Here is a 72,089-nt window from a genome sequence, read left to right as displayed (position 1 = left end):
TCAGAGACCCAGAGGAAAGAGATATTCTGAGTGAGATCTCCTCTTGATCTCAGGTTCTTCTCCTGGACACAGTTCAGTCCAGTTTAAATCAGAGTGAGACTGAAGCCGTTTTCTCCTGATTCTGAGATTCAGCTCCAGAGAAATAAAACTCTGATTTTCTCACTTCGATCAAAATGTGGTCCCACATGTGGATTAACTCTTTAGTGTCTGACTCGTCTCAGCCCTGCCTCAGCTGAGTGAAATCTCCATGAGAAAAGTGAGATCTCACCGTTTTCTTATTCAGCTCTGTTCTAGATCACAGAACCCTCTCAGCAGTCCGTTAGTGCAGAAGGAGAACTCACGCTTTTCTCCTTCATCACCAGAACGTCTCTCAGTGAGACGCTGATGTTGATCTCCTCTTTTCTCCTGAGGAGGTTCAACTCAGAAATCAGTGATTCATTATGGTCAGCAGTTACATTCTCAGTTGCAGCTATTATTGAGGGGTCCAAGCACTTAAGTCGGATCACCGTTACACATAGATAGGCAGATAGGTTTACATTCTAAATGTGTAAAATGTGGACCAGATTGGCCATTAGGGGGCGTACAAATGAATTTAAAAAGCATTAAAACCTAATTTGCCATTATCTTCTTTTATCTTGTGAATAAGTAGTGGATGTCATGTGATTCACCGGGGCAAAAGGTCAATTTGTACAAAACTTAACATCTTAGAAGGTTCCTGGACAACAGACATGTTTTTAGAACTCCTTTCATTTATCTTCTGTCTGTAAAAACATCAGATACTGGTGCATAAGACTTCAGTGTGCTGAACAGTACTTGGACCCCTGCAAATTGCCGCTTGTGCCTGTTTTATTTTTATTATTCCTTTTATGTTTTTGTTATTGTGTATGCTTTTCATGGTTAAAAGACCTTTTAAATGGTTCTATATTGCACCAAAAAGGGCTCCACTAATGTTACAAGTCATAGAACCTTTTGGAATTATACAGAACTTGTTTTGCTGAGTGGACATGGATATTATGTATTACTGCATTACATTGATATCAGCTGATATTGTCCATTTTGATGAGTGTCCGTTAACTCTGCAGCTCGGTTACTCAGATTTTGGAGAAACTTTGTTGCGCTAAGCTCATTTAGCTAAAGGCTAAAAGGTCAAAAAAAAACCAAAAAAAAATTAACTTTCTAGTAGCAGTAACACTACTAAAGTACTTTACTACCAAAGTTTCTAAATGCACTAAAGGAAGTTTAAGTTTTGTTTGGTCATTTATTTTTAAATTTTGTGTTTCTTACTTTTTTTTTTTTTAAATATTGTTATTGAGTGGACACAAGCTTATCTTTGAGTGGTTTGGTATGGAATGACTTCTGCCAGTAGATTTTACATAATGGTACACATGTTCAACACAGTTTGTGAAGAAAACATCCGTTATTTATTAAAATGTTATTTAATTGTATAAATTGAATCCCTTTGAAGGTGAACAAAACTGGACCACAGTCTGTGCTTAGAAACATACCTGTTTCTTTATGTAAAGTCTTTTAATTGTAATATATTTTGTCTTTAAATATAACTTGACAATTTTTTTTCCATTATTAGTTTCTTTGGTTTTCTAACAAACAATGATTTATGTTCTTGTTGAAATCTATAGTTGTAATGTTTTAATGGAGCTCTCTGATTGGCTATAATGTTTTTAAGTGAGCTCTCTGATTGGCTATAATGTTTTTAAGTGAGCTCTCTGATTGGCTATAATGTTTTACGGTGAGCTCTCTGATTGGTTGTAATGTTTTAGTGGATCTCCTGAACTGGACTGTAGTCAAGTTTCAGTTGCACTTCTTCCTGGTCAGCAGTTTAATTGTTTACGGACCAATTTTAAGATGACTTCATAACCTCTTATTGCAGTTTTTCCCTCTGAGATTCTGGCTGGTGTACAGACAGAGTTCATCAGTATTAACTCTAATAAACCCTGCTGGACTGTTACAGTTCACGGAGGGGAAGTGAGTGGGGATTAAAACGTGGGGCAGTTCTTTCTTGGTTTACATTCTTTGTCTGAGTCTTCCTGTATAGAAGCTTTTGTACAAACTATGAACACCTCTGTAAATATATGCAATCGTCTGTAAATGTTGAGTGCTGGCTGTACTGTTTCACGTGGATACAAGCGGAACATTTCTAGTGCTTTAACACAGTTTTTAATTTAAAATGATAAATAAAGAATGTCTGTTCTGACTGAAAATGGGTCCTCTATTTATACTTTCACCACCACCACCACCACCACCACCCACCACCACAAAACCTGTCCAAACACGAAAACATCAGTAGTGCAAATGTGAGAAGTGTTTCCTTTCTTACTTCTATTATATTCAAGTTTACATTTACATTTACAGCATTTAGCAGATGCTCTTATCCAGAGCAACTTACAAAAAGAGTTCACATTAAAGAATGTATATAAACATGCACATTTAGTCCAAAACAGATTTAGTGCAGAAGGGTAGAGGTATGTGCAGGTAAGCAAAGGATAAAAGTAAAAGAAAATATATAGTATATAATATATACATACAAAATCATCGCTGTCAGGAAAAAAATCTCTAAAACGGTAACTGTACGGGAGAAACAATATATTTAGAATAATTATTTATTCCAAGTAATTTTGGATGTTTTCAGTTGGCCTGTTCGTTGGGAACCTTTCGACACAATATAGTATATAATAAAGTTCAACTGTTTCAAATTATGTCAAAAAAATTGAAAGCTGACAAAATCAGAGATAATAAGGATTTGTCCCAATAGTGACTATATACCCTGCTAGCAAAAGCACCATAACCAGCATATGTTGTGTTTTGATGCTGGTGGTGACCAGTTAAACCAAAACCAGACCAGCTTAGAACAACATAATATACATGCTGGTCTGTCCTGTTTTTTCAGCAGGGTGCATATGTGACATATTAAATTTGCATTAATAATTCTCTTTAATATTTCAGCTTGCATTGGAATTTGCTGTAGAGTGACGTTTATTTCATTCTGATTTAGAGAATAGTAAACTAGTTAACTGACTAAAATATAGAACTGGCAGCTCTGGAACAAACTGCCAACAACTAGCCAACTACAGCAGCGCTGCTTATTCACAGATATAAAGCACGGCCAGCTACAGGTCAGCTAAAGACTCCAGGCTACCAAACAGAAGTGAGGCTGCAAATTGAATTGTTGCATTCAGGATTTGGTCTCGTCTCAAACTGTTCCCTCTTAACGGTGTAGCTGAATGATAACGTGAGCGAACAGCTTAACTACAAGAAGTTATCAGGATAGCAAACTGGGTACTCAGAACGGTTCTTAAGGGTTCTTTAATAAAGGCAATGTTTCTATATAGAACCATATCATGCTTAAGTGGTTCTCTGCATGGTCTAATGGTTCTTCAGATTGATGGAGAATGTGTTGTATAGGTTAGAAAGAGCATCAACGTTCCGCTACTGTTACAAGCTTTTTGGTGCTGTGAAGAACCATCTACACCATATTCTAAATCAATCTGAAGAACGATTTCATTATGCAAAGAACCATTTAATCATGCAAATGATCTTGTTCAGGACTCCCGGTTCTAAACAGAATCACTGTCTTTACTAAAGAATCTTTTTTTTTTACTAAAGAGTCTTTTTAAGCTTGTAGGCGTAACAGTGAAGATGATTAATAGTAATTAAAAGTAATTATAACTGCCTAAGGCAGTCACTCATGTCAGCGGTTCTCGAACCACTCATCAACGTTCCACGTTTTTGTGCTACTCTAGTTTCTAGAACGCTGGAACAAAAGCCATTACAATCACTGAGTAACTGCTTCAGGAGTGATGGGACCCCGGTAGATCAAAAACATGGACCACCTGTCATAAAAACACAATACAGCAACTATAAATACAATAAATAGCTGAATATTTTATATTCAATGTCATCATATAACGTCGCTGCACCCTTTAGTGGAAGACTGGAATAAAGCTAAGTTCATCCTCCTGGTAGATGGCCTGGTGCTGGTCTACGCTGGATATAATTGGCACTGTGCGATCATGCGTGATGGTCTGGGGACTCGGTTGCCGTGGCTGCGTGCTCCTCCCTGGAAAGAAGGGAGCTGCAAACACAGAGAGAGAGAAAGAGAGAGAGAGAGAGAACACCTGAAGAAAGGCCAGAGAGAAACACCTGAGCTACAGGTACAGCTTTATTCCTTCAGCTTCACCCACAAACACTCAGTTATCTCACTTATCAGCTTTAGTTCAGCAGGTGATTCACACAGAGCAGGACTCAGCCTTAAAACAGAACATTTAGCTCAGGAAATACGCTTTACTCACTAGTGAGATCCAGGATTTACTATAGTGTGATTTACAGTGAGATCCAGGATTTACTATAGTGTGATTTACAGTGAGATACAGGATTTACTATAGTGTGATTTACAGTGAGATACAGGATTTACTATAGTGTGATTTACAGTGAGATCCAGGATATACTATAGTGTGATTTACAGTGAGATACAGGATTTACTATAGTGTGATTTACAGTGAGATACAGGATATACTATAGTGTGATTTACAGTGAGATACAGGATATACTATAGTGTGAATTACAGTGAGATACAGGATATAACAATATGTGCATTATGATTTACAGTGTGATATACAGTATATTACAGTATGATATGTATTATAGACTACAGTATGATTTACATTACATAACTGAATTACAGTATGATATGCATTATATACTGCAGTGACGGTACAATAAACAGCATTATATACTACCGTTTGATACCAAGTATATTACAGTATGATATACAGTATGATACGCATTATATACTACAGTATGATTTACATTACATAACTATGAATTACAGTATGATTTACATTACATAACTGAATTATGGAATGATATGCATTATATGCCAAAGTATGATTTACAGTATATAACAGCATCATTTACAATATGATATGCATTATATATACTACAGTATGATTTACAGTATATAACAGTGACTTACAGTATAATACACATTATATATTACAGTATGACTGACAGTATACAATTATAAATTACAGAATGATATGCATTATACACCAAAGTATGATTCACAGTATATAACAGTATTATTTATAGTATGATACACATTATATACTACAGTATGATTTACAGTATATAACAGTATAATTTACATTATGATATGCATTATAAACTACAGTATGATTCACAGTATATAACTGTATTACAGCATGGTATACATTACATACCACAGTATGATATAAAGTATCTAACAGTATGATTTACAGTACGCTATACATTATATCACAGTATGATATACTACAGTATATAACAGTAAGAGTTACAGTATGACATGCATTATTTTCTACAATGTGATTTAGAGTATATAATCGTATCATTTACAATGCAATATACATCTGTATAACAGTGATACATATAGCATATATTAGAGTATGATCCAGTATATTTTACAGTATTGCAGTATTTTACAGTTTACAGTATATAATATATTACAGTTGCAGTATGCTGTAGTAAGACAGATGTTACAGTATGATAGATCACGTGCCTTTTAGAGTGATGAGGACCGTTTAATGTAAAACGCTGCAGTGTGGTGTGGGTGATACAGTGAGTGCAGTGTGGTGCAGTAACAGAGTGAGGGTGCAGTGAAGGGGTGTGTGAGGTTTAGGGTTAAAGTGCAGGGACTCTGCTGTGGGTAATGAGGGCCCTCGCTGTAGAGGATGCTGTGTTTAACTGTTATACGTCTGCTTCATGTGTTAGACTGAGAGACTGTAGTCCTTCTGCTAATGGACAGTTTGTGTTAGTCATCCTCCAGTCCTTCATCAGTGACAGGTTTCTGACCTCAGAGCCGCTTTTATCTGGACATTTCTGAGTGGTGGTCCACTCTCAACATCACTGTGTCTCGTACACTTATACCAGCAATACACACTACCATGTCAGTGTCACTGCTGGCTGAGAGTGAACCATCACCCACATAAGATCAGAGTGTTTCTAATAAAGTGGCCAGTGAGTAAAAGCACATGGTAAGTGTTTCTAATAAAGTGGCCAGTTAGTGGAAGTACAAGGTAGGTGTCTCTAATAAAGTGGCCAGTTAATGGAAGCACAAGGTAGGTGTTTCTAATAAAGCGGCCAGTTAGTGGAATCACAAGGCAGATGTTTCTAATAAAGTGGCCAGTTAGTTGCAGCACATGGTAGGTGTTTCTAATAAAGTGGCCAGTTAGTTGAAGCACATGGTAGGTGTTTCTAATAAAGTGGCCAGTGAGTGGAAGCCTAAGGTAGGCATTTCTAATAAAGTGGCCAGTTAGTGGAAGTAGAACAGGGTTTTCTGAAAGAAACTGGTTGTACAGTATATTGTAAATTAGTCTGAAGGCCACTAGAGGGCAGCAGGTATATATGCTTCTGTAATCTCTATAACAGTGTGACCCACAGGGGATCTGTACATGCGTTGGTTTTGACTCTGGGGCAGCTAAATTCAGCTCTCGGGCTGAAGCTGTTCTGTGAGTCACAGCCGACGCGTTAATAAATTTTCCATAATGAAACCTTTAATGGCTTAAAGTGATAGTTCTGGTGGTTCTCTAATAAATCACATTTACCCAGTGTACCTCCAAATGTAGTCAATCAGCCAAGACATGTTTGGTGTCTGAAGATTGTTTCTTTTATTCTAAACTGGTGCTATAAAGCTAATGTAGCTAACAAGTAATAGAAGCGTATACCCCACCAATTAGCATGGTGCTAACTGCATGTCTATATCATCACACACTCGCCTCACACCATGTGGAGGTGTTCAGTATCTCTAACAGACTTGATGATGTGGTTTCTGACACTGAATGACTCACTGTTACCTATAAACATGGACTAAAGAACATCAGCACGAAGCTAAAAACAGCAGCAGTCTGAATGTTGTCCATGTCTATTTGACTGTGTTTCTAATGGAGTATTATTGCCTCCCTCTCAGGAATGTTTGTGCGGACTCTTCTCGGGGTGTGTGTGTGTGTAGTGGTGAGTGTGTGTCAGCATGCAGACTCCACTGGTGAAGCTGTGCTGAATCCAGACCAGCAGGACCACATCACCCTCAAACAGACCTGTGAGCGTCAAACTCGTTCTCTAACACTGTTAGGTGTTCAGTAGACTCCAGTAACAGTGTAATAAAATGTCTTTGCTCTTTTCATATTTCAAAAAATAGCAAAAAAGCACTTTTTCAATATACATATACAACCCCATTTCCAAAAAAGTTGGGACGCTGTCCAGCATGTAAATAAAAATAGAATGCAATGATATGCAAACCATGTAAACCATATTTTTAAAGGAAAATACTACAAAGACAACATATCAAATGTTGAAACAGAGACATTTTTATTGTTGTTTCAAAATATATTTCCATTTTGAATTGATGCCAACAAACCGTTCCAAAAAAGTTGGGACGGGGGCCTGTTTACCACTGTGTTTCATCACCTCTTCTTTAACAACACTCTGTAAGTGTTTGTGAACTGAGGAGACGCTGCTGTAGTTCTGAAAGTGAAATGTTTTCCTGTTCTTGTTTGATACAGGATTTCAGCTGATCATCAGTTCAGGGTCTCATTTGTCGTATTTTTCATTTCATAATGTGGCAAATGTTCTCAGTGGTGACAGGTCTGGACTGCAGGCAGGTCAGTTTAGCACCCAGACTCTTTTAATATGGAGCAATGCAGCTGTAATACATGCAGAATGTGGTTTCACATTGTCCTGCTGAAATAATCAAGGCCTTCCCTGAAAAAGACGTCGTCTGGATGGCAGCATATGTTGCCAAAACATGTATATATAGTTCAGCATTAATGGTGCCTTCACAGATGTGCACATCACCCATGCCATGTACACTAATGCCCCCTATACCATCATAAATACTGACTTTTGAGCCGTGCACTGATAACAAGCTGACTGGTCTTTAGCCTGGAGGACACAGTGTCCATGATTTCCAAAAAGAGTGTTGGTTCGTCGGACCACAGGACACTTTTTCACTTCCCCTCAGTCCATTTTAAATGAGCTCAGGCCCAGAGAAGGTGGCAGCATTTCTGGATCCTGTTTATATTTGGTTTCTTCTTTGTGTTTTAGAGTTTTAACTCTCATTTGTGGATGCAGTGATGAACTGTTTTCACAGACAGTGGTTTTCAGAAGTGTTTCTGAGCCCATGCAGTGATTTCCACTACAGAATTGTGTCTGTTTTTAATGCAGTGCTGTCTGATGGCCCAAAGATCACGGCCAGCAAATACTGGTTTTTGGCCTTGTCCCTTACATACAGAGATTTCTCCAGATTCTCTGAATCTTTTAATGATATTCTGTACCGTAGATGATGAAAAGCAGAAGTTCTTTGCTATTTTATGTTGAGAAACGTTATTCTTGAATTGTTGCACTATTTAATCATGCAGTCTTTCACAGAGTGGTGAACCCCTCCTCATCTTTACTTCTGAGATGCTCATTTTATTCCCAGTCATGTTACTAAACTGTTGTCAATCAACCACCAGGTGTTTTTTAAGTGTTACACAACTTTACCAGCCATTCGTTGCCCCCGTCCCAACTTTTTCGGAACGTGTTGTTGGCAACAAATTCAAATGGGCAAATATTTTTCAAATAACAAAAAACTCTCTGCTTCAACTTTTTGCACTGTAATCTGTACATAATTCGACTGGCCGAATCGTACGATTACGCAGACGTTAACGTCTGCACTAATGCGACAGGCACCACACTTCCCAACAATAACTACACGCCGTTTGGCTAAATGATATATAGACTAGCATTAGTCTAGCAAAATGGGTTCAACTTCCTAAATGCAGCCCCAACATGACTGAAAACGCATTGCCTTTCAAGAGGAGCTTATCTTCTTTCTCCTTGTAATTTGGCCACGTGTGACAGATGCTCACATCAATAAGGACACTAACAAGCTGGGCGTGTTCATCGCAGCTTCTGCAGGAACCATGACGCTGATGGGTGTGATCTACTGCATCTACAACCAGTTCTACAGTAAACACCCCTACGCTCACACACAACTGCATGACACAGGTAAACACACACAAACAAGCACCATCATTCATAAACACCTACAAACTAACTGGCTGATTTACTGAAAACGCCTACTGTCTACATCCACTCACTGGACGCTTTATTAGAAATCAGGTTTGGGCACAATTGTGTAAGATTACAGTTGGGCTAAGAATTTTGTGGGGCTACAGTCATGGGTGAGCAACCACATCCAACACTGGAGTGGGTAATAGGGAGAGCTGGGAGATGTCCTGGTGTCCTGGTAGCGTTTTTGGCTAGTTACTGTGTGTTAATGCACAAACAGCAATAGAATCCTCAGCCAAACTAAATGTTACTAAGTGTATAATTACTGTAATCTAGCAGTCAAACCAGCGGCCCCACCTAAACTGGTTCAGTCTCGATTTGCTGATTTTCTGGGTCTGAGTGGATGGAGATCAGATGAAGCCGAAGTTCTTATTCTTATTCCCCGTTCCACCTTAAATGATGTAGAAATTACATGCAGATGCTTGGCACTAGTGTCTAACTGTGACACTATTTAAGGGGGAACAGAAACTCGAATAAAATGACTTTGTTTGTGATTCTGATGACACGCAAAATCCACATGGAGGGCTGGAAGTGAAAGCGGATGAGAGGAAGGCGAGCCCATACTGCACTAAATTAGACTATATAACAAGAAAAAGGTATAAACAGAAAATCACAGCCTAAGTTGGATGTGATCCTTCTGTTATGAAGAGGAACAATGTTTCAGCTGAACTGAGAGACTCTCCTGCTATCGAGGCAGCAGATATGAGCAGCTACCTCGTCCTCCAGACGTCCTTCTGCTCAAGAACACTAAAGAAAGCACACCAAAGTGTGGAGGCACAACTTTAGGCTGATGCCGGCTTCCTATTTCAATTTTTTCCATTATAGTTTAAATAAAGCAGTAGTTATTATTATAACACCTGATGCCAGACTGTCACTGCTGCACCATTTAAAGTGGAAGAGGAAGATTCAAACATGAAGCTGCCTGGCAGGGTGAGTTATTTACGTTCATCTGTCTTCTGTGTAGCTGTTTACCCTGTTTCAGTGTTAGTGGAGCTGCTTGTAGTCGCACAATCAGAGATGAACTGTGCAGAATACACACTCCGCTCCTCCCGACCACAGACGAAGGTTCACAAGCAATTTTTACCTGCATTTTTCAGCTATTTCTTGCATTTTTCTCCCTTATGAACAACAACTTTTGGTTCCTTGATAAAAACTCCTTGTGGCTTCTGTTAGACTGATTTGAGCAACCATAAATTACGCAAACCGCAGACATTTAGAGAGTTGTAACAGCTTCCTGTGTAGAAATCACTTCCTGTACTCCATCTGCAATTCACACCACAACAACACAGCGACGTGGCGTCATATGCAGACTCTTCAGTCCCTTCAGATGGTGTGAATCTTACACAACAAGCAGTTCTCTACAGCATTCACTACTTCCTTTTTGCAATTTTCGTATGTGAATCATAAAAAGAGCAAAACCAGTTTGCACCAAGAACACAAGAACGAAAAAGCTACGTAAGCAGGATGAGGATCTGAGCACCGGGCAGTGAGAAATGGTGACAGGACCTTCATTTATTTAGCTGGCATTGTTTCACAGTCATGATCAGGTCACATTTGAGACAAAATAAGCATTCGCCAGTGTCACGCGTCCCTCCGGCTCTAATGCTTCTATGAACGCCATATCCCAGAATCCTCTGGAAGATCACATGCCTGCTGACCCTCCACAGCACTCCAATCAGCGTTCTCACCCACCCGAATGCTAATCTAGTCCACCAGTTCTTGTTGTCACATGACTAGATGTAGTCGGTATAAAGCCCAGGCTTTTAGACTAGTCTGCTTGTGAGGTGTTGCTTCTTCTTGTGAGAACTTTGCGATATTCTGACCTGCTTTTGGATTTTCTGACTTTGTCTTTTTGTCTTTGCCCTTTTGGATTTGGTTTCCTGGACCGTCGCCTGTTCACCGATATTGAGTTTTGCCAAACCCCTCAACAATAAAGCCTCATTTTTCATTTTTAATGCGACCATGTGGCTCATTTGGCTTCATTACAGCCAGTTTTCATTTGACTACTGCCTACCTTGGTTGTCTCAGTGTTGCATAAACAAGAAATAAGAGGTGAGAGCAAGAAATTAAGCAGATCAAAATCCGCAGATTTCAGGAAAGGTTATTTTGGACGAAGGCAATAGCAGCTCTGACTGCATTTTAGGTGAAAGAGTAAACGGTAAATGTGCTTTAACAGTAGTTACCTCCCTCTCTCTCTTTTTTCTGTACTTATTTGTCTCTCTCTTTTTCTCAGATGTGTCTCTGGATATGAGCGGGTCGTCTCCATCTCTTTGTGGTAGCTGTGGACGACTGGACGGATGGACGGAGAGAGGAATGAATTACGGTTCTCTCTCAGACACTCCCTCCATCATCACTCTTCCTCCGTCCCTCTCTCCTCCTCCTCTGGCATCCCCCTTCCCCCCTCCCCGCCCTCCCCGGCCTGTTCCCCTCAGAACCATCTCGGCGCAGGACCTGCAGAGGAGCTTCCTCTGAAACACTCATCTGGACAGGGCACATTATTACACTCTGAGCAGAAAGGATATCTTTTCCTTCCTCTCTGTGATCTGCACCACTTCTCCAGTTGGTCGTCAGTTAGAATGAAATAAAGATAAATGAATAACATTTTCGTGATATAGGCTAACATAATATGCAAATATTAGGCCAAATAACAGATTATTCATAACTGCATTTGTTTAGGAAATGTTTATTTCTTACATGTAGTTAAAGAAAATACAGAATTTTCAGCCAAAATATCATTTTATCTTTGTTGTGAATTAGTATTATTTATCTGCAAGAGCTTAGGTAGCTAGCTAATGTTTAGGCTAGCCAAAGATTAGGCTAATTGCAGACACTTCCACAATGTTATCTTCCTGTAAAACTGTTCATGTAGCTACACTGTAGAAGATGGTTCTTCTTAACCTCAGCTGATTACTGATTGATAATGATAGATGACAGGAGTCTAATGATAAGGATGTTAGCGGTTAGCATGTGTAAGGTCACATTATGAGTAAATAAAATCCTTAGCTAGGCAACAGTTAGCATTAGCTCTAAATTATTCCCCTTAGCTCTGGCTGTGGAATCAGCCTGCATGATTAAACACACACATACTACACAGCTGTGAGTAAAAAGGCAACATAACAGAATCATAGCTGACTGTAGCTGTTACTGATACTAACACATCTGATAATCCATACATGTAATGTAGCTTACAGAGCATGCTGGGATCATAGTTAATGTAGTCATAATATTATGAAAACAGAAACTAATAACATTATTAACTGGTTAACTGCATTTAAAAATAAAGTTTTGACTCTGTATCAGTGATTTTAAAGTGTAAAAGTGATTTTGTTCTTATATTCAGGTACATTGTGTGTGGAAGCTTCACTGACAGACTTAATTCCACTTGGCTTAAGTGATGATTGCACTCATGGTGAAAAAGACAGACCTTTGCTGTAGCCTGATCAGTTTCCATCTCAGAATTAGAATAAGCCATGAAAATAAATGAAAAATAAACAAAAGACCAGATAAAAACGATGAAAGGTGATTTTTATGTAATTCATGAAGAAATAATCATTCTGTGTGCCGACAGATTTCCTGGTTGGTCCACAGGCTTGAAACTTTACCTAATCAGAAGTCAGAATGCTGTCCATGATAAACAGATATACAGTGTACATTTATAAATGATATTTCTATTGATCAGAGTGACTGAAGTGACCATTTATCCGTCTGGAAACAGGAATGTCTGTATGACTGTCTTGCTTCTCCGCAGCGCAAACACTGTATGTATGAAAGGCCATCGTGTTCGAGCTGTAGTGCTCGTGCTACCGTTTCACTTACGCCATGCAGAGGCAGCATGTATGAATCAGGCGTTACAGAGATGGTGGAGCCTTCAGTCCGACAGCCACAGCTGCCAAGCAAAACACCAAAAATAACCGCTCCGTAGTTTAATTACTGCTCTGTGTTTATTGGGAGAAAAATGGCGTTTAGTTTCTCACAGTGAGCCTGATGACCATGCCTGTCGTGTTACTTCAGCAGAGAATAATGTATTTGTGATTAGACTTAGATATTGGATATATGTGGGACTGAGCTGGCGGGAGCGGGAGAAACGATTCAGATTTTCTGCGGGACTGGGTTGAAATCTCGCGGGAGCAGGTGGGAGCGGGACTGAAAGAACAGTCCCACGCAGACCTCTATCTAAAATCTTTCCTGAAGCTTCTGAGGGATCTGACAGCAGTCTGTCTTGAGTCTCAAACCTCCTGCTGAAGTGTATGAGGGATCTGACAGTAGCATCTCTTGAGTCTCAAAGCTCCTCCTGAAGCACCTGAGGGATCTGATAGCAGTCTGTCTTGAGTCTGAAACCGCCTCCTGAAGCGTCTGAGGGATCTGACAGTAGCCTCTCTTGAGTTTTAAAGCTCCTCCTGACGTGTCTGAGGGATCTGACAACAGTCTATCTTGAGTCTCAAACCTCCTCATGTAGGGTCTGAGAGATCTGATAGCAGTCTATCTTGAGTCTCAAAGCTCCTCCTGAAGTGTCTGAGAGATCTGATAACAGTCTATCTTGAGTCTCAAAGCTCCTCCTGAAGTGTCTGAGAGATCTGATAACAGTCTATCTTGAGTCTCAAAGCTCCTCCTGAAGTGTCTGAGAGATCTGACAGCAGTCTGCCTTGGAACTCAAACCTCCTCCTGAAGCATCGGAGCAATCTGACAGCAGTCTATCCTGAGTCTCAAAACTCCTTGTGAAGCGTCTGAGAGATCTGATAGCAGTCAGTTTCAAATGAGTCTCAAATCTTCTCCTGAAGCATCTGAGGGATCTAATAACAGTCTGTCTTGAGTCTCAAACCTCCTCCTGAAGTGTCTGAGGGATCTGATAACAGTCTGTCTTGAGTCTCAAACCTCCTCCTGAAGTGTCTGAGGGATCTGATAACAGTCTCTCTTGAGTCTCAAACCTCTTCGTCAAGCGTCTGAGAGATCTGATAGTAGTCAGTTTCAAATGAGTCTGAAACCTCTTCCTAAAGCATCCGAGGGATCTGATAGCAGTCTGACTTGAGTCTCAAACCTCCTCCTAAAGCGTCTGAGGGATCTGACAGCAGTCTGTCTTGAGTCTCAAACCTCTTCGTCAAGCGTCTGAGGGATCTGATAGCAGTCTGACTTGAGTCTCAAACCTCCTCCTAAAGCGTCTGAGGGATCTGACAGCAGTCTGTCTTGAGTCTCAAACCTCCCCCTGAAGCATCGGAGCAATCTGACAGCAGTCAGTTTGCACTGAGACTCAAATCACCTCCAGAAGCGTCTGAGGGATCTGATAGCAGTCTGTCTTGCATCTCAAACCTCCCCCTGAAGCGTCTGAGAGATCTGATACCAGTCTGCCTTGCGTCTCAAACCTCCTTCTGAAGTGTCTGAGGGATCTGATAGCAGTCTGCTTTGAGTCTCAAACGTCCTCCTGAAGTGTGTGGATGATTGAGTAGCCATCTGATGACTCTCAAATGATTCTCAAACCTCCTCCTGAACCAACATATCTGGACCATTCTACTGAAATATACTGAGGCTCCAGCTCCCCCCACGACCCAGAAGGATAAGTGGCTTATTGTTTTTCAGCTCTGACTCTGAACCAGTTCAGTAGAATGGTCTCTCTGCAGGATCCCACAAGTTAGCTTGGAACAGCTGTCTCTCAACCTGGCACAATCTCACTACTGGAGTTCCCCAGGGGTCAGCTCTGGGTCCACTTCTGTTCTCCTTGTACACTAAATCACTAGGATCAGTGATAAATTCACACTTCTCTTATTACTGCCATGCTGATGAAACCCAGCTGTACTTGTTTCCTCAACAATCCCCAATCTCAAAAATCTCACCACCAGGTGGCAGTGTGTGTGTCTGTGTGAGTGTATGTGTGTGTGAGCACAGGCAAGATCACCTTAAGCTGCTTTCACAGGACCTCCACGTTAACAAAGTCAGAACCACACACACACGCACGCACACACTCACACACACACACACACACACACACACGCACACACGCACACACACACACACACACACGCACACACGCACACACGCACACACACACACACACACACACGCACACACACGCACACACACACACACGCACACACACGCACACGCACGCACGCGCACGCACACGCACACACACACACTCACACACACGCACACACACACACACACACACACACACACACCTGCATATATATATATGAGTGTATGAAACAGAGTATGTGTATGTGAGTGTGCATACAAGAGTGTATATGTACATTAGTATGTGTATATAACAGTGTGTGTATATAAGTGTGTATATAAAAGAGTGTGTTTATGTGTGTGTGTATATGAGTGTTATTCTATTTATGATAGTGTGTATATAATAGTGTGTGTATGAGAGTACACGTTTTGCTATCCTTGTGAGGGCTCCATGTCTTCACAATAATAGAACAACATGACATTTTGCTCAAATGAGGACATTTTGCTGGTCCTCAATTCAGCATGTGTTGTTTTTACCACAAATTATTATTATTATTATTATTATTATTATTATTATTTGCAAAAACTAAAAATTGAGAAAAAGGCAGAAAAAATGCCTTTTGGATACCGAGGTTAGGGTTAGGGTTAAGTGTTGGTGTAGTATTACTCGGCTACTGTCATACAAAAATCAATAGATATCAATGGAAGTGCTCACTAGTAATGTGAGACTAGACGGTGTGTTTGTATGAGTGAGTGTGTGTGTGTGTGTGTGTGTGTGTGTGTGTGTGTGTGTGTGTGTGTGTGTGTGTGTAGGGGATTATCCTGTGAGCGTGTGGGAGAGTGGGCGGAGGTTTAAGTCTTTAGGGCGGGGCTCCGTGTCTCTGTGGGAGTGTGTGCGCCCGGGGCTGCAGCCGTATCCGGGAGCAGAGTCAGGCTGGTGAGCGAGCATCGTCAGGGCTCCAGGCAGAGAGGATGGAGGTGCGGCCGGAGCGCGCGAAGGCAGCGGCGGCTAAAGCGCTCAGAAGATTGCACGGGTAAGACACACTGAGGGCCGAGGGTCCGCACCGCGAGCCCCCAGAGATCAGAACACATGGCGTTATATTCTGGCACCACCCGGGGGGATGTAAGGAGGTAGAGAAAGAGAGGGTGTTTGTGTGTAACTTTGTGAAAGTGTGTGTGAGAGTATGTTAGTCTTGATGAGTATGAGTGTGACTTGTGTGTTAGCGTGTGTGACTATGTACAAGGGTGTAACTGACTGTGTGTGTGTTTTACGGTACAGCTTGACCTTAGCCAGATTAGCTAGAACTCTATTAATAACAGTGTGTGTGTGTGTGTGTGTGTGGGTGTGTGTGTGTGTGTGTGTGTGTGTGTTGTGTCTTGGTATACTTGTGAGAACTACTTGTCTTCACAATCGTAGGACAACAAGACATTTTTGCCCAAGTGAGGACATTTTGCTGGTGTTTGTTTTCACCACAAATTAAAATTTTATTTGGAAAAAAAATAGAAGAGCAACAAAATTGCCTTTTGGATACTGATTTTGAGGTCAGGGTTAGGTTTAGGTTTGGATGCTGAGAATAAGGCTAGGGTTGGGTTTAGGTGTAGTATTACTTTGCTACAGTTCTACAAAAATCAATACAAACTAATGGAAGTCCTCATAAGTAAAGCATGAGAAATGTGTGAGTTATGCACTGTGTGTCGTTACAGTAGGCCTTTCCCTGGTAACGGGTAACTGTGTTAGTGTTGTAACAATCCTTAGTGAAGGTAAAAGCGCATTTACCACCATAAAAAAAACAAAACAAAACAAAAAAACTTCTTTCACTTATTGATTTGTTTCATGCAAATCACAGAAAGACAGCAGTGTACCACACAAAAACATAACTGAACTGTAATCATGCTGAGTCGTTTGATATTACAGATGGGAATCATAATGATATTTTATCATTATCATGATAAATTATGTCAGAATGCACTTTTCTGAGCATTTTGTAGATATCGTCAGTGCTTAACGAACACTGACTAACTACGTTTCATTACAAAGTGACCATAATTAGGCTTTTTAAATGTACTTAGTGCAGTTTAGTGCACTGTAGATTTATTGTTATCATTACTGTTATTACAGTATGTTTAATATGTGGGTGATGCAAATCGTATATCGTGAAAATGTCTTGAAGTATCATGATATAACATTTTTGCTATGTTGCCCACCCCTATGTGACGTCCTACGCTATCCCACATTTCGCGTTCCTAACATAGATGAGAATGTCGTCTGGACGAAAGCACTCTGTGCTGCAGGCAAACATCGCACCTGCATAAAAGCCGCCTGTATGTTACAGTGAACATTTTAGAATGTGCTCAGAATGAAGCGTCAGGTTTGAAAGGGTGAAAAGGCTTTGGAGAAGAAGAATTCACAAACGAACACAAACTCCCAGACCATGAAGTTTGTGTGACATTCGCAATTCCAATCTCTGCTTACTAGATCAGTTAGACGTGTGTGAACAAATTAAAGATGACCATACACTACAACTCGACTTCTACTGGATTGCTTCAACTCACATACCGGCACTGCGCTCCAGAGTATTATTATTTTTTATACAACAGTTAGTTTTGGCCATGCAAGCTGATTGGTTGAGATGCGTTCTAATTGTGCTGTTATTTCGCCATAACATCACAAGTTTTTCACAAACACTGTATCACTCCGCTGAGACGCCATTGCTAAGCAACGACTTTGACAGCTGTAGGAGACATTTGAACATTTTACTTCTTACTTTGCCACAAACAGAAAATGGACACGTTTAAGACCACATTTGACCGACAGCCGATTTGGTCAGACTCTGAAGATGAGACGACACTAAATTCCCAAACTGTCATCACCACTGAGCAGCTTTTCAGTCGGCAGCTGTGACAGAAGAACAGCTAAACAACCTGGAATCAGCCAGAAATGAACCCAACACCATTCGCCAAACGTGTAGTCTGATCTTCAGAGTCTGATCAAATCAGACTGAGCCATAAAACTGCCGCAATATCAAGTTCAGCTCAGTTTCTGCCAGATCAGTATTAATGTTGTTTTGTTCCAGCCAGTCTGTAAAGCATCTTACAGCCCATTTAGTTTGGCGAATGGTGCTGGGTTCATTTCTGGCTGATTCCAGGTTGTTTAGCTGTTCTTCTGTCACAGCTGCCGACTGAAAAGCTGCTCAGTGGTGATGACAGTTTGGGAATTTAGTGTGAGGAGCTGGAGAACGAACTGCCGGCTGTGCAGTGAGTGGGCGGAGCTCGTTACTCTGACGTAGCAACAAGCTGCGCGTTAAGGAACTATAATTTGGTGAAGGAACTGCGAACATTAAAACATATTAAACGCTGCGTTCACGGCCCAGTTTATTAATTTATTACTGTATTTATTTAACTGTTGTATTAAAGCAATAGAACACTCGAGGAGTGTGTTATCGCCAATAACATCACGGCTGTGATGATCTACGGCAACCAAATCACAGCTGTGATGTTATTTCGCGATAACTCACTCCCTCTCGGGTTCTATTGCTTAAATATAAAAAAAACTCCAGCACTTAACTGTCTACTGTGGCTATTTCTACATGATTCCCCCAGTAAACGGACTTTGTTACCAGGGCAGACCTAGTATACAGCAAATGTGAAGTAATGAGTGGCTGAAAATGTTTTCATTTCCGATTCATTGGAGCGTTGAACATTACACTTGTACAAAAAAATTTAAACAAGACTTTGTTGGGTCCTGGTCTAACACACTGGCCACAAGTTAATATGTTATAACAAGTTACCAATACATTACAATATGTTATGCTATTATACAATTTGATACAACACGGTAAATTGTGTTGTTACTTCCCTCATATATACAGTAATGTGCAAATATCTTGGCCACCTGAGAAAATATGTAAAGCTATTTATCTGGGCAATAAGAGTTTATTTATTTAAAAAAAACAATAACAAATAAACAGTCCATTGTGATTGTTCTGTGTGTGAATACGTTGTCTTATACTGCCGCTGATTCCTGTATGTATGTTTATCTGGGTTTAATCTATTGATTATATAATACTATATAATCATTAGAAGTCAGTATACGCAAGTAGACGTGTAAAAAAGTGAGTATACGCGCATAACCGACTGCACTACTGTGACTGAACGAGTGATGTTTACCAATTACTGAAACTCTCAGCAGTGTGAACCATTTCAGAGTTTAAAACCTCAAACCTGAAGAATTGGCTACTGTATGAATGTCCAGCAGGACTTTACACGCTATTCTCTCTCTCGAAGGATTTGAAGTAGCCTCTAACAGTATAAATCCCGTCCTGAAATAGACCGTCCAGCGTACCTTCTGTCAGCCAATGCAAATCTCTCTCCCTCTCTCTCTCTCTCTGTCTCTCTCTCTCTCTCTCCCCTTCTTAAGTGACTCTGACACATTCAGGCGTGGGATTACTGGCCCCTACGTAAGGTGCTGCTGTCTTAAACCGGCATTTCCTTCCGCTCAGCACGTGCAGGACACTTAAATCTCTTGTCCTGTGAGCCGACGGGACGTTCCACTCATTAGCTATGAGGGAGAGAGTGATAACACTGTGTTATTAGTTCTGACTCGCACTAAAAACAGATCTTGTCACTCCTGTCTATGACAGACTTCACTGGTTACTCGATGTGTGGTGTAGAGAGTGTAATATCCTGCTCATCAGTCTTGCCTTCAAACCTAAAGCAAACTGTAGCTATCAGAACCAAGTTAGCTCAGTTTCTAATGTTAGTTATTCTCAGTCTGGGCTGCTGTTTTTTAAGTAACATGTTATTGTTAAGACCATTATTATATTACAAGGCTATTATTATATTGCAATATCACTTACCAGGGTTGTTCGCTAACTTTAAATATTGGAGCTAACTTACCATTTGAGCAACAAAATCAAATTATATATGGCTGCAGCTAACACTAATATTAATACCAGCTAACGTTAGCTAACTTAGTCAGTGTATTTCACTATTAATCTGGTACTTCATGTCTAGAAACCTGAAAGATCACAGGAGCTCATTCAGACAGAATGGATGATGGTAGACATATGGTAATGATGATGGTAATGATGATGGAGATGGTGATGATTAGTGGCAGTGATAGTGGTATTAATGATGGTAATACTAATGGAGATAGTGATGATTATTGGTGTTGATAGTATAAATGATGGTAATAACGATGGGGTGGTGATAATTATTGGTGTTGATAGTAAAAATGATTGTAATATTGATAGAGATGGTGATGATTAGTGGCGGTGATGATGGTATCAATGATGGTAATAATGATGGAGATGGCAGTGATTACTGGTGGTGATGATAGCATTAATGATGGGAATACAGGTGTGGTTATTGCTGGTGATGATGGTATTACTGATGATGATGATAGAGATGGTGATGATTATTGGTGGTGATGATGGCATTACTGATGGTAAGGATGATAGAGATGGTGATGATTATTGGTGGTAATGATGGTATTACTGATAGTAATAATGAGATGGTGATGATTACTGGTGTTGATGATAACTAATGATGGTGATACAGATGTGATTATTGCTATGATGGTATAAATCATGGTAGTAATGATGGAGATGGTGATGATTACTGGTGGTGATGGTGGTATTAATGATGGTAATGATACAGATGTGATGATTATTTGAGGTGATGATGGTGAAGATAGTGATGGTGATAGTATTAATGGTGGTAATAATGATAGAGATGGCGATGATTATTGGTGGTGATGATGGTATTAATGATGGTAATAATGATGGAGATGATGATTATTGGTGGTGATGATGGTATTAATGATGGTGATTATTGGTGGTGATGATGGTATTAATGATGGTGATTATTGGTGGTGATGATGGTATTACTGATGGTAATAATGATGGAGATGGTGATGATTATTGGTGACGGTGGTATTACTGATGGTAATATTGTTGGAGATGGTGATTATTGGTGGTGATAATGGTATTACTGATGGTAATAATGATGGAGATGGTGATTATTGGTGGTGGTGATGGTAATAATGATGTTATTGTTGGAGATGGTGATTATTGGTGGTGATAATGGTGTTTATGATGCTAAGGATATAGATGTGATGATTATTTGTGGTGATGATGGTGATGATAGTGATGGTGATGATGACGGTTTTAATGATGGTAATGATGATGGAGATATGATAATGATTATTGGCTGCAGGGTTTTATTGGGGTAACTTTACAGGAGTTTGTTCAGACAGACTGGATTATGCTCTCTATGCATCATTTACATCTACTTTATTCTTTATCTACTACATAGTTTAGAATTGAAAAAAAAAGTGTTTGCAGCAGTGTTACGAAGAAATAGTGTGGAGTTTTTTCTTTTTGGATTTTTTTTTTTAGCTTGGGAAAGACAAACAATGAAACTGATGATGATGATAATGGTAAAGATAAAGATGGTAATGATGATGTTGATGGTTGTGATGATATTAATGATAACTGATGGTGATAATGGTGGTGAAGATGGTGGTGATGATGATGATGATGATGATTGAGATGGTGAGAGAGATTTTGATAAAGATGATGATAAAGATGTGATGGTGATGTTAATAGTGACTGATGGTGGTAACAATAGTGGTGAAGACAGTGATGATGGTTATGAGGGCACCCTTAAAGTGGTCTGTATGGTCACTTTACACAAAGCAAAGGTCAATCTGATTGATTCAGCCTGATCTCTCTCTCTCTCTGTTTCTCTCTCTCTCACACACACACACACACACACTTATGGATATACACAAGCGTGTGTGTTACATTATAAAGTGTTTTCCATTAGATTATTTATTTATGAAGCTTTTCAACAAGAAACAGAAAGCTTTCAGAAAGATTACACACCACTTTGGCTGTAGCCCCCAAACATGAGCAGAAAAAAGAGGGAACAAGAGAAGAAGGAAAGATGCAGAAGGGAAGAAGAGAGGGTAAAGAATAGAGAAGGGAGGAGAGAAAGAGAGAGGGAGAAAAGATTAAAAAGAGAAAGTGAAAAGATAATGAGAAAGAGGGAAGACAGAGGAGTAAAAGAGGAAAGATGGAGGAAAGAGAGATGGAGGAAAGATAGGTAAGAAAGAAAAGAGAGAGGGAGAAATGGTAAAGAGACAGAAGTAAGAGAGAGATAAAAGATACAGAAAAGAGGAAGAGATAGAGAAGAGACAAAGAGGGAGGGAGTGGGGAAAGAGAAGAGAGAGAGGTCTGGGGTCAGTGGAGGAGAGAGGAGACAAAAATAGACGCAGTTATTAATGATTTATGTTCAGAGGAGCATTAATATTTAATCAATGTCAAAGAACTGAAGCAGCCTGGACTTATAATCATACAGAGAGTCAGAGATACAGTCAGAGGGAGAGAATGTTGACTGTGTTATTACAGTATTTAATTAAGATGGTTGTGGAGTTATAAACATGTTATGAGGGTGATTGTGTGTTGTATTTGTTTGTAGGTTCATTTTCATGCACTTGCACATGGTGTGAGTGAGTGTCACACTGCAGTACTGGTGCACATGGAACATGCCATAAAAAGCAGTGTTTTTGTGAATTATAGTTAAATATTTAGTACTGTATGCTCTTTTCATCCTAAATCTTTTTTTATGAATTTAATTCACATCAGGTCCAGTGCCTCTTTTTAAAATGATATGCATCCACTTGCAGCTTTGCCTCACTGCACTCATGGCACAGTGCATGGATTTCACTGCATCACAGCAAAAACGCTCAGCAGATTTCAACTTTATGCAAATGAGCACATCCGTCACATTGCATTTAGCCAATCAGGCAAGACTACACCAGTCTTCATGATGAATGGCAAACATAACTTCCTAGCCAGGAGCATCAACAGCTCTTATTCTCTCTGCATTACAAAAATATAAAAGGATGAATTTTGGCTGAACTTCATTTGTGTCCAATCCATGCCACATTCACTGGAGCAGCGTGTTTGAGTCATGAGGCTGATGGGGCGGTGGCAGTGGCAGAGGGGTAGGTGGTTGTCCTTGGTGATGCTAGCATTGGAGCAGGTTAAAGAGGTTACAGCAGTTGTTTTCTGATGACGCAGGCTGCTCAGCCGCAGTACGTTTGGGTGTTCCTCTGACTCTGTATGGTCAATAGCTCTTCAGACTCAGCAGGGTCAATGGTCCCTTAGACTCCTATTATAAGCCCATTTCCAAAAAAGTTGGGGCGCTGTGCAAAATGTAAATACAAACAAAATGCAAGAAAGTGCAAATCATTTAAACCCTATATTTAATTGAAAATAATACAAATACAACAAATCAAATGTTGAAAGATTCAAGGTTCTTTATTGTCATTGCACAGGGTACAACGAAATTGAGTAGCAATCCTAACGGTGCATAAACAAACAAACAAACAAAAAAAAAGATTAAACTAGGAATGAAGCAAAATCATAGGCTAATGTAAAATATAAAATCCAAGATATTAAAGTAAAGACTGTATCATTTAAAATGATAAAAAAGTAAAAATAAAAAAAAATAAATCTATAAAATACTTTAAAACGAAATTATAAAAAAGTAAAATAAAAGAGGGTGGATATAAAAGAATATAGCAGCTATGGTGTTGCACATGAGGGTATTGCACATATGCGAATGGTAATAGTACTATTTACAAATAGTGCAGTTTAATAATAAATATAAAGTGCAAAAGAATGTAAACATCATAAAAATGTATAACCATTTTGAATTTGATGCCAGCAACATGTCTCAAAAAAGTTGAGACATGGGACAAAAAAGGCTGGTAAAATTGTGTAATGTTAAAAAAAACACCTGGTAAACATCTCATAATGAGCTAGGTTAACTGGAAACAGGTCAGTAACATGACAGGTGTAAAGAGCATCTCAGAGAGGCGGAGTCTTTCAGAAGTAAAGATGGGGAGGGGTTCACCACTCTGTGAAAGACTGCATGGGCAATTAGTACAATGATAGTTTTCAACATAAGAAATGTGGGGATTTCATCATTTTCAGCACATAATATCATTAAAAAATCGAAGAAAGCAGAGAAATCTGTATGCAAAGGACAACACTAATACTGGCTGGTCATGATCTTCAGGCACTCATTAAAAACAGACACAATTCTGTAGTGTAAATCACTGCATGAGCTCAGAAACACTTCTGAAAACCAGTGTCTGTGAACACAGTTCATCACTGCATCCACAAATGAGAGATAAAACTCTTAAACGCAAAGACAAAACCAAAAATAAACAGGATCCAGAAACGCTGCCGCCTTCTCTGGGCCTGAGCTCATTTAAGATGGACTGAGATGAAGTGGAAAAGTGTCCTGTGGTCTGTTGAATAGAAATTTTTAATTCTTTTTGGAAATCACAAATGCCATGCCCTCTAGGCTAAAGACGAGAGGGACCGTCTGGCTTGTTATCAGCACACAGTTCAAAACCCAGTGTCCATGATGGTATTGGGGGAGGGTGCATTAGTGCACATGGCATGGGTGACATGCACATCTGTGAAGGCTCCTTTAATGCTGAACGATATATACAGATATCAGAGCAGCACATGCTGCCATCCAGACGACGTCTTTTTCAGAGAAGGCCTTGATTATTTCAGTAAAACAATGTTAAACCACATTCTGAACATATTACAGCATCATGGCTCTGTAGTAAAAGAGTCTGGGTGCTAAACTGACCTGTCTGCAGTCCAGACCTGTCACCACTGATAACATTTTGTGCATTATGAAACGATTGATAATAATTTATTTATTCTAATGAAATGATTTTTAGGTTCTTTGTCTAGGCATTTTTAAATGTTTGACAAGGATACTAAAAATTTCATAAAACCTTTTGGTTCTTCATTGCAGTCATGAAACATGCACATTTGTTTAAAAGGTAAACAGTGATGTTTAGTGATAACTTGAATATTTATCTTCTAATTGTTGAGGCTAAATCATCATCAATTATTGTACCCAGAAGCTTATTAATATCATGTTGGTCAAAAGCTATATTATTTCATATTGTGGTTAAATGACCTTAGACTCATTTTGAAATGCTTTTTGGGAAGTTTTTAACCCCTTAAATGGCCAGGACCCACCAGCAGGCCCGAAGTTTTATTACACACCTCTAAAACCTAAGAATAGCTCAGCCTGTTTGCATTGAAAATGTAGTTACTGAATAGTGAGCCTTAGTATGTAAAAAGCCTAAGATGCAAAAGGGCTAAAGCATTTTGGCTGGTTTAGAACATTTTTAAATTGAAACTATACAAGCAATCTTGCGATCCTGAATGTAGTCTCAGACTTTCCAGACCAGAGAGGCATTTGTGAAAGCAAGCTACATATGCATGCTTCAGTGATTTTATTGTTGTGTAATATGAATGCTATTTCTTTCAAATTGAAAATGTGAATTTATGATACTGTATCACCTAATGTGCCTAAATGGCATGGTAGCTGACAGTTATTACCCTCTGATAAGAACATATTCAGCTTGTAATAACATATACAGAGTAACCTGAGGGAAAAGACAAGAAATTTGAATATATGTCAGTATTTGATTTTCACATACACATACCATATAAATAAAACTAAATAAGTAAATATATAAATAAATATAAAAAATATTGATTAAGATTAAAAGGATAAGAAGAGAAGAAATTAAAATAGCGATTAAGACGAGGTGCAGTGCTAAACCAAGGTGAAAAGACACCTTCTTTTAATTATGTTTTTGAAACTATCTTTGTAAAAGACATTAGTGAAAGCAAACCATCACTTCTGTCTCGTCATTTTCACCTTGTTTTTCTGGAGAATAAACACTCCCATGGGTCTTCCACCGTGGACCCAAACCATACGCTACCAAGAGTCAATAAGGATTCTTCTCACTCATGTTTTGTCACTCTCCCTGTGCATCCCTGTCTCAGGATCATAGAGAAGCGTCAGGAGAATGGGGAGACAATCGAGCTGTCAGCAGAGGGACGTCCCGAGCTGGTGGAGGAGAAGGAGCCCCCGGTGGTGGACTGCACCTGTTTTGGTCTGCCTCGCCGCTACATCATCGCCATCCTCTCAGGCTTGGGCTTCTGTATCTCCTTTGGCATCCGCTGCAACCTGGGAGTGGCCGTGGTCAGCATGGTCAACAACCACACCATTTACAGAGGAGGCAAGCCCATCAACGTGGTGAGTGAGGGAGGATCCGTGTATCATGGGATCAACTTGGAATTCAATGGAATCATTTTTCCCCTCTTCGGGCCCTTTCATAGAAACTGTTGTGAGGCTGGACAAACATTACAAAACGCTGGTTAAAATTCCCACCTCAGTAACTCCACTCAGCACGTCAATAACCCAACCCCTCAGCTTTAGTAACCGCACTCCTCCACCTCAGTAACCTCACACACTACTTCAAAAACCCAACCCTCCACCTCAGTAACCTCACACACCACTTCAATAACCCCAACCCTCCACCTCAGTAACCTCACACACTACTTCAATAACCCCAACCCTCCACCTTAGTAACCTCACACACTACTTCCATAACCCCAACCCTCCACCTTAGTAACCTCACACACTACTTCCATAACCCTAATACACCACTTCAGTAACCTCACTCACCACTTCACTAATCACACACCTCCACCTTAGTAACCTCACACACTACTTCAGTAACCCCAACCCTCCACCTCAGTAACCTCACACACTACTTCAATAACCCCAACCCTCCACCTCAGTAACCTCACACACTACTTCAATAACCAAACACCTCCACATCAGTAACCTCACCCACCACTTCAATAACCAAACACCTCCACCTCAGTAACATCACCCACCACTTCAATAACCACACACCTCTACCTCAGTAACATCACCCACCACTTCAATAACCAAACACCTCCACATCAGTAACCTCACTCACCACTTCAGTAACCCCAATCCTCCACCTCAGTAAGCCCACCCACCACTTCAATAACCACACACCTCCACCTCAGTAACATCACCCACCACTATGATAATCCCACCCCTCTACCTCAGTGACCTCACCCACTACTTCAATGGCCTCAACACCTCCAACTCAGTAACCTCACCCACGACTTGAATAACCCCAACCCTCCACCTCAGTAACCACACCCACCAATTTGATATCCCCACCCTCATCCTCAGTAACATTATCCAACTAGTGTAACCAGAGTTCTCCACCTCTGTAACCCCACCCACCAATTCCATGAACCCACTCCTCCACATCAGTAACGCCACCCACCCCTTCAATAACCCCAGCTCTCCACCTTAGTACCCCACCCATCATTTCAATAACCCCATCTCACCACTGTTAACCCCACCCCTCCACCTCAGTAACCCCATCCCACGACTGTAAACCCCACCCCTCCACCTCAGTAACCCCATCCCACGACTGTAAACCCCACCCCTCCACCTCAGTAACCCCATCCCACCACTGTAAACCCTACTCCTCCACCTCAGTAACCCCATCCCACCACTGTTAACCCCACCTCAGTAACCCCATCCCACCACTGTTAACCCCACCTTTCCACCTCATTAACCCCGTCTCACCACTGTTAATCCCTACTCCTGCACCACAGTAACCCCATCCCACCACTGAAAAACCCCACCGCTCCACCTTAGTAACCCCATCCTACCACTGTTAACCCCACCACTCCACCTCAGAAACCTCAAAGTGGTTTGATGTGAAATGGTTTATTGTTGAAAAATTTACAGGCAGATTTGTTTACAGTGGTGGTGAGGGGAACTGAGTGATGGGAGTGGTGGTAAATCTACAATAATTAGTTTTCTTCTGGACAATTTTGCCTAAAAAAACATGAATGTGTCTTAAAAACCTTCTTAAAAGTGCCAGAAAACAAAGTCCCAGACCTCTCTCTCTCTCTCTCTCTCTCTCTCTCTCTCAGAAAGCTCAGTTTCAGTGGGATCCAGAGACAGTAGGAATGATTCATGGATCCTTTTTTTGGGGTTACATCGTTACTCAGATTCCTGGAGGATTCATCTGTCAGAAATTTGCTGCCAACAGGTCAGAACTTGTTTAAAACGCTGTCACTGTTGTGACAAAGCCTTGTATCTCCAAAATTAAACTAACTTTTCACATGAAAAAGAAAAAGCCTTATTAACTTTGAATGGAGGTTAATTGAACAAGATTTTGGTTTCTACTGCTACAATCATCAAGAAATTTAAACTCATTTTAAAGGGCAGCCTGCGTTTTGTTAGTCTTGTGGAACCAGACGCAATCTTGTAACTAGAAAACACATCTGGGGATAACGTTGAAAGTTAAGTGTGAGAGGGAACACTGACTTATTAGGGTGGGAACAAACTGAAAGTGAAATTTCTAAACCAATCCAACGCCTCGTGTAGGCAGAGCTTACAGTAGAGGGTGATGGTGTGCTGGTCAACCTTGCCTGACAGACAACAAGCCTGTGGTTGGCCCGTGGGTATAATTTATCACAGCTAGAAAGAAAACTCTAATTATGCAGGTAAATGTCTGTTGTGTGCAAAGAGAAAATATTATATGTAGTATAATTAAACATGACCTCTTACAAGAAGAATGCACTTTCCATGAACAGAATTCATTTTAGGCTTCGAAATGCTTTAAATATGTACTTTTTTCTTTGATGTTTTTTGACAACATAGTAATCAAGTGCTTTACTTTCAGGAAATGCTATTTTACACCTCAAGCTGTCAAATAGGAGACTATATAAACTGCTTTTCGCTTTTATATATATGTAGGGGCAACAAAAGACTGGTAAAGTTGTGTAAAGCTAAAAAGCCACCTTGTGGAACATCTCACAACTAATTAGGTTAATAGACAACAGGTCAGTAACATGAATGGGTATAAAAAGAGCATCCCAGAGAGGCGGAGTCTTTCAGAAGTAAAGATGAGGAGGAGTTCACCACTCTGTGAAAGACTGCACAGCCAATTAGTACAACAATACAAGAATAATGTTTCTCTACATAAAATAGAAAAACTTGGGGATTTCATCATCTACGGTACACAATACCATTACAAGATTCAGAAAATCCAGAGAAATCTCTGTGCGAGGGACAGGGCCCAACACTTCTGAAAACCACTGTCTGTAAACACAGTTCATCGCTGCATCCACAAATGCAAGTTAAAAGTCTAATCATGCAAAGAAGAATCTACATATAAACAGGATCCAGAAATGCTGCCGCCTTCTCTGGGCCAGAGCTCATTTAAGATGGCCTGAGGCGAAGTGAAAAAGTGTCCTTTCAATTCAGTGATGATATACTCATTTTACATGGACCTCTCTACTTACAGTTCTTCTCATGAAGTTTGACTCAGCTGTTTGTAATTCATTGTGAATGTGTTTGTTTTAGGGTGTTTGGGTTTGCGATCGTTGCTACATCAACGTTGAACATGTTGATCCCAACAGCAGCACGTATTCACTACCTGTGTGTGATTATAGTGAGAGTGCTACAGGGACTGGTGGAGGTAAACACATCTCTCTCTCTCTCTCTCTCCCTCCCTGTGAGCGTACTTGCATCACTGCATGAGTGTAAATATTACTACAACAAAGTTAACTGTATAGTAGTGTATGACTGTAAAGTAGTGTAGCCACATGACTATAAAAAAAAAAAAGTGAAACTGGGGCTCCCGAGTGGCTGCAACCGTCTAAGCGTTGTCCCTCATCAGGAGATCGTGAGTTCGATCCCTGGTGATGCTGCAGCCGTCCGTAGCCGGGAGTCTGAGAGAGCACAATTGGCCTCGCTCTCTCTGGGTGGGTAGGATGGCCCCTCCTTCTCCCCCCATCACTCAGCACGATGCTAGTCGGCGCAGGCGTCTGTTAGCTGACGTAACAGATCTGGTGGTTGGCGCTTTCCTCCGAGCGCGTTCAGCTGTCCAGTGACGTTGCGTGAGCGGCAGCTCGAAAAGAAGCGGTGGCGCTTCACAGGTCTCGGAGGAAGCCTGTGTTAGCCTTCACCCTCCTAGCGTTGATAGCATCGTGTGTGATTGGGGGAGTCCTAACTAGCAGGTGGAATTGGCGAAGACTAAATTGGGGAGAAAATCGTGTAAAAATTGAAAAAAATAGTTTAAAAAAAAAGTGGAACCATATTACTATGAAAGCGCATAACCTTCACCAACATATTGTGTCGTTGGTGAAGTGCGCTGTACGTGAATGCTCTTTTATTGAACCCTTGAAGAACCGTCCTATTTAAGTGTAGAGTAACAGTGTGTAATTGCTTTACTGTAAACAAGTGTAACCATGTGACTATAAAATAGTGTAATAATATGACTTTACTGTTGACCTTGATGGTGACTATAAACAAATACAAACAGATGACTGTAAATATGTGTATATTTTGATGGTAAAAGTTTAATTGTATGTTTGTAAATAAAGGCAAGTTCATTCACTTCGAGTTTAGCTTTGTGACAGTAAAGCTGTTCATGATGTTCAGTTTTCTCTCACCTCTCTCTCTCTCTCTCTCTCTCTCTCTCTCTCTTGCCTTTAAACATTCCCTCTTAAAACACCCACGCTTTTGCAAAAAGAGGAACGTTTAACTCCAAACTAGGTCAAAACTCTGTAGCAATTTTTGTTCAATAAGCCAGGTGCACTAGCACCACATTCAGGCTGTGTTTGATATAACAATGGTGCTCATGGAGTGTGGAGTCAAACACAACACTGTGAACTCTGCAGAGCTGGAGTCAGCAGAGAAAACAGCTAAATTATTGAATAGCCTAGTTATAATAACACATACACTTACGATAACGCTAAATTATCTTCTTTTTGGTTATTAAGCTTAGTTTAATTGAAGGAGTATTATTTCAAGTGCTTAAACAAGATAAGCCCAAAATTCTCACATCCATGACATCACATCCTGTTTGTGTGACTCTTTTAGGGTGTGTCTTACCCAGCATGCCATGGGATCTGGGCCAAATGGGCTCCGCCCCTGGAGAGAAGCCGATTGGCTACAACAGCATTCTGTGGTGAGGTCGTAGTGCTTTCTATCAGGGATTAAGTCAATAGATCAAGTTTGCTGGTTTAGTTTTGGCACTGAAGATATGAGGCTAACGTAGCTAACAAGTAATGGAAGCTAATAACACACCAGTTATCATGGAGCTACCTGCATGGCTAAACCATCACACACTTGCCTCAAATCATGTGGAGCTGTTCAGTAATCCCTAACAGACTTGTGTTGGTGGCACACTTTACGCAGTCCTCTGACAGACTGGAGCTCCGGTGCCTCCTGCAGCCATGATGGGGGCTGGTCGTCATGGGTTTCCCCTGGTGACTGGGATTTGCCTTGTCATGGTCTGACCACGGTGTACCATATCTGACCTTACATCCGGTTGAAGTCTGGCAGTGATGGAGTGTCTGTCGATGGGAGCAGGGAAGAATGGCCTGGGATCTCCTAGTTAGAACCCTGCATGTCAGTGGCATGGGGTATATGGTTGCTAGCAGCTGGGGTTGAGTGGCAACTGCTCTCAGCAGACCCCCATGTTACTGAGCAGCCTTATTTAGGGACAACACTGCTCACCCCAACAGGGGAAGGGCCTGGAACAGGTGGCCTAAAAATTGCCCACTGTACCATCTCCTGGGTAAGCCACCGTGCCTACTGAGACATCCATCCGGCAGTCAAAATCAGAAAATTATCCCTTTTAGTCTGGCAACCTGGAATGTCCTGGATAATTTACATTCCATGAATGTCCTGGATAATGACAGCGTCAGACCTCACCAGGGGACCATGTTGATTGCTGAGGGACTGAGGCTACAACGTGAACATCGCTGCTGTTAGAGAGACAAGCCTCCTGGGTGAAGACTATCTGAAAGAGGTGGGAGGAGGGTACGCCCTCTTCTGGAAGGGCTACCCCCAGACCCCCACCCCCCCCCACCCCGGTAGCCAACATCAGCATGTTGTGGGACTGGCAATCAGACTTGATTGTGTGGTTTCTGACACTACTGTTATCTATAAAATTGCATAAGTGCTTGTTAGCCTCGTAGGTCATAAAATTAAAAAAGCAAACTCTGAACACAAAAGGGACAGACGGTGCAAATTTGATTTTTCACTGAACTATGTTGATAACATCTTGCTGTGTGTTACAGGCTCGTATGCTGGAGCTGTGATTGCCATGCCGTTAGCGGGAGTGTTAGTGCAGTACTCCGGCTGGTCCTCAGTCTTTTACGTATATGGTGAGAAAAACACACAAACTCTCACACATACCAGTCCTCTAGTCCTCATTAATATACATGTAGAGGACAAAATAACAGAAACTCCACATTATAAATTGCTTCAACTTGATTTGTTTATTTATTGGTTTTTACTTGCCAGCTAGGTCTATTTGTCTAAACAGTTCTCAGTGTTTGTAGAATCTATTACTTTCAGAGTTCCTGAAATGGACTACTCTTTGCCTTCACAGTTCATGTCCTTCTGGGTAACAGTGATGTCCTGAACTATGTGATGAGGTATTGGACTATTCTTCATAATGAAGAATAGCTACTTCAGATTTGGTGATTGAAGAAGCTGTGGAAGCAGTTTCATGTTCTTGAAACTACTGTCAAATTTGTTTAGCAGTGTCAATGGTGGCATTCCCATGAAGGAACTACATTTGCACCATAGCCTCAGCTTCCTTGGCCACTGTTTGGCAAGGTAAAGTGTTCATTAAACCATCTACCTTTTTGATGGTTGCCCATGCCAAAGGTTTCTCAGTCATGTTCATCTGTTGGCAGCAGCCTTTGTTCCAACACATCCTTTGACTTTCTCCAAAGATGAACACATTCAGAAAGAAAAAGGGTGAAAGGCCATCATTTAGAGCTCATGGGTTTGTGTCTTCATGCACTGTAAAGTTCTGTGAAGTGTTTCTGCCTATCCCTGTCTGTGAGCTTTGACACTGAGCTTTGGGTTTCTGTTTCCTAATGCAGTTTTCCCATGCTTGACATATGCTGTCATGTGATGTACCTGGATTTTAGAACCTCACTGTTCGGCCTTTTGGGAACTCTGTTAGTTGCTTTGAAACTCCCTTGATTGTTTTTCCACTGGCATGACCTATCACATGATGCTACCCAGCTGGGAGACTGAAGGCTAGCATGTGCTTCCTCCAAGACATATGAAGCTCCAACACATTGCTCAACACGACTGGAGTAGAAACACTAACAGGCACCTGCACTGACTAGTATCGCACTGAGTGATGAGGGGAGTGGTTGGACTCGGAGAGAGAGAGAGTGGACAACGCTTTCTTGGACTCCTGGCCATGGATGGCCATGGCATCACCTGGGATCAATCTTCTGATGATAGGGCCAATGCTTAGATTGTTGTACCACTTAGGATGCCCAACCTTTATTAAAACTAATTCACATGCCAGTGGTGAAAGAAGCTTTTTGAAGCAACTAACCCAGGACTTTCTAAAATGCAGGTGTTTGACAATAAAATAACCTTCAGAACATATCACAGCTTAATCATTTTGTCTCCCTGAATGAGTTCATCCTTCTGGAGTCTAAAGGCATTTTCTTAATTGTTGCACATGTTCTTAAATGTGCCTTTAAAGGCATTTGCATATGACATGATACCCAAGTGTTTTACATCAAAATGTTCAGAACAATCTTAGTTCTCTCTATAAAGAGGCGCTTTTGCACTGTGTGAAGACATAATCTGGCCCTAAAGCTGAACAATTAAGGTCTGGTTTTAGAAATTCTTAATATCTCTTGTGAAAACACAACTTTACTGAAATGGATGAATTATTTTGGTGCTTGAAATGGCTTAAACAAAGTCTTAGGTTGACAAAAGTAATGTATTATGAAGTAATGGATATTTTAATCTCAAGGGATGTCCTGGTTAAATAAAGGTTAAATAAAATAAAAAAGTATGTCAAGCATGTTGGCTCACAAAACATGGAGCCCTGACAAATGAGTAGAAAAAATGTGGCCTGTTGGGTCACCTTTCATCTTTTTCCTGTGTTTGAATATGTTAATGCTTGTAGTAAGTCAAAGGATGGAGCTTGGCGCAAACAGTGTCCCCTCATGATAACGCGTCACAGACACTGCTAAACAATTTAAGAGTGGTTTCGTGCACACCAGGATAATGATGTCTTCCACAGCTTCTCCAATCACCAAATCTGAAGTAGATGATCTCCATTTTGTTCAGGACATGCACTCCTGATTGGTTATGAAGGCAAAGTGTGTTTTTTTCTTTAGATGTTTCTTCTTTTGGTGTTCTTTTAAAGGATAAACTCTTCAAAGACATAAAACAATTCAGAACAGTAGCTCCATGGGTGATTTTGGGATCAACTGGTACACTGTGTGTCTGTGTGTCTGTAGGTAGTTTTGGGATCTGCTGGTATATGTTCTGGATTCTGGTCTCCTATGAGAGTCCAGCTGCTCACCCCACCATCACGCCTGAGGAGAGGAAATACATTGAGGAGGCCATCGGAGAGTCCGCCGGCCTCCTCAACCCACTCACGGTACGCACACATATGTACATATACACACACGCAAACCTCTTCATTCCAAACGTCCACTGTACTGGACATTTTCTCCTGGGTATTCCAGCTCTATAGAAGCAGGTACATCAAAGCGTCTAGGCTTAGGACTGAGTACGCTAAAGGAAATGAATCAATGTTAGGTCCAACAATCCTACACATAGATTGGGTTTAAGATTGAGGTTTGGGTAGGATTAAGGTTTAATTTTGCAGTTATGGAATTAGAATAGAATTAGGGTTAAGGTCTGGGGTTTGGGTTTGAGATTATGGTTTGGGTTTAGGGAATGGGTTGGGTTTGAGATTGAGTTTTGGGCGTTGGGGTTTAGGGTTGAGGTTGAAGTTGTGGTTTGGGGTTGATTTTTGGGCTTAGGGTTATGATTTGGCTTTGAGAGTTGAGCTTAGGGTCACAGTTTAGGTGTGAGGGTTGGATTTAGGGTTATGGTTTGGGGTTGAAGGTTGGGGTTAGGGTTATAGTTTGTAGTTGGGGTTGGGTTTGTAGTTTGAGGTTGGGGGTTGGGTTTGGGGTTGTAGTTCTGGTTTGGGTTTGAGGGTTGGGCTTAGGGTTATGGTTTTGGGTTGACGGTTAGGTTTAGGACTATGGTTTGGGGTTGATGGTTGGGCATATGGTTATGGGTTGGGGTTGATGGTTGAGCTTGGGGTTATCGTTTAGGGTTGAAGGTTGGGTTGGTGGGTTAGATTTAGGTTGTGGTTTAAGGTTAGGGGTTGGGTTTGTAGTTGTAGTTTGAGGTTGGGGTTGGGGTTGGGTTTGTAGTTGTAGTTTGAGGTTGGGGGTTGGGTTTGGGGTTGTAGTTTGAAGTTTGGGGTTGGGTTTGGGGTTGTAGTTTGAGGTTGGGGGTTGGGTTTGTGGTTGTAGTTTGAGGTTGGGGGTTGGGTTTGTAGTTGTAGTTTGAGGTTGGGGTTGGGTTTGGGGTTGTAGTTTGAGGTCGGGGGTTGGGTTTGTGGTTGTAGTTTGAGGTCGGGGGTTGGGTTATTTGCTAGTTGGTTGTCCGGTAGCTGTTGATCAAAATGACCTCAACAGGGCTGCCAGCAACTCTTAAGCTTGACAAATAAGGGTGAGTTTGATGGTGAGGTTTGGGGGAAGGGGTGATGATAGTGTCCTCTCTTGGTTGCATTATGATGATAATGGTGGTGATCATGTTTTTTGTCTGTGTGTAGAAATTTAACACTCCCTGGAGGAAGTTCTTCACCTCCATGCCTGTGTATGCCATCATTGTGGCAAACTTCTGCCGGAGCTGGACCTTCTACCTGCTGCTCATCAGCCAGCCAGCGTACTTTGAGGAAGTGTTCGGCTTTGAGATTAGCAAGGTCACAAAACTTACAAACACTCAGCTTACATAGCTGAGCAAGCTTTGGGGAGATTAACAACATGACAGACATACACATACATGCTGCGTTTATATGCTTTCATGATTATTAAAAAAGCAAATTATCTGTTATTATAACTTCAGAATTAGGAAATGGACCTATCCAAGGAGCATATGAACATAGCAACACTCTCTCTCTGCAGGTGGGTATCCTCTCCGCTCTCCCCCACCTAGTGATGACCATCGTGGTGCCTATTGGAGGTCAGCTGGCTGACTATCTGCGCTCTAACAACATCATGACCACCACCACTGTCCGCAAGCTCATGAACTGTGGTGGTGAGATCTTCTGCATGTAGTGCAGTGTTGCATGTTGGATGTGTGTGTGTATATTTTTTTAGTGCATGCATGTGTTTGCATTTGTGTGTTGTGCATACCTTATGCACAAAAACATGCATTCAAAAGATGCTGAGAACGTAAAGAGAACTTAGAGCATCAATTTCTTTTTAAAGTTGCTTATACTGCTAGTGAGAAGTTGTGGTCTCTGGTTGTGTAGGGTTTGGGCTGGAGGCTACCTTCCTGCTGGTGGTTGGATTTTCTCACACTAAGGGTGTGGCCATCTCTTTCCTCGTATTGGCTGTGGGATTCAGTGGCTTTGCTATCTCAGGTAAGGCCATATTTGTGTGTGTTTAATATTGGCCTGGTATGCTGTGTCCCTGAGGTTGTAGCCAGGCTTCCACGAGATTTGAGGCAGTAGCTGTAGGGATGTGGTGCAGGGATGCTATGGAGAACCAACAGCAAGTAATCAGCCTGTCAACAGATCAGAAAGTCAACCATACAGGGTGAATACAGGAGAATATCAGCCATCGGATCATTGAGGAGCAACAAATAGAGGCAGCAGATGCAAAATAGACAGGAGCTTTTACAGCCTTTAGTGTGAGATGAAGACTCATAATCCATAGTACATAGTTTGTTTAGATATTGTAGGGTCTTTGTCCACTGCAAAACAGACTGATGATTTATTGCTAAGCTGTGCTGGTTAAAGACTAGGTTTGGGGTTGAGATGAGTGTTTAGGGTTGGGATGAGATGCAGAGTGAAGATCTGGGATTGAGAAAAGGGTGTGGGTCATATTTATGAGCTTTTGGAATGAAAACATGAATATAAATCTGTCCACGCTTTTGTGGAAATCGCTGCCTAGTTAAATCCACAGTATTAACGAATATAGATTATGATGCCCCATAAAGTGTCTGAACTTGGACACTGCAGGATTATTGCCTTGCCTTGCCTATGTTCTATAAGGATGTGCTATTCAGATGATCATTATACATTTGGATGATTATACATTTGGATGTCCATTGATGCCCACTGACCTGATTTCGGCTGGCCAGTTACACTACCCTGATGTGAATTTGGATTCCGGCATTACTGCCATCACTGCCTTAGTAGAGTCAGATCCCTACTGGGTCTTGACTCAGTGATCTCAGAAATAAACATCAATTTAAAAGTTGGAGAGTCGCTCCTGAGTGGCGCATCATCAGGAGATCGCGAGCTCGATTCCTGTTGATGCTACAGCCGTCCGTGGGCGGGTGTCCAAGAGAGCACAATTGGCCTCGCTCTCTCTGGGTTGGTAGGATGGCCTCCCTTCTCCACCCAACCTCCAATGCGATGCTAGTCAGCGCAGGCATCTGTTAGCTGACGTAACAGATCTGGTTGGCGGTTGGCGCTTTCCTCCAAGCGCGTTCAGCTGTCCAATGATGTTGCGTGAGTGGCAGCTAGAAAAGATGCGGTTGCTGGCTTCACAGGTGTCGGAGGAAGCCTGTGTTAGCCTTCACCCTCCTAGCGCTGATAGTATCGTCTGATTGGGGGAGTCCTAACTAGCGGGTGGAATTGGCGACGACTAAATTGGGGAGAAAATTGGGAAAAAATAAAAAAAAAGGCTGAAGAGTCACCAGACCTCTTATACAGGCCTTTGGTTAGATAGATGATCTAATTAATTATTAAGCTGCACTGTTTTACCACTAGGGTTGAGGTGAGGGCTGAGGGTCTTACATTGGTCAAAAATGTAGATCTGTAATTTTATAGAATTTGGCCAACCCTGATTGGTCAGGTGTGACTCTAGTCAGGTTTTTGAATGTGCAGGACATCACTGATATAATTTTCATATATGGTATGATTTTGGATGCCTCTGACTTAGATTTGGATGTCTAGTTAAACTCTGTCTGGAGCCTTGCTGTAGACAGCATGCTGAATGCTAGGGCCAGTGCTAAAAGAGTATAAACAGATAGGCAGTCCAGCAAATTTGCATTCATTTTTCAAATATATAAGACCATATAAGGCAAAGAATGTTGAGTGGTTAGGCCTTTAGATGCAAATTTGGTTGCATATGTTATGTGGAATGACATGTGAGAAAAGTCCTAACAACCTGATTTCACCAAAAGTATTTCTGTGATTTTAAATAGTGACATCCAAATATGCAATTCTCAGGCCTTGTAGCGCCCACTCACTAACTACACTCAAAAACGTACCACATCCTATAGCATGAAATCAAATCCAACACTTGTTTGAAGAAACTACAACAAAAGTGTGAGGTAGGAAGATGACTGATGTCACAATAAATCTCTGAATTAGCTGAGTTGATTGATACACACTCCAAAATTTTACAGGTATTAATTAGAAGTTCAAAGGTACAAGATAGGGGAGAGAGCATGAAGGTTGAGGTGAGAGTAGGAGTAAAACTTTCAGGTTAGGATTGAGGAAGGGGTTTTGGATTGGGTGGTTTTGAGGATTTAGGCTTGGAGAAAGAATGAAAGTTAAAGTTTAGTGTCATGTTTGTGGATTTTTGAATCAAAGAAAGAATATAAATCTGGCTGCAGTTTGTGGAACCAGATGCCTAGCTTATTTATATATTTATATATAGAATAATGAAATTTCTAACTATAGCCTAGCTTATTCATATATTTATATATAGAATAATGAAATTTTGAACTGTAGCCTTTTTCGAGCGGGATTTTAATCCAGTACAAATCTACCATGTTTGTAGTGCTTTATAGTCTGCTAAGTTATAATTCTGGAGTGAAATATCTCTATAATTCTCCAAACTTAGAGCTCCTCAGTAATAGCAGTCCTGCTCAAATCAACATCTCAGAAATGTAATAACAGAACCTGCTGATAGAAATGGACGAGGCTGGTTTCCTATTTACTAGCGTCTTGTTTGAATTTTCTCCTTCCACGTTAAATGCATTCACAAAGCATTTTAAAAGCATTTTCTTATGTGCACTAATTTCTTATTCACCAGATTTTTTGTTTGAATTCAATAACTGCTGTATCATTTAAGGTGGAAGGAAAAAAATCAAACAAGAAGCTGACAAATACAAAGCAGACTTCATCTTCATAGAAAACGGGACCTCCCTTTATTTTCTGAAGATGAGGCTATCAGCTAAAATGAACCTTGATTTTGACTCTTAATCCTCAAGTTCATGAAAGAATACTGAAATTCATATTTTTGGTGATGATCAAATTACAAGGAGAAGTAAAATGAAATATCTCGAAAGTTCCTCTTGCAAGGCAGTGCATTTGTTGAGTGACATTTGGTAAATAGAATGAACACACTGTTTGCTGCACAGCTTTTTGTTGTTCATAAGTATGGTGTCTGTCGCATAATGCTGACGTAAACATCCATGTGTTGATGTTTAGATATGGGCATAGGTGCACTCAAAGGCTGGATGGCCACCATACATTGGATACATGGTTTGAGTTTTGGATGATGGTGTTAGTTTGAGTTTTGGATGATAGTGAGAGTTTGAGTTTTGGATGATAGTAATGGTTTGAGTTTTGGATGATAGTGAGAGTTTGAGTTTTGGATGATAGTGAGAGTTTGAGTTTTGGATGATAGTGAGGATTTGAGTTTTGGATGATAGTGAGGATTTGAGTTTTGGATGATAGTGAGGGTTTGAGTTTTGGATGATAGTGAGGGTCTGATTTTTGGATGATAGTGAGGGTTTGAGTTTTGGATGATAGTGAGAGTTTGAGTTTTGGATGATAGTGAGAGTTTGAGTTTTGGATGATAGTAACGGTTTGAGTTTTGGATGATAGTGAGAGTTTGAGTTTTGGATGATAGTGAGGATTTGAGTTTTGGATGATAGTGAGGGTTTGAGTTTTGGATGATAGTGAGAGTTTGAGTTTTGGATGATAGTGAGGGTTTGAGTTTTGGATGATAGTGAGGGTTTGAGTTTTGGATGATAGTGAGGGTCTGATTTTTGGATGATAGTAACGGTTTGAGTTTTGGATGATAGTAATGGTTTGAGTTTTGGATGATAGTGAGGGTTTGAGTTTTGTATGATAGTGAGGATTTGAGTTTTGGATGATAGTGAGAGTTTGAGTTTTGGATGATAGTGAGGGTTTGAGTTTTGGATGATAGTGAGAGTTTGAGTTTTGGATGATAGTGAGGGTTTGAGTTTTGGATGATAGTGAGAGTTTGAGTTTTGGATGATAGTGAGGATTTGAGTTTTGGATGATAGTGAGGGTTTGAGTTTTGGATGATAGTGAGAGTTTGAGTTTTGGATGATAGTGAGGATTTGAGTTTTGGATGATAGTGAGAGTTTGAGTTTTGGATGATAGTGAGAGTTTGAGTTTTGGATGATAGTAACGGTTTGAGTTTTCGATGATAGTGAGGGTTTGAGTTTTGGATGATAGTGAGGGTTTGAGTGTTGGATGATAGTGAGGGTCTGATTTTTGGATGATAGTAACGGTTTGAGTTTTGGATGATAGTAATGGTTTGAGTTTTGGATGATAGTGAGGGTTTGAGTTTTGTATGATCGTGAGGATTTGAGTTTTGGATGATAGTGAGGGTTTGAGTTTTGGATGATAGTGAGAGTTTGAGTTTTGGATGATAGTGAGGATTTGAGTTTTGGATGATAGTGAGAGTTTAAGGTTTGTATGATCGTGAGGATTTGAGTTTTGTATGATAGTGAGAGTTTGAGTTTTGAATGATAGTGAGGGTTTGAGTTTTGGATGATAGTGAGGATTTGAGTTTTGGAAGATAGTAACGATTTGAGTTTTGGATGATAGTGAGGGTTTGAGTTTTGGATGATAGTAACGGTTTGAGTTTTGGATGATAGTGAGGGTTTGAGTTTTGGATGATAGTGAGGATTTGAGTTTTGGATGATAGTGAGGGTCTGATTTTTGGATGATAGTGAGAGTTTGAGTTTTGGATGATAGTAACAGTTTGAGTTTTGGATGATAGTGAGGGTTTGATTTTTGGATGATAGTAACGGTTTGAGTTTTGGATGATAGTGAGGGTTTGAGTTTTGGATGATAGTGAGGGTTTGAGTTTTATATGATAGTGAGGGTCTGATTTTTGGATGATAGTGAGGGTTTGAGTTTTGGATGATAGTGAGGATTTGAGTTTTGGGAGATAGTAACGATTTGAGTTTTGGATAATAGTGAGGGTTTGAGTTTTGGATGATAGTAACGGTTTGAGTTTTGGATGATAGTGAGAGTTTGAGTTTTGGATGATAGTGAGAGTTTGAGTTTTGGATGATAGTGAGAGTTTGAGTTTTGGATGATAGTAACGGTTTGAGTTTTCGATGATAGTGAGGGTTTGAGTTTTGTATGATCGTGAGGGTTTGAGTTTTGGATGATAGTGAGGGTCTGATTTTTGGATGATAGTGAGGGTTTGAGTTTTGGATGATAGTAATGGTTTGAGTTTTGGATGATAGTGACGGTTTGAGTTTTGGATGATAGTGAGGATTTGAGTTTTGGATGATAGTGAGGGTTTGAGTTTTGGATGATAGTGAGAGTTTGAGTTTTGGATGATAGTGAGGATTTGAGTTTTGGATGATAGTGAGAGTTTAAGGTTTGTATGATCGTGAGGATTTGAGTTTTGGATGATAGTGAGAGTTTGAGTTTTGGATGATAGTGAGGGTTTGAGTTTTGGATGATAGTGAGGATTTGAGTTTTGGAAGATAGTAACGATTTGAGTTTTGGATGATAGTGAGGGTTTGAGTTTTGGATGATAGTAACGGTTTGAGTTTTGGATGATAGTGAGGATTTGAGTTTTGGATGATAGTGAGGGTCTGATTTTTGGATGATAGTAACGATTTGAGTTTTGGATGATAGTGAGGGTTTGAGTTCTGGATGATAGTGAGAGTTTGAGTTTTGGATGATAGTAACAGTTTGAGTTTTGGATGATAGTGAGGGTCTGATTTTTGGATGATAGTAACGGTTTGAGTTTTGGATGATAGTGAGGGTTTGAGTTTTGGATGATAGTGAGGGTTTGAGTTTTGTATGATAGTGAGGGTCTGATTTTTGGGTGATAGTGAGGGTTTGAGTTTTGGATGATAGTGAGGATTTGAGTTTTGGAAGATAGTAACGATTTGAGTTTTGGATGATAGTGAGGGTTTGAGTTTTGGATGATAGTAACGGTTTGAGTTTTGGATGATAGTGAGGGTATGATTTTTGGATGATAGTGAGGGTTTGAGTTTTGGATGATAGTGAGGATTTGAGTTTTGTATGATCGTGAGGATTTGAGTTTTGGATGATAGTGAGGGTTTGAGTTTTGGATGATAGTGAGAGTTTGAGTTTTGGATGATAGTGAGGATTTGAGTTTTGGATGATAGTGAGAGTTTAAGGTTTGTATGATCGTGAGGATTTGAGTTTTGGATGATAGTGAGAGTTTGAGTTTTGGATGATAGTGAGGGTTTGAGTTTTGGATGATAGTGAGGATTTGAGTTTTGGAAGATAGTAACGATTTGAGTTTTGGATGATAGTGAGGGTTTGAGTTTTGTATGATAGTGAGGGTTTGAGTTTTGGATGATAGTGAGAGTTTGAGTTTTGTATGATAGTGAGGGTTTGAGTTTTGGATGATAGTGAGGGTTTGAGTTTTGGATGATAGTGAGAGTTTGAGTTTTGGATGATAGTAACGGTTTGAGTTTTGGATGATAGTGAGGGTTTGAGTTTTGGATGATAGTAACGGTTTGAGTTTTGGATGATAGTAATGGTTTGAGTTTTGGATGATAGTGAGGGTTTGAGTTTTGTATGATAGTGAGGATTTGAGTTTTGGATGATAGTGAGGATTTGAGTTTTGGATGATAGTGAGAGTTTAAGGTTTGTATGATCGTGAGGATTTGAGTTTTGGATGATAGTGAGAGTTTGAGTTTTGGATGATAGTGAGGGTTTGAGTTTTGGATGATAGTGAGGATTTGAGTTTTGGAAGATAGTAACGATTTGAGTTTTGGATGATAGTGAGGGTTTGAGTTTTGGATGATAGTAACGGTTTGAGTTTTGGATGATAGTGAGGGTTTGAGTTTTGGATGATAGTAACGATTTGAGTTTTGGATGATAGTGAGGGTTTGAGTTCTGGATGATAGTGAGAGTTTGAGTTTTGGATGATAGTAACAGTTTGAGTTTTGGATGATAGTGAGGGTCTGATTTTTGGATGATAGTGAGGGTTTGAGTTTTGGATGATAGTAACGGTTTGAGTTTTGGATGATAGTAACGGTTTGAGTTTTGGATGATAGTGAGGGTTTGAGTTTTGGATGATAGTGAGGGTTTGAGTTTTGGATGATAGTAACGATTTGAGTTTTGGATGATAGTGAGGGTTTGAGTTTTGGATGATAGTGAGGGTTTGAGTTTTGTATGATAGTGAGGGTCTGATTTTTGGATGATAGTGAGGGTTTGAGTTTTGGATGATAGTGAGGATTTGAGTTTTGGAAGATAGTAACGATTTGAGTTTTGGATGATAGTGAGGGTTTGAGTTTTGGATGATAGTAACGGTTTGAGTTTTGGATGATAGTGAGGGTTTGAGTTTTGAATGATAGTGAGAGTTTGAGTTTTGGATGATAGTGAGGGTTTGAGTTTTGGATGATAGTGAGAGTTTGAGTTTTGGATGATAGTGAGGATTTGAGTTTTGGATGATAGTGAGGATTTGAGTTTTGGATGATAGTGAGGGTTTGAGTTTTGGATGATAGTGAGGATTTGAGTTTTGGATGATAGTGAGGGTTTGAGTTTTGGATGATAGTGAGGGTATGATTTTTGGATGATAGTGAGGGTTTGAGTTTTGGATGATAGTGAGGATTTGAGTTTTGGATGATAATGAGGATTTGAGTTTTGGATGATAGTGAGGGTTTGAGTTTTGGATGATAGTGAGGGTATGATTTTTGGATGATAGTGAGGGTTTGAGTTTTGGATGATAGTGAGGATTTGAGTTTTGGATGATAGTGAGGGTTTGAGGTTTGTATGATTGTGAGGATTTGAGTTTTGGATGATAGTGAGAGTTTGAGGTTTGTATGATCATGAGGATTTGAGTTTTGGATGATAGTGAGGGTTTGAGTTTTGGATGATAGTGAGGGTTTGAGTTTTGTATGATCGTGAGGATTTGAGTTTTGGATGATAGTGAGGGTTTGAGGTTTGCATGATTTTGAGGATTTGAGTTTTGGATGATAGTGAGAGTTTGAGGTTTGTATGATAGTGAGGATTTGAGTTTTGGATGATAGTGAGGGTTTGAGGTTTGTATGATAGTGAGGATTTGAGTTTTGGATGATAGTGAGGGTTTGAGGTTTGTATGATTTTGAGGATTTGAGTTTTGGATGATAGTGAGAGTTTGAGGTTTGTATGATCGTGAGGATTTGAGTTTTGGATGATAGTGAGGGTTTGAGGTTTGTATGATTTTGAGGATTTGAGTTTTGGATGATAGTGAGGATTTGAGTTTTGGATGATAGTGAGGATTTGAGTTTTGGATGATAGTGAGAGTTTGAGGTTTGTATGATCGTGAGGATTTGAGTTTTGGATGATAGTGAGGGTTTGAGGTTTGTATGATTTTGAGGATTTGAGTTTTGGATGATAGTGAGGATTTGAGTTTTGGATGATAGTGAGGATTTGAGTTTTGGATGATAGTGAGAGTTTGAGGTTTGTACGATCGTGAGGATTTGAGTTTTGGATGATAGTGAGGGTTTGAGGTTTGGATGATAGTGAGGATTTGAGTTTTGGATGATCGTGAGTATTTGAGTTTTGGATGATAGTGAGGGTTTGAGGTTTGTATGATCGTGAGTATTTGAGTTTTGGATGATAGTGAGGGTTTGAGGTTTGTATGATCGTGAGGATTTGAGGTTTGGATGATAGTGAGGATTTGAGGTTTGGATGATAGTGAGGATTTGAGGTTTGGATGATAGTGACAGTTTGAGTTAGAGGTCTGGAAGCCTTTGAAGCCTTTAGTGTAGGAACTACTTCTCTCTTGCATCCTACACTGGGACGGCTAGATTATGTGGTAAAAAGTAGTAAGGGGGCACTGTGCCCCCTACTGGCTGGGCTGAAATTGCTTTATTGTGAAAAAACACAAAACATTAACATAATTGAAAAAAGTACCTTTTTGTGTAACAGCAGTTAAACAGCAAGAAGTTAAACATCAACTTGTGGTAACTCAGATGAGAGAAGAATTACCATTAGTTTTGTGAGTGAAAAAAGTCAAAGGTGTATATTTTGTACCTGATTCTGGTGGTAACTGTGTGAAAGCAACACAGCTTTAGTGAGAGAAAAACATCACAGAATGTACTTTGGATGAATGATCTGCTGGTAAAACATACAGAGGGCATCACATCCTGTTTAAGAAGACTTTTGTAGCAAACATTTGCGTGTGCACCCCAGTAAAGTACCATTTGTGGGCTGCAGGATTGAATCATACAAAGCCTGACCATTAGCCTGACCATGTATGCTGGTTGTGTTCCAGCATTTGAGTGTGAAAACACTATTAGAGTTAAGACTAATAAATGTGCCTCTGTCTCTGCAGGGTTTAATGTGAACCATTTGGATATTGCTCCACGCTATGCCAGCATCCTGATGGGCATCTCTAACGGAGTGGGCACTCTGTCAGGGATGGTGTGCCCACTGATCGTAGGTGCCATGACTAAACATAAGGTACATACACGAACATATACACACAAAAACAAAAGAATCATACACATAGACATACACTTATTGTCATTGTTCAGACAAAACCTTGTATCTCCATTTTTATTGATTACTTACAAAATTTGAAAACTCCAGCAGATCTTTACTTTCTGTGAACATTTCATGATGAATAGAAAAATAGAAATAGTCCAAAATAAATTTTCCAGAAATTCTTCATACAATTATTATTATTATTACTATCATTACAATTAAGAGCTGTCATCAGTTCCAACTGCTGATACCATATGGATAGTGTTTCTCCAGAATATCCTGTCTTCTGTTCGGGTCTTCAGGCTTCTTAATGACTGGTTCATAATTCCTCTGATTGTATCAGTCCATCTTGTTGATGGTTATCTTCTTCCTTTCTTACAGTCCACTCTTCCAAGCATAATAGTCTTTTCCAGTGAATTGGTTCCTCTAATAATTGTCCAAAATAAGAGCCTCTGTTTGGTTGTCTTTGAGTGAGAGGTGAGGCTTGGTTTGATTTTGTTTGTTTTCTTTGCCATCTATTGTACTCTTAAAAGTCCAACACCAAAGTTCAAAGGCGTCACTATTTTTGTTGTCCAGTTTTCACAGTTATGATTTTTCCCCCACTAATCTTGAACTCTCAGTCATCTTCCTCCAGTTCTGCTTCTCTCTATATGTTCTGTATGCAGGTTAAACAAGTATGGTGACAGTGGGCAGCCTTGTCTTACTCCATCACCAATGTGGAGTAATTCTTCATCAGCATTTAGTCACTAGGTTTATTCTATAAGGGCTCTTATTGTGAAGGCAGAGCTCTTTGTGTATGTGGGGACAACAGGAAGAGCCAGTCACTTGCGGCTTAGATGCAAAGGGGTGCAGACCTGATTTGAGCTAGAGCTAGCTGTTAGCCTGAAGCCTTGCTTATCTGTACGGCGTGGCTGTGGCCAATACAGCCCTTAATAAAGCAAAACGAATAGTGCAGAAGCTGTGTGTCCTCCCTCAACTGTGGAAATGCTACAACATTATGGTTTGCACACTCTTTCTTGTCTCTTTCCTTTGTTATTAGGATACTAACTGACCTCTCCCAATTTACTGGCCACTGAGTAGTTTTCTTTAAAAGTAATGAATGTTTTTTCCTTTTCCGGTAAAGCTCCTGTTTTGTCTTAACAGTGATGATATGCACATAAAAACACAGACAACATGTCAGAGTTCATTTTGCCTCCAGGACCGTGTTCTGATAAACAGTGTGCTTCCTACAGAGTTTGGCTCTTCCCATCATGCTCTGCAGCTTCTGTTTCATCTCTCTTTCAGCGTCTGTTTCTCATTCTGTTACCTGTTCTCTCTTTCATGGTATCCATACTAACTATCCTTCTGTTTCTCTCATTTATCACTAATTCCCTCTAACACACACACATACTCCTCCTTCTACCTCTCTCTCTCTTTCTACTTCTCTCTCTCTCTCTCTCTCTCTCTCTCTCTCTCTCTCTCGCCCTGTAGACTCGGGAGGAGTGGCAGTATGTGTTTCTCATTGCTTCCTTGGTTCATTATGGCGGTGTTATCTTCTATGGTGTGTATTTCTGTCTCTTGTTTCTTTCTTTCTTTCTTTGGCCCATAAATCATTATGCTTTAGTTCCTCTGCAGATGTCAAAGTTTTAACTGAAATGTTCCCCTTTTGATTTGCTTCTTCAGGTATGTAACATTTAGCCAATCGTTTGTTTTCATATAACAAAGTGATAACATCAGTGGCATCCATTTGCAGAACCACACTGCCATTATGGGTAGCACTTTACAATATTTTTCATAGTTAATAAGTAACTAATCAGGAATTAAGCAGGAATGAATGAGTAGTGCTGCATTACCAAGTAACTACTCTTAACTACCAATGACTACTAGTTAACTACTCAGAGGGCAAAAGTGAACTAATGATTAGGGTTGTTCACTATTAACTAAACAATAACTACTGAGTCTCATAGAGAATTACTTAGTAACTATGTTTTCTTAGAATAACTACTCATAAATGACTGATCAATTCAACATTAATTGCTCAATAGCTGACAAGAGTCTGACAAGGTTCCTGCTGAACCACTAACTGATGTAGTGTACTCCAACACTGCTAACAGTAGTGAAATACACTACACAGAGTGCATCTCTACAATATAATGGATTATACCCATTCTATTCACAGAAACAGGTATCCTCAGAGAGGGCTGGGGACATCACACCACACTGTACTGACTGGTGTCCCTCATGTGTTTGTTTTGACCAGAAACCTTAAAAGGCTAATGCATGTCTTCATATTTGGCAGTGTGAACCAATTTGCACCTACAAATGGGACAACTGCTGAAAAACTACAGTATTCTAGTTAAGTGGTTATGTAATTACTGTCTGTTAGATAATGAATGAGGTGTTGCTGTTTTTCATTAGGAGTTAATGATGATCAGGAACAATATAAAATAATACAATGGTAACTCATCAGTAATGAACTAGGAGTTAATGATGATCAGGAACCGTATTATAAAGTGAAACACATGGTAACTCACTAGTAATGAACTTGGAGATAATGATGATCAAGAACAGTATTATAAAGTGAAACACATGGTAACTCACTAGTAATGAACTTGGAGATAATGATGATCAGGAACAGTATTATAAAATGAAACACATGGTAACTCATCATTAATGAACTAGGAGTTAATGAGGATCAGGAACAGTATTATGAATTGAACTACATTAGAAATAAAAACCTAAATAAATGATATACTGTAGTACAAAAAATATTAATAAAGAAATTTTGAAAAAAGTAAGAGTAAATAAGTTGTTTATTTAGTCCTTTTTTTTGCAAAAAACATCCCTGAGTAAGCTAGTTAAATCATTGAATATAATACATCCAAACAAAATTAAATCAAAGTCTGTCATTGCTCCTGAAGGAGAAAGTCTGAGAGCTGAGACTGATCACAGTATGTTCTGCTAGTACATTAATTACACATCTTTCTGTTTCATATCTGAAGCACAAAGTTTTACTGCCTATTAGCTTAGCTTACATTAGCTAAATTAACTAGCTAGCTAGCATGCACTCATAACAGAACATCAGCAGCAGCTTTAGGTTTAATAAAGCACTAACGTGCTTATAATTCTGAAATAACATGGTAAAACAGACATTGTACAAGAAGGCCGAACCTACTTAGCTCAGATTAGTTAGCAAGTCAGCTAACTGTGTCTCTACATTAGTGCTGCAGTCTGAATAAAACCTTGAATCTGAATCAAAAGTCTCACATTAGCAGCCCAGGGGTCTGGCATGAGTCTGATTCACTCATTATACATCAGGAGATACAGCGAGTCAGACTTAAAATATGAAGAGAATTATCAAACTAATCCACTGAGAATGCAGGATTTATTGCTCTCCTTTACCAGCACTCGCAAAAACCTATCATAATAAGCTATCATAATAAGAGTGCTGTGCAACTCTACTGTTAATTGCAAGTTTATTTAATTCAATAGAACTTTAAAATGTTTATTATTTTAAATGTCAAAGCCTCTAGGTATTAATACTACTACTACTACTACTACTACAGTACCACTACTACTACTACTACTACTACTACTACTAATAATAATAATAATTATTATTATTATTATTATTATTATTATCATTATTATTATTATTATTATTATTATTATTATTATTATTAGTTGTAGTAGTAGTAGTAGTAGTACTGTAGTAGTAGTAGTAGTAGTGGATTGTGGTGATAGAAGACTTGCTTATAAACACTGACCAAGATGCACTTAATATGAAATAGAAAGATGTGTAATTAATGTACTAGCAGAACATACTGTGATCAGTCTCAGCTCTCAGACGTTCTCCTTCAGTAGTAATGACAGATTTTGATTTTATTTTGTTTGGGTTTATTATTTTCAATGATATAGCTAGTTAACTCAGGGATGTTTTCACATTTGGACTGTTCACAAATAAAAAATGCACTCAATAAACAACTTATTTATTCTTCCTTTTTTTCAAAATTTCTTTATTAATATTTTTGTACTACAGTATAGCATTTTTTCAGGGTTTTTTATTTCTTATGTAGTTCAATTAATAATACTGTTCCAGATCATCATTAACTCCTAGTTCATTGCTAGTGAGTTACCATGTGTTTCACTTTATTATAATGTTCCTGATTGTCATTAACTCCTAGTTCATTACTAGTGAGTTACCACGTTTCACTTCATAACACTGTTCAAGATCATCATTAACTTCTAGTTCATTAATAATGAGTTACCATGTGTTTCACTTTATACTGTTCCAGATCATCATTGATTCCTAGTTCATTAGTAATGAGTTACCATGTGTTTCACTTTATAATACTGTTCCTGATCATCATCAACTCCTAGTTCATTAATAATGAGTTCCCATTGTTTCATCTTATATTGTTCCTGATCGTCATTAACTCCTAATGAAGAACAGCAACACTTCATTAATTATCTAACAGACAGTAATTAGATTACATAATCACTTGGTAATATGTAGAACCAAGGATATATGGATTTTTCCATGAGCCCTCTTTTCAACTGACCCTGCCCTCAAGAGGACTTTAAAAGAGAACTACTGTTCAGGAGAAACACTGGCCCACATGATCCTGCACAAAATAATGGTGTTTTCTTTTCTAAAGATGAGAGGTAAGCAGACTGGTCTACTGAATACTGTAATATTTTTTGCAGTTGTCCCATTTGTAGGCTGCTGTACAAATTGGTGCACACTGCCAAATATGAAGATGTGCATTAGCCTTTTAAGGTTTCTGATCAAAACAAACACATGAAGGACACCAGTCAGCACAGTATATTGCGATGCCTACTTTTTAACTATGAAACGAAACAGTATTTTAACAGTGTTACCCCATTACATCCACACAGATCTGTCAGTGTGTGTTAAAAATTGCTTTAGGAGAATAGCAAATGCAATGTTTAGCCTTTGGAGTATCGTCATTGTGCATTCTGGTTCATTTGAACAGCTGCCATTGCCATTGTGGGAAGATCTCATGATGAATGGGCCAATCGATATGCCCCAAAATTGCTTGTAAAAAATTTCTTGACCTTGACATTTGACCTTCTGTGGTGATGCCCCACAACTTTCTGAGTTCAAGATGCTTATATCAAAAAAGATCTCCAAGATCTCCTTTTTCTCAAAAAAAGATTCTCTTAATTTTTCTAACCTACCAGAAAAAAATGCAGTCTGAATCTCCTCCCTTACCTAACTCCAATATGTTTTGTCCAGCTAATCAGGAGTTAATTTAGTTCAGCAGGAGCAGTGTTGTTCAACACTAGACTATGGCATCTGCTCCTTTTTGCACCTTCATTTTGCAAGTGTAGGGTTAAAGTTATGCTGGGGTCAGTCTGCACAAACTGAGCATAATTCTGACATGATTTTGTCACAGCTGACAAATTTCCAGTGTCAGGCCTGAAATGAGTGTTGGGAACGATCAACGGGTTTTGTAGTGTGACATAATTGAAGAACAGTGATGTGGCATCTCGGACAGCCCACGACACCCTGGTGAAAAGTCTAGCATGTCAGAGTTTTTGTCTTGTTCTGCCTAGTCTGACATCTTCTATGGCATGCTCCTTGACATTAACTAATAGGATGACAGAGCATTCTCTGGCACACATATGTAAACACGCCAAAGAGAAAGAGGGACGCTGCTGTTGCAGCTGTCAGGTGCAACAACGAAACAGAGGAAAGCTTCTTTGATGTGGCAACGGAACCCCTGCCTTTCTCATGTTTCCTAGAGTGAGAACCATGACAGAGTCCAAAAAGATAAATGCTGGTGAGAAATAGTGTTTATAGCATTATGGCATGTGCCTGTCCCCCTGGTCCCGATGACGGCTGCGAGAGCCGGCAGGAAGGTGGGGCCTGAACTCTGAGTGAGGATGCACCACGGCGAGGCTGGCAGGGAGAGAAGAAAGCGAGTGAGTGGGGGACGACACGCGAGTCCTGAGCCTTGCCTTCATGCCCCTCGTGGCCGTAATTGTTGTCATCCCCTCTCTGGCGGCTGATGTCCTCCTCCCGCTGTCACTCACTTCCCTCAGCAGTGCTCGGGATTAGTGCACTGTCCCCCACTCGCTCACAGTTCTCCTCTCCCCAGTGGGATAAGCACATGCCGTAAGCATTTGTTTATGTACTGCAAACCTGATAGCTACTTTTATATAATTTTGTTGATATGTTAACACATTAATTACCTTAAGTTCTCTTTGAAGGACAGCCATATTGTCCTCTTCTTGACATCCAGTAACCACTCCAAAATCATTTCAAATGGCGTCAGCCAAGACATGGCATGGATTTATGGCACTGATTGCCTAATTTGACATAGTGACCATCGTGAAAGACAAAAATACTGTGTAGTCTGATCCTGGCATAAGGGTGGGCATTGGTGTACATCTCAAAACCGTTGGCCGCAGACTCAGGTGTTGATGGTGGTGCACATTGCAAATGGATGTATCTTGATAACATGATGATATCATCTTATTGAGACATCATGGATGACATCATTAATTACAACTAAATGATATATTAGGTCATGGTAGTCATATCACCTGTTTGTGGGTCACAGGTATTTTTGCATCTGGAGAGAAGCAGGCATGGGCGGAGCCGGAAAACACCAGTGAGGAGAAGTGTGGAATTCTGGGAGAGGACGAGCTAGCGGATGAAACAGAAGAGCTCTACCGGACTGGGGGTGGTGGCTATGGAGCCACCAGCCAAGCAGGCGACCCAAATGGGGCGGGGACTGGAGGAGGTGGGGGTAAATGGGTCTCTGATTGGGACAAGACAGAGGAGTACATCCAGCCAGCCGGGACGAACAGCTACTTGTACGGAGCAGAGGAGGAGAGAGAGCTTACATAGACATAGAGAAAAAGAGAGAGAGAGAGAAGAGAGAGAGAGAGAGGGGTGTAAATCTCTGACCTCACAGAAATTTAATTACGATTCTTTAGGAAACTTTTCACTGCATCAGTCTCAAATTGCACCACAATTCGATTAGGTTATTTTGGTATGATTCGGACTTATTTAAAAAAAATCACTTAACCTACAAATATAACTGAAAGAACCATTTACACGGTAGTGGAATATAGATAACACCAGTGATACACCACGCCTTTTATTGTTTTGGGTTTTTACTCTTGAAAGTAGCCAGAGAAAGGTAAAGTGAAGAAACCCCATTTACTGTGGTCATTTTTAACACAGTGAAAGTTCCTTACTTTACCTTTTTTTAAATTTCTATAAAGCATTTATTTACTTATTCTGCCAGCCGTTTTGTGATGGTTCCTAACTCTAAAGTGAATACAGGAGTAACCACGGTAATAGAATGAGTTTAGGCTTAATCTTTGTCCAGTAAAAGTAATATATACATCTTTATTTTGGCCACAAATCTGTAATTAATCTAGTGACTAAGAACAGAATTGCCAACGTCACATGAACTTTACCGTCTGAGGCCACTTAGCCTGATGCCTTTTCTCTAAGGCCGTTTGTCCTGAGGTCCAGTCGTACTAGAGCTGAGACTGATAGTGTTTTTCCCAGAGAGCTGGAGCCGTTTTGTCTAATGTCTGAAAAGTGATGCTGTGGTCTGAGGATGTCCTAAAATGTACACCACAAAATATGTATATTTTGATATAGTTTTACTGTCAGGCTGCTGAATAATTATCACTGGAAACAGGCCTTGAATATTATTACAAATTAACACAATTCCCAACATTGCTAAAATGATGCAGTTGAATCACCACCTTCAGACTGATGCATTTTTACACCCCTAGAGAGACAGGAAGGTGAAATATGATTCCAGATCGAAGAACTGTGGGGTTCGTGAAACCCGAACTGCAGTGAAATGTCTACCAGGGCTGTGGCAGTGCAATGATGTGTGTGTTTTTGTGTGTTTGTGAACAGACTGTATGTCTTACCAGAACTCTTTGCAGTCACTGTACTGCAGTTAGTCACTCTTCTAGAACATTAGGAACCTTTTTCTAATTCACCAGCCACATCACCCCTGCCTCCACCGTCTTTTTCCCGTGCTTCTCCCAGTGGCTTCACATGAGCTCATGTGGGAGAGCAGCAGTGCATGTGTCTTCTTCTGAGAAGTAACCCACAAAAACAATATTGTGCCAATATTGTGTAACACTGGTCCCCTTTTCAATCTCCAAAACATTTATTAGCCCACCGTGTGCAGAGGCTCATTCTTCAGACTTTAAAACAACACTATCCTAGTGACATAACTTCATTTAAAACACAGTTGTATACTTACTGTAGCACACTTAGAGGTGGGTGAGGAGGTAGCACTAGATGGCTAGTTTTGCTTTGGCTAAAAATCAGGGGCCGTACTACAGAAACGTCTTAACTCTGAAATCTGATCTGTTTGGTCTCCGTGACGACTTCACTACGGACTGAATTTAGGACAGTAGCTATTACTGTAAGGGCTGGCTCCAGGGCTGCGGCGCTCCTGGCCACCAGAGGGAGGCAACGCACACCTCCCAGGTCCAATCAAGCGCAATGTCGTACACCTGGGCAGAGGGCTTTATAACCGCAGAGAAGGAGACACGCGTTGATGTGTCTTTGTCTCATTGTGAGCCAACAGAAACGGCCGGTAATTTTGGTAAGAGGGCTGAGTTTCGCACTCCCCCTCACTTTTTCTCCTTCTCTGCTCTCAAAAAAACAAAAAAAAACAAAAAACGTTCTGTTCTATTTTTTGGTTCTGTTTCTGTTGGGAAAGTCATTTGTCCCTTTTCAGTTACTTCATTTTCACTCAACTTCTGAGAAAGCCAGTTTTCCCCGGCATCCTTTGTCTTTTTCCCGCCTGACAAAAATGGGTGGGTGTACAAATTTGGACAGCTTTTCCCACCTATTTTCGGGCAATCCCATATAAGGGCGCTCCTTTCAGCGGGCTTCACCACGGCTGCGGTGGAGGAGCGGTAGAGCGTCGCACAGGGCCCGGGTTCAATCCCCAGACTTATCAGGTGCTGAAGTCCTTATCGTTGTACAGCTTATCCATCTGCTGTACAGAAGTTTGGCACTTGGGTCCTGTGTCCCCAAAACCTGGTGGTCTGGTGAGCCATCCAACGTTACAATTACAGAATAACAGTTCTGAACTTCATAATCTCATCATGAACTCCAGATAAGAAAAAGCATCATACAAACATCCTAACTAGACTAAACCTCCTAAATCCTGTCCTAACTTTAGGATGAACCCCAACAGGGTCCTCACTTCTGTTTAAGGTCCGTTTCTATGGTTTTTAGGCAGCTGAGTCAGCAGCATAGTTCACTACCAGCATAATGAGCTCCATTTATCTCTACTGTAAAACGCTGCTTTCACTGTGAGATGATTTTCTTTTCTAACTCTGCGTTTTAAAGATCTCAGACGCTGCAGACTCGATCTCCACCGCCCCTCTGATCACCTTCGTGTGTTAATGTTGATGATGAAATATTACAGTGATGGTGGTGAATAATGAGGAGGCGGAGCTGAACGTGGGTCTGTTTATTAGGAGGAGTAACGTTAGCGCGCTCGGCTAAAGCGTTTGGGAAACGGAGACTGAAACTGGGGAGCGGCGACGCTCTGATAAACAGCAGGGGGCGCTCACAACTTACAGTTTATCACACTTTAGTTTTTTGACGTTTTTTACCGTAACTTACATTTTTAATATTATTTTAACTACATGTTTACGTTTCAGCTGTGCGCATATGATCAGTTACTAGGCAACAGACATAACAGTTAATTATCAGCTTTGATCGAGTAGGTTAAGGTTTCCTAACTGGAGATAAGATGCTGTAAGATAAGAAATTCCTAAATTAAGATTTGCTTCTGTAAAATGAAACTGTGAAAAATCTTATCTTAACCTAGAACTAAAACATAGGAGGTTTCTGTATTACGTCCCCTGGTTTCTGATTGGTTTGAGTTGACTGTTTCAGCTCACTGATTGGTTGGAGTAGTCTGGTTATGACCTCTGATTGGTTAAAGTGGACTACTTCAGTAAATGGGTAGAGTTACCGGCTGTGAAACCCACATAGGAATCAACAGTTGTGGACGTGCAGCTGTGTTCTTTCATTCTTTCTTTCTTTCTTTTTTCTTTATCTTTTTATTCTTCTCCACCAATCAACCGCTTGACACTGAGCTTGTGGAAACAAGCACACATACAGGCATTGCCGGCTGTAGAGCACTGTAATATTAATGACAGTAAGATTCACACTTGAACAGAATGCACTTCACTTGGCAACAGGTTGCCATGGCAAGGTGGGCGTTCCATTTTGCCTAGTTATAATAACGCATTCGTGTAGACATGGTGACGTTGACACAGAGCCCCCTCCTGAGACCAGGTGAGGCTGAAGGGGGTGATTATGCAGGGTCAGTAGAATATGTGTCTTTGTTTTTGTTTTTTTTTGAAGTTTGATAGATAAGCTCTTAAAAAGTGTCCAGCTCCTTCTCTCTGGTGTGGAAGCCTGAAAATGTGGCTGCTGTGCCTGCATGGGCTTCATGCTGAGCTAGCGCTAAGCACTCAGTGGTTTTTCAGCTCAGTTAATGTCTCGTTTGGGAAATGTAGCAGAAAATATAGGATGTCTTTGGAGAAAGTTCTAGGTAAAACCCCAGCGTAGCCCCGTCTCTAACACTAACGCTGTGCTGAACTTAGAACATGCTGTGAACCGAACTCAGGAAGAAAAACCTGGACTTTTTAATTCAGTACTGCACAGTGTCATTGAAACCAAACTCAGTCTAAATACCAATCAAAGAATCATCCCGCTTAGCTCTACGCTAATACAGCTTGTTTCAGCCTAGCGTTACACTGATTATGGTATGAGGGAGATGAATCTGAGCTCTAGGGCTTTACTGTGGAAACAGTGGTCAGTAAAACAGATTTTAAATATGCTGTTGCTACAAGAGGACCCACTTTTATTGGCAGAGTGAGTTTTCAGACGATCTCAGACGATCAGAACTGTTTCTGGACAAACACCATCCATGGTCATTAGGAGTCGACCTGACAGCATTTAATAATAATAATGATGATGATGATGATGGTCATAATAATAACAATAGTACAGGCATGAAAGTGCAGCCTGACCCATACCTGAGACTTTGAGACCCGACCTGATCAGGAATGACTGGTACCACTAAATCTGAAACCCAAACCTGCTCGCATGCATCGACGGATCATCGCAGATGCAGTTTTAGGGAGTTTATATAATGTAATTATATTACAGAGAGAGAGAAAATATTGAAGTATGTGAAATTTACATCAAATTCCTTGGAGCAAAACATCTAGATGACAGCTGAGCCGCATGAACGTGACCAATCCAGGTGATCAAGTTCCGTCTTAAAAAAAAACAAAAAAAAACGGCTGCACTTGAAAGCAGCGTGATTTTACCAGCATTTGAGGGTCCTCTGTAGAAGCTCAGTCTAACATTTAACTACATATCTGTTAAATTAATCTAACCCTGAACTTCAGCAGAAAACCTGAACTGAACTCTAATCTATAATCCACGGTTTTATAAGAACTATTAATTCATTAATTAGCTAATTAACTAACTAACTTACTTACATTCTAATATACACTAAAGAATGTTTGGGTTTTTAGGGCTTTGCTGAAATGGCACTTCAGAAAATTAGTTCAGTTTAGCATAAATAAATAAAAAGATTAAAAATGATGACTCCGGCGATGTTCATGCTTTCCACACCAAAGTGAAGGACTTCAGAGCTCTTCTACTGCACTCTTCAGTGTTTTCTTTCTGTTGTTTCTGTTTCTTACATGGCTGTTCTTTGTTGTAAAATGCATAAATTATTAATATGAGAAAGTATTATTATTATTATTATTATTATTATTATTATTATTATTATTATTGGTAACACTATTTTAAGGTCTGCTTCTTATTACTCAAATGTTTCTACTTATTAGTGTATTATTAATTACTTGCTAATAGTTAATAAACTGTTGAGAACCAGACCTTAAAGTAAAGCGTTAACTTGTTATGATTATTGTTATGCTAATTCTTTTCAAGTATTTCTTATCTTGCTGTATGTTTTGTTGTTCATCCTGAACATGTTTGTAAACCTGTAGATGGTGTTTAAACTGGAAATGATCTTTAAGCGTTTCCCACCTTTGAGAATAAAAACATTCGACTACAAAACACCGTCTGAGGAAGTCATCTGAGTGAACAGTGTGGAGCTTAGTGGGTTCCTTTCTGAGTCTCCCACATTTCTGTCATACAGGATCTGCGTTCCAGAGTCTAGGCTGCGTTTCTCGGCCGCTACGTCGGCGCAGGCTGCTCCAAAGTGAAGGACCCTTCATAAACAGCCTAGAAATGCAGCCTGCGTTCTGAGTGATTTAGAGGACAGAACTGATGTGTCCTTACAGGCCCTCGGCTACCCACAGTTTTCTGCGCACGAACGACGCGAAGGAAAATACAGCATCATGAAAACGACGGAAACTGAGCCGTTTTTGCAGAGTTTGTTTAAAATGTAAGTCTTTGTTCCTCATATATACACTTTATAAAGTGTAAAACGATTGATTGATTGATTAATTAAAGAATTCGCCCATGTATCGTATTTTAATCAGAAGTATTTGCATATGTGTAGTTTATCGTACTACATAAGCTTGTCGCCTTATTAGCTACCATAGCAACGAACACAACGGGCTCCATTTTCTCTCACCAGTTCCCCCAAGAGTTTCGTGCCACAATTGCAAGAGGCGGGACCTTTCTGGTGACGTCACCACAAGGCCTCGTTAGGACTGCTCCATTTGTGTGACCAATAGGCTACTAAGGAGGAGTCTTCACAGAACAGTCCAACTGAGGACCCCCCCTACCTCGGCTGCAGCCTCGGCTCTGGAACGCAGCTTGTCTGCTCTCGTTAGCAGTGTTGTCCCGTTGCTAACTCAGAGGCTCAGGAGCGGTGAGGAATTAAGTGATTAGCGAGAGCAGTAGTGATTAGTGGGAGGTGTAGTTTTAAGTGAGTGAGGGCTGATGGGGGATGTGGTTCTCTAAACTCATCAGCCGTGTCAGTTGGTCAGAGTCAGGTCTCCCTCTGGTGGTAAAGAAAAGAACAGCACTGCAGAATTTCACTGAACCTTTATTCTTTTATTTCTTTCTGCTTAAAATGAAAGCAAATTGAAGCTTTTACTGTAAATGGTGAAAATGTGAAGTAGTAACAGTTATTGAAGCCTGCGGTTTATGTTAAAAGGAAATCACTCCTGCATTTTTTTCATTTACAAGAAAATAAATGCTAAAATACAAACATTTTTCTAAAAAAATAGCTTAACACACAAATACATTCCAAACTCTGAATTAATATGTACAATATCATATTTTAGATGATAAACATTTTCCTCACATTCAAAGTACCAAAGTGGCAAATCTTAAAAGAGCCCATATCTTGTATATTTTCTTGTATTTATTTTTCGTCTGATGTATCTTTTAAAGAGTGACTCCACCCTAAGACCTTTTTTTCATTAACAGCTGAAATGCTCTGCTCTGTAATAATGAAATATACCAGCCTTGCTTTAATGTGAACAGATCTTACAAATATCATTTTTACGGTCAGGATGTAACCCCGGTAAGAGCCATGAACAGCTTGCAGAGCGTAAGGATTTAGGGCCACTGCAGCAAACCCTGACTGACCGGTGACTCAGTCTGCAACCTTGATGTCAAACTGAATTCAGAATTCAAAGAAATCCACTGTATTCATTCAGAATTCAGTGCATCTAAGAAATCAGGACTGGGGATGTATCGGATACGGACCTGCTGAACAGATCAACAGAAGCTGTCGTGGTTTTAGGGAATGTTCTACCGTTCGGCGCCTCTGCCGCTCACTGCTGATCATTTTCTGGCATGTTAACTCTTCCATGACTTGAGTCAGTGACTCATACTGTTAAGGCTCAAGATGCACTGCCTGATCAGAGAATCCTTCCCTCGTGGAAGATGGAGACGGTAGTGGAGAGAAATCTTCAGCCTCGTAAGACTCTCAGTTACAAAAGAGCCGTTTGATTCTGTCTCTCTCCTTTTCTGGTAGCTCTAAAACACAGCAGCCCAGCCCACCCGGTTTCCCTCGTAGCCCCACCTCCAAACCCAAACATCACTGCAGTGCCCCTCCCAGCGTGCCCCTCCCATTTTTGAGCATTTTTCAAAGTTGAGCCAAGGGTGGAGTCAGCTGAACATAGTGGGGTGTAGTTACTCTTTAAACTGATATATGTAAATGAGCTCTGTTCTGATTGGCTGAGCCTCATTCAAAAAGCAGTCCAGCCTGAAACACTGCTTATCCAGTGTGAATGGGCGGGGCTAAGCTGATGTAGGCTAGATGGGTGGATATATGTACATGTGCTTGTTTCAGTGACATCACAAAAGCAGTATATTGAAAACAGCAGTTGTTGGACTGAGGAGGGAACCGTATGTTTCGAGGCTTCAGCTATTCTATGATACGGGCTCTTCAATTCACACAAATCACAAACCGTCGAAATGTAAAATAAGTGCAAAGTAAAATGTAATTCAAAAATTACATAAAAAGCATTATAGACATAATGCTAATAATAGTGCAAGCAACATCTGGATGAAGATACATGTTGTTAACTGAGCTGAAGAGCTCGTTATAAACAGCAGTGTACAGCGGCTACAGTGCAGTGATTGTCTTTGGAGTGCATAAGCTTGAACGCCTGTTTACGATAAACAGTGGAGGCACACGGTGATCTCCGCACCTCCTCTCATAAAAACAACAGAACCAGGACACAGATGATGTCCTCGGGTTATTTCACTCAAACTCACCCTCAGCTGTCCAGTTACGGCTCTGATTTCATTAAAACCTTCAAACAGAAACTTCCATTCAATTCATTTAACCATGCAAAGTCCCAAAACTGCTCCAACGCCGACGCTTCAACAGTCCTTTACGTTCTAGATATTAAACTGGTAAGTGTGAAGTACAAACTCCAAATTAGTTTATAATCATTTGGGTAACATGATAGTGGCTAATTTACATTGAAACAGGTTCTAGATATTAACTGGGTGAGTGTTTGGTAACTCCACAGTACTGTGTCTTTATGTTGGGTATGGAGTAGCGAGTGGTAAAGATTACAGATGAATAAAGTACAGAGTCTTATACAGAATCTCATATAGCATACAGTATGTAACCATATGTATGTAGCCATAAACTAAACTGAATATGGGCTGTAAAAGGAAGCAGGAGTTCTTACTGTGGTTCTAGTGGGTTCTTTCTGTTCACAAAACCATTTTTGCATTTTGTGCTGTCATTTTACCACATATAACTTCACCAATTTTTTCTGGGAGCTTCTGATTTAAACTATCTCCTATCGTACCATCATTTCACCCAAAATAACTTGAACAGCACTTTTGTGACTGTCTCACACTTACTCAGTTAAAATCTAGCACTTAGTTAAACTCCCTCTAAACTTACCACCATATTTATATACCACTTACCACTATAATTATATAGTACTTTGATGTTTGTAACACACACTCTGTTAATATCTAGAACCTGTTGGGCATTTCAGTGTGATAAAATTAATAAGCAGTGAAGAAGCTTTATAATGTTAGAGATATGACTGTTCTAATCCAGGGAAACGTTTAAAGAAACAGGTTTGGCTCCATTAAAGGAAATATTGGAAATAAAATCGATTTTTAGTCATGAAGCTATTTTGAAATTATAGTGTAGCTTCAAATTCTGCTGTTAGAAAATAATGACTCAGATTTGACAGATGTTTGTTTAGTTGTCTGAGATGTTGAATGCTCTGTCAGTGTTCACTCTTCAGTAAATGGGTCTGTTTGTGAATGTATTGAAATGAAGGCTGTTGGTTTAAAGTGAAATGTTGTTGTTAGTGTTGTATTTATACTCATCTCAGTTCAGTCGTTCTGTAAACGGTTAAACTCAGTATTCAAGATGTGTTTTACAACCTGACAGAGCAAACATTCAATACTCATAACTAAATTATTTGGAGCAGTGTTTTTAAACTTCGCATGGTTGCATCAATGGAAGTGAAGTTTTTCTAGACTTTCTGCTGGACAGGTTCAGCTACATTGGTGTGAATAAGCGCTTTACTTTCTTCTCGCCTCTCATTTTCTTAAAGTGAATGTTTTTGTCTCTTGTTCTACCTTCTTAAACTCCTGGGTCACATACTCAAATGGCGGGGGCTCCTGTTTAGCAATATTTTGTTTATTTTTGGTGGCAAAACATCTGTGACCCTTGGGTGACCGTTTAGTTTGGACTCTGTAGGACAGGACGCAAATATACTGACCTTAATTGCAAACCCAGGTAGAGTCAGTGACAGAGTGGAATTTGCCACACATTTACATTTTTGTGAAAAAAAAATATATATATATATCTTTTGAAAAATTTTGAAATGTCTCGCGCCCAATAGTGAACCATGTGGTTTACATTTATTTGAGGGCTCCAGCTTTTTAATACTTTGGCTCAGTAAATCACAGGAATGGGACGTAATCAGAGGGGTTCAGAGGGAATCAGAGGGGTTCAGAGGAGTTCAGAGCGGTTCAGAGGGGTTTGGTTTCTAGAGAAACTTACCGAGTCAGAACTGTTCACAGTGGTGGTGATAGGAACCAGACGTCCACCTCTAAAAGCTCCCTCACAGAAAGTTCCTACATGAAATGGTTATGAATTCCCTGCCTGATGACTGAGACACTGTTTTATGATAGTGTAGAGAACTTAAACTCCATTCATGGTGGAGGGATACATGCAGGGTGCTGTGAGGCAAAATAGTCCCCAAAGAAAACTTATTATTTCAGATTTTCCTCTATTTTCCATCATCAACATTCCATGTTAACTCAGAAGACTCGTGTAGGTTCACTGGTGGTTCTGGATAGTAAATAAAATGTCTATATCTGTGTTGTAGTCAGGGCGACCCCTGGTTCCTATCACCACCACTGTAAAGACATCTGAACCATTTCACACCAAACCACTCTGAATCTCTCTGTTTACATCTAAAACACCCAGTTATGTGGACACTTTGTTGGAATTAATCTTTAAGGCTGCTAATATCATCTAATATCATATTTAAAGAGCAAAGTGTCTGTGGAAAACTGTCTCATCAAATTGTCTTTGGGTCCTTTTTACCTTTTTCTATTTTAATGCCCTCAAACAGTGGTTAAGTAAAGGTCACTCACTCAGCCTCTTTCTCTTTTTTCTCAGCTTTGAGTTCCTCGTATGGACTTTCATCTTTTGCCTTTTGCCCCTCCGCTTGTCCTGACTCCTGCTTTTGGCCCAGGGTGTGGTAGACCTGAGCCTGAGTGGTCTTTAGAGCCTCATACTCCCCTTTGCCCTCAGCCTGACCCTGAGCCTGGTCTTTTAGAGTGTGGTAAACTGCACTTTCACCCTCACCGGTCTTCAGAGCCTGGTATTCCCCCTTTCCCTCATCCTGACCTTCCTTTAGAGTGTGGTAGACCTCAGCCTGAGCCGTCTTCAGAGCCTCGTACCCACCCTCTCCCTGACCTTGTTCCTTTAGAGTGTGGTAAACATCACCCCCAGACTGACCAACCTTTAGAGGTTCATACCCTCCCTCACCCTGACCCTTACCCTGACCTTTCAGGGTGTCGTACTGGGCTTTCTCTTTGTCTTCCTCACTGCGCTTGAGGAGCTCGTACTCGCCCCCTGTCCCAGCCCCTTTCTTCTGAGCGCCGACCTCCTCGTATCCTCCGTCCGCACCCGCCTCCATCTTCTTCTGTCTTCTACCCTTTCTATATATATACACTCCCAGCAACAGCAGCAGAAACCCCACGACAAGCAGCACCACCACGATCAGCATGAGGTTGGGTCCGTCGCCTCCATCCTCTGGAGAGATAGATAGAGAGAGAGAGAGATAGAGAGAAAGCAGACAGAGATGCTGAAGGCTAATTTCTGCATTAAGACTACATCATTTAAACCTGGAAATTAACAACAAAGGTTCTAGAATTTAAAACAGAGAAAAGTTATGACAAAATGAATAATTTAAATTTTTTTGCACTATTTCTGGGTCACTACTTAAACTGAAGCAAGGTAAAAAGGCGTGAAGTTGATCATGTTGAGTGTTTGTACTAAAAGCTCCGAGTGTTTTAATCTGATCTCTTCCAGTGAAGCTCGTGTTCAGATGACTCTCAGGTGGATCTGATCTGCTGATCAGAGACTTTTACACAAACTTGTAAAGATCATACCAGCTCGAGTGCTCACTGCCATTACAGCAGAACAACGACAAATGAAATAGTAAGAAAATCTGAAATTCGTGTTAAAATTTTAAAGATTCTACTTTTCTCTCAAGTTGTTACTCTGATAATGGAATTTATGATGAAAACTTTATTAAATGAGAAAAGAGTGCAAAATAGAAACACTTGCACTTCTAATCTCAGACCTTTGTTGATATTTAAAAATGTGGGTACTTTTGCTGGCACATACACTGAAGGTGGGGGGGCATTTTGCTCTCTTTAACTGTGGGGCCTGGGGCTAAGCTGGGTTGCCTCATAACTACCCTGGCTTTACACAGGACTAGCCTCACATGCCTTATGGCTATATAGCCTTACTTGACTCAGAACTAGCCTGACTTGCCTCATGACTAGCCTGGTTTTACACTGGAGCGCAGGAACTCTTAATGTTATAACAAGCATCTTAATGCTGGCCTGGGCAGGGGAATTTGCTGGGTAGTGATCTTACCACCATCGCTAGCTCAACACAGAGACAGTCTAAATGGACTGGGTGCTGAAGGGTCTTTTATAAGGATGATGTCAGGGCAGATCAGCTCAGCAGGGGGACCACCATGTACCATCACACTGGAAGATGGAAGTGTGCAAAGTACCTGTTCAAGATGAAAGGAAAGTCTGAGTGTGTGTGTGTTTACCTTTCAGGATACACTCGTTGCTGTGGCGGGACTGGCCTATCCCCTCAAATTTGGCAGAGCAGGTGTACGACCCATCCTTTTTAGGGCTGATGCGGTTATCAGAATCCTGCAGTACCACTGTTCGTGTTTCTCCAGGGGGAGTGTAATGCCAGCGGTAGGAATGAGAATTTCTACACTTCTGGCACTTACAGTACAGACTGTTACAGTCCAGGTGGGCCATAGGAGGACCGTCTACCACATCAAACACATTAGTCATATATACAGTCATGGTAAACAAATACTACATTAATCTGTTGGAAGTTTTCTCCAACCAAAGCAGAAAACTTTAATTCTTTAGGTAAACTTCATCACGCTTAAATAAATCTGAACGTTGTGGCTGTTAAAGTATTAGCCCTGCATTAGGAACCTGTTCTGAATGTATTATTTGTGTTTTATCAATGTGATATGATTGTTTTAAGATAACATTATGAATGTATTATGAATGTTTTATTAAAGCTTAAGGAATGTACGTAATTGTATTATGACTGTATTATGAACTAGTTATGGTTAACTCAAAGGTTTATGAGCCTATTGTGGGTCAGGGCTGTGGATAGGTAGCAGCAACAATGGATCAAGTACAGCAGGTTTTCTGCCTGTTTGCCATCAAACAACACTCGTACAGATCTTAAATAGCAGATGCTGTGCTTTTCGGCTGTGTCTAAAACTGTATCCCTGTGTTCGTGTTGTTATTACTTTATTGTGAATTGTGTTTTTTGTTACCTATGACTCTGAGAACCTGTTGATCAGAGGGCAAGTTGCTATAGGTCGCTGCAGTTTCACTGATGTGGGTGAACCTGTAGGTGGCGCTGCAGGTGTACGCGCCTTCGCTGGATTTGGCGACATTTGAGATGTCATATTTATCCTTGGAACCCTTTTCGATTTCTGTTCCATCCTTAAAAAACACAGCCTTGTCCACCTGTGCACCACCCCACACATCACAGCTCAGAGAGACAGTATCACCCGACCACGCTGGCCTCTGGGATATCTGCAGCATCACCATTTTCTCTGAGAGAAAGACAGACAGAAACGTGGGAGATGGAAGGGAAGAGAGGAAAAGAGAGTTTTCAGTTAACATTAGCACTGGGTTAGCCTTGGGTGAAATGTACGACCAGCAACTACAAGGGCAGGACTAATAGTGATGAACTAGAGTTTCACCAGCCGCTTTCTGTCATAATTTTTCTATTGCAAGTACTACTCCTATTAATGATTAATAATAATAACAACTATTAGTACTGCCTGGGCTGGCCACTGGAGCTACACTATACTGCAGCTTTGCTGTTGCTTAGCTTTACTGCTTTAAGCATGAAACACAAGAAATATGAAAAAAGCAGTGGTTGGTATTTCAGTTCAGCTGAAGAGCTCAAGAGTATTCTTATGCAGAATTGTGCCTGGTATTTATTCATTTATTTATTTTTATTGGCTTTGGCTTTAGCTAACACCTATAGATTTATTAAGATATTTTACAGAGACATTTTGTTTAATAAATAAGAACATTTAAATGAATTATTTGTTTAAATTGGATTGATTTTACTAGCCTAAAAATACTTGAAGTGTGCACTGTGTAGCTGTTTATGAAAATAAAAGCCTCAGATCGGACTCAGTATCAGCCGATACTCAATATTAGAGCACTCAGATTTGGGTCGGGGCAGAAATCCCCACATACATCTGTTCGTACAGTCACTGAATGAGGACCAGCTAAGAACAGTGATTACAGCATACGATGTCAAATCAACATTGATGCTCACACTGTCAGTAGTACTACAGTAGCACTTCATTTCAAAGGCGACATTAAAGGTCTGCATGGCTTTGATAATTGATGATCGCAACCGTCCACTTTGAGCTCTAATCACATCTGCAAAATCTATCGTTCTTCTCCACACCTGCCTGAAAAACGTAGCTCCATTTTTGCTGGCACTCGCCCACTTCGACCACACACCTGGCCTCCCACATCCACCCGCTTTGGGCTACGCCTAAGGTCCTCATCCACTCCCACTTGCTTTTGCTGTAATCTGCTCTGCTGGTGTAGAACATGTCCCTCATGTTCTACAAGAAATCCTACGAACAGCCTTCATACGCCTTGTACCTCCTCCGTGCACCCGGCCGCAAAATGAACGTTTCAGATAACGGGGCTACATGAGTCCGGCAGTAATCGGATCTCTGCTTTATAACCGACCCATAAAGTCACAGAAGAAGACGTGACGTAAACATAACGTTAAACTCAAACGTCATGAGCAGCTTTTTAAAATTATCAAGTCACTTTAGCTGAAAATGTGAACAACATCATCTAGAAGAGGAAGAATATTCAAATCCTTATTTGGTCGAGTGTGTACTCAGTTTCAGCGTCGCTCCAAAAGTGCTGTGCTGCATCTCACGGGTTCTGTGTTAAAGGCTGCTCGCTGTTTCCAGGACGACGCTCTGTTTTCACACATGCACAACAACATTTTTTTCATAGATAGATAGATAGATAGCCTCTTTATCAGATTTATTAATCAGATTTATAGTCTTAATCCGATCTGAAAAATCAGAGTGTGCTGTTTACACGACCACTTGAATAATCAGATAACTGCCGAAATCCGATAATGATGGGATAATCGGTGGGCATGTAAACACATGAAGTTAACATGAAGTTCACTGTTTTCAGAAAGTTTACATCAGGAACGTTGAAGTTGTCACTCAGATTATCAGATTATCTGGCTAGTTTGTTGCTAACAGTGTTCGCTTTTATGGAGGCGTCCACGTTTTTCCCACTTTCTCATTGTAACGCATGGAGGTTGAAAATGGTCCACTACCATGGCCGACACGCTGTCCAGTGTACTACATTTGTAGTAGGGAGTGATTTCCAACCCAGCTTGGGAAAGAAAGAGAAACCCGAGCAGGAGACTCATCTGAAAACTTCAGCATAGTCTGGTTGGATTAACCAAACAGGAAACTTTGCTGCAAGGAGGCAATTTGCCCAGGACTAAACGCCTAGTAGCCACAGAGAAGTGGCCAGGCTGAGCTGCACTAGCCATGAAAACGTTGTAGTACAGAGTTGTCTGAGAGGTCTGGACATAAATTCTGTGAGTAATTGCTTTGTTTGGCTGTATCTGTGGTGAACTGGCTTTATAATTGATGTTGGCAGCTGTGTAGCCTTTAGCTTGCTAACTAGCACGCTAGCAGAGCAAAGTGATGAGGATTGAACTCCATTGGCGTGATGATAAAAAGATTATGCCACATTTTATATATTTTAAACGTTAAACTCTGGAAACTGGGCACTAAAACTAGCAGACACAAGTATTGAAATGTGTTCCCTGTAGAGGAAACTTACTTTCATACAGGAAATCAACAGAACATCGCTTGACTGGAGGTGCTTAAACTTTTACACATGATTGTATAACAGATGGAGCAGTTTGTTACATGGTGCATGAAACCACACAGAGCATGAACCCACTCAGGGCCTCAGACTGAGCTCCTCTGGAACTGAAGGTCTCACCTGTAGCTGTGAGCTTGACGGCGTTACTGCGTGGACGCTCCTCCTTTGGTCTCGCCTTGGTGTTCATGCACCAGAAGATCCTGTCGCCTACATGTTCAACGTCAGCGTGTATGACCACACTGTGGTTGTTCGTCCACTTCTCTGGCAGCAAAGGGAGCCACTTTTCACCGTCACCTTCTGTATAACGACACCACCAGTCCTTCAGCCCCTCCTCCACGTAGAGCTCCATGAGAACCGCACCTCCTTTACCTAGAACAGTCTTCGCTCTGTTTAAAACAGAGAGCGATGCCAGGGGCACCATGTCTGCCAGAGGAGGAGGAGAGAAAGAGAGAGAGAGAGAGAGAGAGAGAGAGAGAGAACAAATGTATTGATATGGCAGTTTGGTAAGTTGTTAAAGTTCAGGGAAAGTCTAATTTCTCCTTTAACCTCAAATGTGGTAAATTAGCAGCATGTTATTTTAATGTTATTTAAGATTAGAATCACTTCTCATCAATAATTCCTAATAATTTATGTACAATAATATTTTGTACAAAGAAAATCTTATGAACTACACACTGAAAGGTAGTTTAGATCTTCAGAAGAGTTGTTATACAGTTGGCATGAACTTAGCATCATGCTAATTGGTGAGTATGAGCTAATAGGTGGGTGTTGTGATGTTCTACCCAGCACTTTGATCTCCACTTCATCACTCTTCTTGCCTCCACTCTCACAGGTGTACCTCCCTGAGTCCGAGACCGTCGCCGCAGCAATTTCTAACTTGCCATTTCGAATGTTGTCGGAGAGCTGGACTCCATCTTTTTCCCATTTTACATCATTGTTGAGAACAGTGTCGCCATCCTTACACCTCAGAGTGACCTCATCAGCCACGTACAGACGGCTAGGGGGGAACCCTGGAAACAGGGACACTGAGAGAGAGAGAGAGAGAGAGAGAGAGAGAGAGAGAGAGAGAGAGAATTTAGTGTTCCTCTCTTTGATGGTTATACAATTGTATGTCAGAGTTGGGCACCCCTGCTGCTTTTGTTGATTTTCTTGGCTTTTGCTTTGTGGATGCCCAGACCTTGGCAACTTTCTTGAAAGTCTCTGATTAACTATTTATCCATGATTGATGAGTTCCATACAATCAAAAAGTGCTCTACACATATAAACATGTAAAAGTTAGCATAATATCTATCTATCTATCTATCTATCTATCTATGTATATATATATATATGTTCATTATTTTTTAATTTTTGCCAAGAAATAGCATAAGAGAAGATAACACATAAAAAGACATCCACAGCCCCCTAGCAGTACCACCACAGTCCACTGGGGGGCCGCAGCCCACAGGCAGAAAACCACTGCTCTAAGTTACACAGCCTCTACAGAAACACACTCCTGCACATTTTAATACACAGTTACTGTTTATTTACTGAGTTTAACACTGGAAAAATAGGGGCAAAAGTTATAGCATTTTAAACTGCCTGTTATTAACTTTCTGCAGTTGAATAAAAATAAAACAGAGATTATTTTCTTTGGGAATAGCAATGAGAGGCAAAGACTAGCTGCCTATCTGGACTCAAGAGCCCTTAAATCTAAAGATCTAGTATGTAAACGTGGTGTACTGATGGACTCAGTTGATGATCTCAGTTTTATCAGTCATGTCAAAGCAGTGACTAAATCAGCTTTTTATCACTTTGAAAACAAGATCAGAGAAGTTCTTTCTAAAGCAGACCTGAAGAAACCCATCCATGCCTGTATTTCTAGCAGGATTGATCACTGTAAAGACAATCAAACAGGTTCAGCCGATTCAGAATGCAGCTGCCAGCGTCTCATTAGGAGTAAAAGAAGGCCCCCCATTCTTAAACCCTCACACTGGATACCAGTCTGTTCCAGAATAGTCTTTAAGGAGCTGTTACTGCTCTATAAATGTCTGAATGGTCAGGAGCAGCGTATTTATCTGACCTGCTGCAGCGATATGAGCCGAGCAGAACTCTCAGATCATTAGGAACTGGTCAGTCAGTCCTGCCGAAGGTGAAGACATGGAGAGGCAGCGTTTTAGATACTACACTGCTTTTAAATCAGTCAGTCTTATCGTGTCTGATACTGTTGTGTAATTAATTAAGCACATTTCTCTTTCAAAGGAAGGTTTATGAGCTGGATATCAGCTTTGTGCTGTGCTGTTAAACTCCATGAAGTTAGAACAAAAGTCGTGATAATTTGTTGATGTCCGGAATGAAAAATATAATTCCCATGTTCCGTCATCGTATTCAGTGTTTAACTCAGACGTAGTGGTGAAATCAGGAGAATGTGGTGTTTCTCAGTGGAGCTCTCAGTGCTGTGGCTCAGAGAGTTCTCAGGTTGAAGTTGGACTACTTGAGGTACTCTTGACGTGATTGGCGTCCTCTACTGGTAGAAGAGTGGAAGTTAATATTGTTTCTCCTACTGCACTTTTCCTGCAGTGACGATGTCTTAAGTGCTTTCGAGGGCTTGTTATGAGCAAGACGTGTTCTTTTCATGTCTATTCAAAGCTAAACCTGCTGTTAGAATCATCAAATGCAGAGTTACTGAAGCTGAAAATGAGAGAGGAAGTATTTTGTCACTGTGCTCATATCTACAGAACCGTGACTTTATAGGAGAAGTAAAATTATATGAATGTGCATTAAGGGTCTATATCATGGGTCAAACCAAATCTTCATGGCTTTGTTAATTTATTTATTTATTTATTTTTTATACAGTGTCAGCAGTGTAAACGTTTCAAAATCTACTGTTCACTCCACAGTCCGTACAGTCCATATATATATGCTGCTGCAGGAAGTTCACAAATTATTATGTTTCAGCCTAGACTGCGCTTTGAATAAGACACAATACAGAGCCAATGAGAACAGAGCTCATTTACATATAACAGTCTTTAAGGCACAGTAACAAAAACAGCCTGTTTAAGTGTACGGGACAAAGAGAGGTTGGAAAAGGGCATATAAAAATGAATAAAGCCTTTTTTTTGTACATTAACTTACACAAACACTATCAAGTGGAAATGTAAGATAAGGGCTCTTTACTGAAATGAGATTTTAATCTAAGTAATTTTGGAGCATTTGTATTGATCATCATGAACGCTACTTGTACTTACAGACAAAAAGAACTTTATGAGGTGGTATGTTTGTGTGTACACCTACCCCTTGGTTTCCCTTGTCCTCTTGCAAACACCAAAAACACTGGAAATGGAGAAGATCTATCAGTTAGTATTCATGACACGCCCACTGCCACATACAAACACCCCAAACTCTGTCAGCTGCACTCCAGAAGAAAACACTGATTCAAAACAACATAATTGTTATTAGTTAAAACTATTAATGTGGCTTTAAACAGCCAGTTTATTGTTCTTTGTTTTCTTCTTCTTATTATTCCCAGGTCACAAATCTGCAGCTCTTCTCCTCCTACAGCTTTCGAGCTAGAACCAAGAAACTTTGCAGGATAGTAGAGTATAAAACTGAATAAGTTACTATTATAACCTACTTAACTTACAATGTTCATACAGCACCTAGGATACCACAGCATCGACCCAGCAAAACCTTAGCAACCACCTAGAACACCCTAGAAACAGCCTAGCAACACCTTAGCAACCACCTGGGATACCATAGCAATAACCTAGCAACCCCTTAGTAACCACCTGGGATAACATAGCATCAGCCTAGGAACACAGTAGCAACCCCCTGGGATACCACAGAAACAGCCAAGCAACACCTTAGCAACCACCTGGGATACATTAGCGTCAGCATCGCAACACCTTAGCAACCACCTTGGGTAGCATAGCAACAGCCCTGCAACACCTTAGCCACCTCCTGGGATAGCATATCAACAGCCTAGCTTTCCTTTTGCAACCACAAAACAACCACCAACCAACACCCTAACAATAACCTGGAATGCGAAAGCAACACTATGAACTTTCATGAACTTTCCCTTTCTTGTAGTTACTGTTTCTGCATGAGTTCAACGTTTATTTATTTTCATTTCTTTGTATTGTAAGTGGTTAAGATGTAATCAGAGTGGTTCAGAGTGGTTTGGTGTGA

General features: G+C 40.4%; 2 protein-coding genes across 2 annotated transcripts in view; one reads left to right on the top strand and one right to left on the bottom strand.

Annotated features, from left to right (window-relative positions):
* The first annotated feature begins 16,020 nt into the window (after window positions 1-16,020).
* On the top strand, window positions 16,021-53,061 carry slc17a7b (solute carrier family 17 member 7b). Its single transcript, XM_036580911.1, has 13 exons — window positions 16,021-16,082; window positions 25,947-26,199; window positions 27,936-28,054; window positions 29,374-29,488; window positions 30,895-30,982; window positions 32,100-32,186; window positions 34,308-34,450; window positions 35,645-35,794; window positions 35,997-36,129; window positions 36,347-36,457; window positions 45,573-45,700; window positions 47,195-47,264; window positions 52,294-53,061. Exons 1-13 carry the CDS (start codon window positions 16,021-16,023, stop codon window positions 52,581-52,583), a joined length of 1,749 nt encoding a protein of 582 aa, XP_036436804.1. The 3' UTR covers window positions 52,584-53,061.
* A 9,507-nt stretch (window positions 53,062-62,568) lies between these two features.
* LOC118813267 overlaps window positions 62,569-72,089 on the bottom strand; it is a 13,419-nt gene continuing 3,898 nt past the window's right edge. The window contains exons 2-7 of the mRNA XM_036578505.1: window positions 71,196-71,234; window positions 68,705-68,947; window positions 68,043-68,345; window positions 65,291-65,575; window positions 64,532-64,762; window positions 62,569-63,495 (exon numbers count right to left, since the gene is read on the bottom strand). Of these exons, the coding sequence (XP_036434398.1) occupies window positions 62,828-63,495; window positions 64,532-64,762; window positions 65,291-65,575; window positions 68,043-68,345; window positions 68,705-68,947; window positions 71,196-71,234 (1,769 nt within the window). The 3' untranslated portion in view covers window positions 62,569-62,827. The remainder of the gene's footprint in view (window positions 63,496-64,531; window positions 64,763-65,290; window positions 65,576-68,042; window positions 68,346-68,704; window positions 68,948-71,195; window positions 71,235-72,089) is intronic.

The sequence above is a fragment of the Colossoma macropomum genome, unplaced genomic scaffold (assembly GCF_904425465.1).
Source record: "Colossoma macropomum unplaced genomic scaffold, Colossoma_macropomum, whole genome shotgun sequence".
NCBI classification, from domain to species: Eukaryota; Metazoa; Chordata; class Actinopteri; order Characiformes; family Serrasalmidae; genus Colossoma; species Colossoma macropomum.
Note: the sequence above shows the minus strand (reverse complement) of the source record. Positions and strands in the feature narration are given on the sequence as shown.

Bases quoted from the DNA above. Each gene is read 5' to 3' on its own strand.
- slc17a7b (XM_036580911.1), top strand. From the start codon at position 16,021: ATGGAGGTGCGGCCGGAGCGCGCGAAGGCAGCGGCGGCTAAAGCGCTC. The intron at 36,130-36,346 runs GTGAGATCTTCT...CTGGTTGTGTAG, and splicing joins CAAGCTCATGAACTGTGGTG to GGTTTGGGCTGGAGGCTACC. The intron at 45,701-47,194 runs GTACATACACGA...CTCGCCCTGTAG, and splicing joins GTGCCATGACTAAACATAAG to ACTCGGGAGGAGTGGCAGTA.